Genomic DNA, 71,491 nt, shown 5'->3' on the forward strand with positions numbered 1-71,491 from the left:
CTGATTTCGAATAACTCTTATTTAAATCTTCGTTGAATGGCTAAAATTTATATCTAGTGTGAAAACAAAGCAGAAAAAAATAATTTAAAAATTAGCTTCCATTGTTTCTTTTAAATTTTTTTGTTTTGAGTAATTACGTAAATATATATTAATAAATTTATTGCATGCACTAAAAGAAAATAAATATAACGTAAATATAATTTAAATATGAAACAAAATAAAATAAAACTTTCATCCATATCTCGCGAGATTTTTAATAATTATTATTTTTCCTATTTTTACTAAACAGAAAATCTTGAAAATTATACATTTGATTAAAGTTCTTATAAGCAGATTTTTTGTTTAGTATTTTTATAAATAAATCCTCGATTAAGAAAAATTTCAAAAGATCATTTCTCTGATAAAATTTATAAATGGAATGATAATGAAGAAAAAACTTAGTCTTCAAAGAACTTTTATAATATTTTTTGCCAAAAAACATTAAGAAGTTTTATAAAAATCGAAATCTGCATTAATTCAGATAACCGCAATATAAAAGAATAGAATTTTTATTTATTTATTGTCATTTCTTTTTTTTAATATTTATTTTCAATGTTAACAAATGCCGTTAAAAATGAAATATTATTCGAAGAAGATTATTATTGAAATATCATAACCTTAGAACACTTATATTTATATTGTTATTTAAGAAAAAAAAGTTTCTTAAGAAAAGTTTCTAAACTGTACATTTCAATATAGGCTTCAATGTATGTTGAAACGATAGTATTGGCCTTTTTCTTGAAAGCCAAAAGCAACCCATTCAGAAGAAACTTAGGGATGGATAATAGTTTGAATAATTGATGTAAACTGCCAATGCTTCGCTTTGTTCTTCCTCCCCTTAACTGACCCCCTTCTTTTTCCCCAACTCAAGAATCTCTTTCTCTACCCAAAAAAACTTAGACCATCACTAAACGGCACTTGCCGTAGTTTGCTTGTAAGGAGTTAAGTCCGCCGGCTTTTGAGCGCTTGTTGTGAGAGCTGTACTAAGTTCACCGAGTCCTGAGCATTCGTCATAAAAGATGTATTCAGTTCACGGTTGTGTATGATCTCTCCTGTGTTGCTATTAGCACTCGACTGCAGTGTTGCCAGAACTTAAGACTAAAAAGTAGCGAATGGGAGCTCCAAAAGTTGCGGATTCGAACATTTTGCAGCCCAAAAATAAATCATATATATATATATATATATATATTAACAAAATTAATATCACAGCATAAATAAAGTGTAAAGTTTGCCATGTTTTGAGTGCTCTAATTTATTTGGCTATATTTCTGTAAAACAGCGCCGTTTGCCAGAAAACACTAAAATTATAATAACATTGGATAGCTCGTTTTTTTCAAGCTTTTTTATGTGTAAAAATCAGTCGGAACTGTCTTCGATATTTTAATGTTGGTGCGGTCTTTGAGCTGCATAAGAATACTAAGAGGTTTCGACCTCAGCTCGCTTCGTTCCCCAACCTCAAGAACCTTAATTACTCGCACATAAAAATGTTCTCACTAGCTAATTTTTTTTTAATAAAAATTATCTCGCGTTTCGAGGAAATTAAAAATAAGACCTAACTAGGACCCAATCTCCAACAAGAAATTCAGAAAAGTTCAACTTCATGGGCCTACATCTGTGTGTATTTAAAAATAAAAGGCAAAAAATCTTTTTTTGATAAGCAAAATAATTTATTTAATCATTTCTGCTCTGAAGTTCGAAACAATACAAAGTACAAACATTCAGCTCGCAGATGAGAAATATGACTTTGCTTTTCTTTGTAACAGCATCAATAATTGTTTCAAACTCGATTGAGAATAGTTTTGATAGTAATTTAGTGAACAAATGAATATTTTGATTTGGACCACGTATGAAACAGTATTTTAAAGCGTCTACGAAGCAACAAATATTTTTAACTAATTTTTTTTTCATTTATAGTAGCCGTAACATCTGTTGTAAAGTTTAAAAAAAAACAATGATAAAAAGATAGATTTGCACTAAATGCTCGTAAATATTTTCTTTTCTCGCAGCTCGCCTTAGTTGCTGTGCTTACTTTACTTGCACAGTGAAACCTGTTAAGTTGACCATCTCTATAAGTTAATCACCTATCTAAGATTTTGATGATCAAGTGCAAAACTGGTAAAAACAATTTATTATCATTTTTATAAGATGACTTCTCTTATAAAACCATCAAATTGTAGTTCCACTTCTGATCAGTTTACGATAGTTTCACTGTAGTAGCTTTAATAATTTTCTAAACTCCTTTTATAACACGCAGCATATACATTACCGTGTTTATCATTTAAAGTAATTATCTTTCCTAGTTATTTTGCAATTACTATAAATGTTTCGAAAGGTTTAAAATGTTGACATTTTCGAATTAAAAAAATTGTCGTTATTCAGTTTTCCTGATCCCTAAGTGCATTATGTTTCAATTAACTTAGTCATTTTTATTCATAATTTCATTGTTATAGTTAATTATTATTTGAAATTTCATAGTATATATTTTTGTTTTAAAAACAAAATCCATCTTTTGCGTTTCATCGTCATCATTGGGTGGGCCTTGGCCTTCTATGAAATATTTCTTCATGTCGTTCTCCTTGATGCCAATTCTGATTATCATTTGCGTTTGGTAATACGAATTTTATTTTAATATGATAACTATCCAAAACTTCATTTTTATTTGTTTCATTTATTTATTGCATATTTGGCAAAATGAGGTGAAAAATAATAACTGTAACCATAGCAATACATATTATAGCTTCCTTTAAAAAAAAATAATTTCATCATTTACAACGGGCAAATCTCTGCTCTAGAGAGATATAAAAATTTTCCTATTTTTCGTGCAACTGTGAATAGATCGTGATTTACAAAAGTGAAATGAATTCACTAAAAAGCATTTAACAGTACGATATTTTTTGGAAACTCATTGTCATTCACAACAACTATTTTCATTCATCAGGTAAAATGACTTTGGATTTAATTTTTCTGAGTTTCAAAGCGAGTAACGTGATTTTTTTTCTCCAGAAGATAAACGATTAATAATAGTTGGAGTTAAAAAACATTTTCCCCATCATACTCTCCGTGCATTTTTCCATATATATCTTTGCGATTTCCCGAGTCTACGATTTGAAACATAAACATGGAAAGATTATAGACTCCATCAGTAAAACATATCAAGAATCCAAAACTGAAGCGAGAACGTTTTCAACAACAACAACAAAAATGTCCTTTTTAAAAATGGTAAAGAAGCTGCAAACTTTCAGAATCATTTTATAATGGGAAGGGAAAAAATTAAAAAATATATATATATTTCAGTAAGGAAAAAAAGTAGCGCATATTTAAGATTTGTAGCGTTCGAAAAATAATAAGTAGCCCAAAAAGTAGCAAGTAGCGAAAATTCAATTTTCAGTAGCGGGGACTTTTAAAAGTAGCCCAATCTAGCAACACTGCTCGACGGTGTTTAATATCACGTTGTTTGAAATGACCTACACGCAGACACAAACAGCAAGTCAACTTTTCCATGTCACCAATGTCGGGAGAATAGATTTTTTGATTTCATGGTTGACATGCAACCTTCATCTATTAAAACAGAAAATTTTCTATGAAAATTATTGTGTTGGCATATTTTTAAAATTCAAGTAAATTAATATTTAATAATTGTAGTGGTAGTTACTGTACAATTGAAGTGTGTATTTTTGCAATAAAGTAAATCCGTTTTCAAAGGTTCGACTATTATCAGCTTCTCTGTAAATAAGAAAACGAAAGACGATCTGAATGTATATTAGCTAATAACTTGAGAACTAGAGCACAGATTTGGACCGTGTTTTTTTATTTTCAGTAGTTTGCAAATTTTCAAGCATGGATTAAAAACAATTATCTTTTTTCGGTATTATGTGGTTCCGTAATAGTATCAAAAATACAAAAATTCATTGATGAAAACCATTGGTGTTAGAAAAAAATATTATATTTCGCCGTCAGTTGTAATCATACATGGCAACGTTACTTTTAAAAAGTAACGAGTAAAAGTACAAGTATTTTTAAAAAAAGTAACGCGTAAAAAGTTAAAAGTTCTTATTTTAAAAAGTAACGAGTAAAAAGTACAAGTAAAAGTACAAGTACTAAGCAAAAAAAGTAACGATTTAAAAGTACATTTCTAGGAAATCGAAAATTCAAAGTAACCAAACATTTTATTTAATAATATTCTTATGTTCTTTAATGTTTTTGCAAAATTGTTGTTATTTATTTAATTATTTTTAATTTTGAAAGTTATGGACATTAATTTATTTTTAAATTTGGAAGAATATTATAATGTAATTTTATAATATAAACGCATAATATAATTTTAAAATCAAATATAATTTTAACATCAAACTTTTTATGGATTTGCTCGAAAAGGAAATTTTATCCATTGATTTTAATTTTCAGTTTATTATTTTTATTTATTTAAATAACTATTGATTTAAAATTGTTTTACTCTATCGAAACGCGTTTTAAAAGCACAGACATAAACAAAGCAAACACGGGGTTTATAAAAATTTATATTTGCTACTTCAAAATAAATATTTGTTAATTTATTTAAATAAAAAAAAAGATAAAAGTGGTAGAAATCATATTATTACGGAATAAAATTTAATTCGAATATTACAAAGCTCCTTCAATAGTGAACATTTAAAATACCCAGAATCCAAGCCAGAAATCAAAATTATTAGATTTAGCTTAGATTTATATTAATTAGCTTATATTTATGTTAATTTTAGAACTATAATTTTTTTATTTTATTTTCGGAAGCTTTATTTTATAAATAAATTACCTTGTTCGACAAATTTGATAAACATGATAACTTATGTTAGAAAATGAATTTCAAAAAAATGCATTCATATACTGGAAACCCCTATGAATCCAATAAACTGCAAATTATATTTTGTTTTTAAATATAAATTTTTTTTTATTTTAAAATATTTCATAACGGCAATTTTTGGATTTGTAATAACGATGTGCAATACGAAATCCACTCATAATCAAAAATTATGAACAAAAGTTTCATTTTAAAATTTTATGATATGAATAACTAATACGTTTACGTTGTTTACGTAATAGTATATATGTTACGTTTAATATAATTCAAAAAAATATATTTTGTTGTAAAATAAAAAAAAATTATCATATTTTAGATGTCATCCTTTATCACAGGCAATTTTCAGAAGATGAATAATGACTGTTCTGGACATACAATTCTGGAGAACACTCCACTCACAATGATAGTTGCAGTCAAAAAAAGATCAAAAGAGCCGTCTTTTCCCTTTCAGGAATGACAATTTTAAAAAGTCAAGGTATTTAAACACGAAGTCAGCTGGGAATGCATATATATTGCACATTAATTTTATAAATTAAGAAAACATAAGCATTTTTTCTTAAATTTAATTATTTTTTTTTCTAGAAACCTTACCGAATTTTAGAAAAAAGTAACGACTTCATTCGACATTTCCGTTACAAATACTTGTACTTTTTCCCTAAAAAAGTAACGAAAGTACAAGTAAAAGTACTAAATTTAAAAAGTAACGAAGTTCAAGTAAAAGTACGTACTTTTTACTTGTACCGGCGGTACAAGTAACGAAAGTAAAAGTACTGCCATATATGGTTGTAATGCATATACTTATTCTTAAATATGCTTATTCGTGTAAATTTATTAAATTTATACTTGATTCTAAGGTCACTTACCACACGGGCAAGCCAGTTTGGTGAAACCGAGCAAATTTAAGGCAGAGTGTGCGATTCTTGTTTTTACGTGGTGCCATCTATGGCCAAGAATTCGACTACGCCGCATCATACGTCATATATGTTTATAAGGCGGACTTAGAGCCCCTGAATTAGACAGGCCGACTTATCATTTATTGTTGGAGCAAAGAGCTAACATAAGCACATCGAATAAATATTTTCAAGTGGTAGTTTATTAATTGTAATTCGTGGTTTCTTAAGTTCGATTTAGTAGATTTTAATCCACCACTATTTCTAAACAATGCGTAGGGTTATATAATTCACCACTTTTCAGTACTTATAACTTGCTTTACATTTTTAAAAGCATGCAAATATTGTCAACTATTTGCTTTGTTGTTATTTACCGTTTTTTAAATTATTTTGGCGTGTCCGCAGCAGTTGGCATCTCTGTAATAACATAACGAATACTTAAATAACGTTAAATTGCGAACTTGTTTGCTCCAATATTGCTTGATAGGCCAGCTCTGATAGTATAGGCATGGGTGAAAGCCCTTATATAGCAAGACGGAAAAGAGAAAAACCTGGTACTTAAAACATTTCATTCCAGCATTTTTTTCGAAAAAAATGAAATATCTGTAACTTTTAAGATTTCTTTTATAATTCTGGCATATATATAAAACTGCTTCTTTTCCAAGATAAAGTAGATATTGTTGAAAAATTTGAAAAAAGAATAAGTAAACTCCTCCCCAAAACTAGCTATAACTGAAATGGTTTTACTACCTGCCTTTCCTCTTTTCCGTCTCGCTTTCACCCCTGAGTATAGGAGCCTTATAGGCGGACTCATTCATACATCCATTCATTCATCCACAGATCGTAATTTTGACCTGAATCAGAGAACGATCGATTTCCAATCCAGTACCCCCAGAGGTTTTGATTTGTTATGGGAACATGGAGGACATTTACAACTCGACAGATTCAACGTGCATCAGTCACTTTACTACACGGGGAGTCTTCGGCCGGCGGGGTTCGAACCCACGAACTCTCGGACATGGGCCCAGTGCCCTACCGACCAGGCTATCCCGGCCTTAAATGTATATACTAAAACATTTTATTAGAATCTGTTAATAATAATAATTAATTGTTCACATCTGGTCACATCATGATTTTATAACAATTAATTAGACAATGCGTTAGTTTTTAAAGATTGCATAAACTTTGAAAAGTTTCATTTATGAGAGCATTTTCTATTTGATTAATTTAAATTTTACAAGTTTCTTTCACTAGGGAAATATTTTGAGAATCTTTCTTAAGGGGATGAATGTTTTAACGTCATTCTGAGGCGCATACAAATAGCTTCATTTCTGAAAGCGTATTCGAAACTTTTGATCAAAACCGACATTTTTCTATAGAGATAAAGTGATAAATTTTGCTGTACCCTCATCATTTAAGGAAAAACACTGAAACAATACTTTATTAGCAGTCTACTGCACGACGATTGATTTATTTTTATTGTTTTAGAACGACAGATTAGAAAAAATAGATAAATAAATTCTTGCATCTTTCGCTAATATACGAATTAAAGTCGTAAGAATATCAAAAAGATTCTATAGTGAAATGGAAAGCTGAGCTAATTTTTAACCTTTCAAATTTAATTAGTTTTTTTTTCGTTCGTAAAAATCACAAAATCTGCAGGGTGTTCAAAGAGTCCTGTTGAGGTGTCTGCTTTTGATATTTTGGTTTAGTGGATTAATAAACTCTTAGGGTAGAGTAATCACCTCGTAAAAATGACAACTACTGTTCAGTTTTTAAAGAGAGAACCGGTTTGTGCAATTTTCATGGGAAATGTTGAAAAACAATTATGTCGGCATATGCGTATTGTATATCTTTAAAACAACAAAAAAGTAATACCACATTTTAGTTTAAAACATGCGGGCATTTCTTCATGTTACCTATTACTTTGGCCGGATAGCCCAACGCCTCCACACGGTTTTTCATAGGTAGTCCGATCAGACCACTGGGAAGGATATCCACTTTCCGAACGAGTCACTAAATACAAAATCTAGTTAAACTAAGAAGGTGGTAGTAAATATATGACTAAAAATTTATTTTATTTATGAATATTACTGGTTTGCCTTATTCACTTTTCATCCACTACAGATTCAATTCTCAAATTTATTAGATGAATTTCTCTCAATTACTCTTATAATCCATTACTCTTATAATCCATCCTTACCTCATTGCTCAACCAAAACTGTTAAAAAATTCCAGATGAATGGGATGGGGGAAGCTTCGCGGCCCAGGTGCCCAGTAAAACCTAAACACTAGGACTAGGACTCTTATAAAAGGTTTTGGGTTCATGTGCACAACTGGTTCACTTTTTAAATAGTCTGCTGTCCCAGCAGACTATTTAAAACGTGAACGCAGACTATTATTACTTATAAAAGACCGTGTGGAGGCTTTTTGATGTAGGAGTTGATGGATAGCCTGGTTGGCAGGGAGAAGAACTCTCGTTCGAGAGAGAGAGCGGGACTTCGAATCCACCAGGCCGAACTGACCCGTGTAGTAAATGGTGACTGCTGTACGTTATATCGGTCGGGTCACAAAGTCCTCCGTGTTCCCATTACAAATTTTACGTCTTTGGGTACTGAATTGGATACTGATCATCCTCTGGTTCGCATCGATCTGTAGATGTCTGAACGGATCCGCCTTCTAAATGGGTGTGAGGTATTTGTGTAACAGAAGTTGAACTCTTGCCCATAGATGGCGCCACTGGAAAAAACAGTCACACTTCTTGCCTTAATGGCCTACGACAACAATAACAACAACTAGCTATCTTTTAGCTTTATAAATGTACTGTGTCTTATCATAATGTAGTATATTTATATGGTCATCTGAGACTGTTTATGCCCTTTTCTATTTATTTTGCAAACAGTGACATTGGATTGGTACGTCCTAGTGATTGGAATGGAAATTAGAATTAAAAAAATTAAATTGAATTAAATTACATATTTTGCAACCTGGAAAAATATGCACCGTAACAAAAGTGAGCAGCTGCTGGCCTGATACTGGTGACTCCTTTGATGGCAAACCTATATCAACAAAATTGCAATTATGTGTAACTATATGATGATTTACTTAGTCAATATTGAAAAGTATTGTTTCTAACCCTGATCCTGAATATGTGGCATTCGTGGCTTAATTCATATTAATCATAGACCTTTCACATTTATAGGTATCATAGACTTCTAGCTTTACAGGTGGAAGACATTGTGGTAGTCTGAATGCGAATTAATTTGAAAACAGGCTTTTTGCCTCTATCAGGGATGCCACGTGCAACTAAGAATGTGAAAAGTGGTAGAAACTCAGTTAATTTTATTTATTTATTGCATCTTTAATTATTTAACCGCAACTACCACTTTGACTTACATTTCAAATTATTTATATTCAAAGCAACAATATTCTTCACACTATATTCTTCACAATATTCAATTATTAATTCTATTATTCACCACCATTTACCATACCTGCCAACTTTCACTCTTTCCGAGAATGGGTATTCAGAGTGGTTGTAAAACAATAAACGAAAAACCAGGGCTCGAAAAAACTCAAAAAATTTTAATCGTCCCCGAGGACGGCTTGACCAACAATGTACCCGTCCTCCTTTGAAACTAACCCGTCGCTTCCAAATAAATAAAAATATAATTTTCTCTTATTTATTAAAAACATTTATATAAATTGTACAATGAATTAGTAGTTACTAGGATTATATTATACAGTAATAAAAGAAATACTAGGTTACTAATAGTAAAACATAGTATTTCTATTATGAAATAATTTATTTCTTTGATGAAATAATTTAAATAACAAAGGTCAAGTTTTCTGTCAATTATCATGTCAATTTATCCGATGGTACTGCGTTCTTTAAATGAATCAAATATGACGTTTGCCAGTTCCACAATCAAGCCAATGATTTACAGAGGTTTCTGCACAGAAATCTAAAAGAGGTTTTCCATTTAGGTAGATGTTCATACTTGCGGTTGACGCTTCTTGTTTAAGACCAGTAAGTAATGTGTTTCGTTGTAAGTTCATTGCTGAAAAGCCCCCTTTCAACCGCTGCAGTACTCCCAGACAGAGAAAACATCAATTCCACCATGCGCAGTATTTCGAGATCAGAGGGTCATTTTAGAAGTGAGGCGCTAGACTCTTCTAAGATAACAAAAATTGAAAATGTATCACGAACATTAACGGGAAAATAGCCGTCCGCGCGGACGCTGGATTCGAGAAATTTGTTGTCCGCGGGGAATTTTTGACCGCCGAGGAAGGCGGTCAAAAAACCGCCCTGGGCTCGAAAAACCGCCGAGGGATCGAAAACCCGCCCTGCGAAAAACAATCTGACTCAAAAATATATTTATATTTTGATCTCGTTGAAATTCGCTTGAGCAAGGATTATTATGCTTTCATATATTTATTGTTATTATTTATATGTAGTGGTGGTCAAACTCATTTATAATTATCATTATAATTTAAAAAGTAAGTTGGAATAACCTGTGTATTGCTACCACTTTAAATATGAAAATAAAATCTTCCGGAAAATCCGGAAGAGTTGGCAGGTATGATATACATTTTGTAAAAAGTGGCAGAAACTGAATTAGATTTTATTTATTTACTACCTCTTCAACAGTGTTCCCACTGTCTGGAAATTTTCTAAAAGTGGTAGCAAAAGTGAATACATTTAGATGTTTTAAGCTATCAATAAATATTTAATTTGCAGGAAATATATATGGGTACAGAAAATAATTCGGAAACAGTTTCGTAATTTACAAATAAAAAATGTCCTTTTTCAGTAGTCTCGAAAACTCTTAGCTACTTTCCAAATTATTTATTTTCAAACCAACAGTAATCTTCAAATTTAATTTAAGGGGCCATCTTGGCCGAGCGGTATCGCTCGCCAAAAGATGTGCAACGCGTGAGGTAGCGGGTTAGAATCCCGCTGTTACCCTGGATGTATCTTCGTGGTGTAATTCTCTGTATTGTGCTATCAGTCCATCCATTTGACAAAGGTTTATAAGCCTAATTTGAGCACACAAGAATGCAAATGTATGTAAATTCAGTCCCGCAGTAAACTGATCGTTAAGACACGGTTCCCAACAGATCACCGAAGTCAAGCATCACTGGCTGCGGTCAGTGTGCGGGTGGGTGACCACTTGGATCAGTCTGCATCCGAGGTTGTGCGGTATTGACCCTCGTTAAACTGTTCTACCGTAAAGTGCTCGACTTCGCGTGCAGGTCGTCGGGCTACCGAAGCGGGGGTGCCATCATGTCTGCGGAGGATCAAAATTGTGATGGCATGTCTTCGGATCATCCTCAAGGATGTTTCCCAGACCGTCGCCAATAGCCCATTGTGCAGCTCTAGTGCGACGTAAATGAACAAATCAACAAGTATGTAAATCCAAATCCAATGAACCAATTCTTCACATTTAATCTCTTTTATTAAATTTTGAATTTTATTAGTCACCACTGTTTGCATTTTTAGTCGCATGTGGCATACCTGCACTACATGCATATGTGATATTTTTTTTCTGTATCTTGAAGAGAGATGCATAACTGCAAAAGTAGACTGCTGTGTGACGTTTTGTTCTAACTTATGGCATTAAATGGTGATTTATGGCGATATTTAACTAGAAAATGTCATTTAACTTGGATTCGCTGCACTGATCGGTCTTGTAAAAAAATTCAAAATTACTTTTTTTTTCAATAAATTTTCCGCGATGTATGTATTTGTTACGCATGAACCATATGATATTTGGCATTTTTTCAATTTCTTAAGCAGAGTAGATTGATGTTTTGATTTCAGTTACGAATACAAATATTTTGTTACACAGAGCTGTTTTGTTTCTGCAGAATAAGCTCTAATATATAAACACTCTCTCCTTTTTTTGAAAAAGAAGTTATTTTTTGAAAGCCTCATATAGGCTTCAATATATTGATAGCCTGGACATGCCTTACTTTTTATTGCAATTGCTCTTTTGCCTACCAGTTTATGCAATAATTAATGCTTATATAATAATTGAATTATAATTTTCGACAGAAATATCTCATAATTTTACCTGAAACAAAAGACACCATCACCTGATTGATACATTGTAAATATATATACCAAATAATTTTAAACCAAATTTATTAATTCAAAAGAGAGGAAAAAAATCATAAATTTTGCTATTCTTTTCTTAAAATCTCAAGAAAATTTCTTAAAAGTTGACATTTGTGTTTTAGTAATGTTAATAATCCTCTGCAAGTAAATCCTCTATTGTAGAAATAGAGATTGTAACATATTAATATGTATTGTAACGTAGTAATATGTATTGCAACATTGCAATATATATTGTGTTGTAATGCAGAATATACGTGTATGTATGTGTAGTAGCATGTATATCTATGTGCTGTAGTAATATGTATATGTCGTGAGACGATAAATACATTGTAACTTTCATTGACGATGTTTTATTTTATTTTATAACAGCCGACCGAATTTTCAGTTTACGACTACCAATGTCCAACTCAGTATCCTTGTAACTTTGAACCCAACACAGAAGACAAGGGAACGCTTGGATCATATATTGGGAGAAATTGGCTTTCGTGCAGGAGGTTTTGACAGAACTAACCCGCATTTGCGTCACAAGGAGAGGAAAACCCGCTGTTATTTTGTCGGTAAGTGGACTCTTTCCCATAATCCGTTTACCACTGAATGTATTTTACATGAGTACTGTGGTCGGTGTGTGCCGGGTGCGAATTCGAATCAACCACCTATTGCCGGGATTAGAGCCAGGTTCACCTCCTAGGGAGGCAAGCCAACACCTCCTAGAAGTATGAAGGCCTCAGCACGGATCAATTTAGTAGTCCGATGTGACGAAGTTAACTGCGCAGTTGATGAAAAATAAGAAAGATGTCATTACGTTCGGGGTATTAAGCTGCGCAGTGGTTGAAAATACGATATATGTCATTACGTTTGGACTACTAAAGGATAGTTATGGTAACCCGTGCAGAGGCCTACTCTTTTCTAGGAGGTGTTGGGCAAGCGCTCTATCCCCTGAGCCACCAAGCGGCTCCATTGGCGAGGTTTGAAGACTTCGAACCCCCCCCCCCTGATGTGATTTCCCCATCAATGACTCCACCTTCATACTGCGGCAACTTCAGAATGAATGAAATGTATTCCTCTTTGCGACAAAAGGTTACAATATAATCACAGCTACAATTTAAGTTACAAACAAGTTACAACACAAGTTACAAATTAATTTTAGACCTCGCTTTTTTTATGTTGGGTAATTTTGAAACTATAAAGGCAGTAATGAATTGTAGATCCAACGTGTAGTGTTTAAACCCTGTTTAGGTCTCTCCAAAACCCTTAACCTGGTAGTAAAAAATTAAGTAATACTACGAATAATAATAATAAAAATTGATATAACAGTTTTGCATGAAGGCAAAAAGAAAGCCCCGAAAGTACTATGATCACGCAGAGAAAAAAAGAAGATAATATTAGTAAAGGCAGTGTAAAAAATAATAATTTGAAAAACTAAGTTATATAAAAAATTTATTAGCGGTATTCTTTAAGTTACTAATTATTTTCAATGTACAGATTCCTTTTCCTCCGTCCAAATTATTTACTTCAATAACGTTTCTGGAAGTATCGATTCATCTAAACAAAGAGACCTTAAATAAAAAGAAACAGAAAAGGAAACTGTGGCCAAAAGGAAAAGCAATGTTATGTATGAATCGCAAGTTCAGATCATTAATGAGTAATAACAAATAGTTTTTCCTATACAACATGAAAAAGTAATAGCTCATGCCAATTTCTCAGATCAGAATAGACTTTTTCTTTTCTGGCCAAACCTAAGGGCGGAAGATTAATATTGGATGGGTAAAAAAATAGTACCATCATGAAATAAAGATTTTACTGTAAATTCTCTCTCGCTTTCTATTTTTTTCCCCTTTGAAACTTATTTACTATGGTACAAGATTGTCGCTAATAACTGAATTTATTATCCTACCTGCTTTACCTGTTCAGTAATCAGCCCTCAAAATTCTTTTTGAATTATTGAACAGCAGACAACTTGTTTCGATTTATGAGGGCATTCTTTAAGTGGTACCGAAATCCACGAAATTTAATTATATCAGTGGTAGCGAATTAAGTAAGGTTTTTGGCTTATTTGATTTTGTTCAGAGTAACTTTTCTGAAAATTCTACATGTTAATAATTCAATAAATTATACAGAACATGGGTGCCTCAAAGGATAGAACACTCGCTAATGAATGATATGCCCGGGGCTCAAATCCCAGCAATGACTGGTCGATACGAATTCCGCACCCGGCTTACACCAACCACAGTGCTGACGTAAAATATCCTCAGTTGTGGACGGATCATAGGTAAGAATTCTCTTGCCGCCAGACTAACCACAGGAGCTTTTTGTGTTTTCTCCTCCGCGTTACATAAATGTGATTGAGTTCCATCAAAAAATCCTGCACAAAGGCAAATTTCCCCAATAGTACTTGATTCGGGAGTTCCCTTGTCTTCTGGAGCAGATTCAAAATTTCAAGGCCGCTTACATTACTAGTCGTAAACCCAAACATTGGATCATCTGTTCAACGACGGTTAGAAAAAAATGTCTGTAATTAACTTTAAGAATTTGCTTAAAATAGTTTAACTTGGTAGTTTTATTTTTAAAAAGTTTTAACTTTTTTTTTACATGGTTAACTAATTATTACCGTATGCATACAAATTATTAATATAGTTTGCCTAAAATAAGAACTTCCCATGCGTCTGAACCCGTGGCAATGACTATGGTAACGAGGTATAAATATTTCAAGTAGAGGTGTAGGATGACTGTTTACGACAGGTTCTGGCTCCCGTCGGCGAGAGTAAGAGAAGCTTTTTCTTTCTATACCCTCCCTGAAATGAACTATTCTTGTTTCCATAGCAGCAGACAACCTCAGACTTTGTGGCAGGGGGAGTTCCTACTGTAGACAAACTATACTCATAGTAGTGACGAATTTGTTACTTCTAATAAGGTTAGCCGTTTTGGCTCAGGAGATAAAGCGTTTTCTTTCCATGGAGATGAACCAGATTCGAATCCCAGCAATGGCTGGTCTGCTCACACCGACCACAGTGCTGATATAAAATATTCTCAGTATTGACGGATCATGGGTTAGAGTCCTCTTGCCGTCAAGCTAACCAAGGAAGTTTTTCGTGGTTTTCTTCTCCGTGTAATGCAAATGCGGATTCGTTTCATGAAAAAGTCTTCCACGAAGACAAATTTCTCCTAATACTTGATCCATGTGTTGTTCTCTTGTCTCATTGATTGGGCTTAAAATTACAATTCTACGGAGTAGAGTATTGATAATCGTTAGCTGTAAATTGGATCGCCTGTTAAACAATAGTTATAAAATAAAAATAAGTTTATTGAAAATACCATATGATTCTAATTGCTTAATCATCCTTTTAATGTTCTTGAAAAGTAACGAAATTTATGCAATTTCGCAGTTACCATTCCCTTCGATTTGACTAAAATGAAGCAGATGGCATTTCTCTTTAAGGAGTGATAGTGGTTTATACTCGTTTTTAAGTGAAAATCGAAATTTGGAATCGCTAACTCGATTTCAAGAACATAAGAATAAATAAAATTACATAATTCTTGGATTTTAAATTAGAGAAACGTGTAAATAAATTGTAAACGTGTAAATAAATTTATTCCCACTGTAATACGTTGACTAAGGTAGTAGATAAGTCAAGAAAATGTCTACATAGTTTAGATAGACTTGTCTTGCATTTTTTCTCCATAGATTTCCTTTTTTTAAAAATAAAAAATCTACTCTTTTAGCAGAATCTACATAGCTAAAAATAAACTGGTGTTTTTCTACTGAACTGAAGAAATTTTGTAGTTTTTCTTGAGTTAACTGCGGATTTTCTGTAGTGCAAAATTAACTGTAAAAACACTGCAGTTATTTTGTAGCTAATGTGAAGTAATTTATCAGTAATTTATTTCAAAAAAACTTTTTATTGTCTACAAAATTACTGTAGTTTAAGTGAGGTCACTTTAAAATCATAATTTTTTAAAAAAAAAACTGAAACGTTTAAATCCGCGGTAATTCTGCAGTAAGTTTGAAGTAATTATGCAGTATTTGTTTCAGAAATATATTTTCTGATGAATCTGCAGAAAAGCTACAGTTACTTTGTATTGTTGTATAATTGAAAGAGTTTGATGTCTTCAATCTTGCTTTCCTCGTTGGTAAATCAAATTTTATAATGTTTATGTCTTTTTTTTTCTTTCTTTTTTTGATTATATATTAATTTGTTATATTTAGGTAAACATTCTAAACATATATATTGATAACGTACACTGTTTATATTTATAAAAGAAAACTTCATAAAATACATACTTGATTTAATTGTAATTATTTACAGTTCAGATGCGTCTAAAACTTTTAAGAAAGATTTTGTCACAATTTCTCGTAATTAGTTTAAAATATGCCTAAAAATAGGTTTTTAACTAATTCTGCATTTCAGTAATTTTATTATTAATTTTATTTTTATAAATTTTTTCTTTTTGTTTATTTTTGACTTAATAAAGCTGCTTTTGTACAAAGTTTATGGTAAAAACAATATTAAAGTAAAGGTAAGTAGTTAATGTTAATTGGTTAAAATTTATTTATTCAAATTCATACTAAGCTAGGATTATTGCAGAACAAAAATTCTACTTATTTTGTCTAGTCAAAATAAATTTTTATTTACTACAGAATTACTGCAGTTTACAAACTGTAGTAATTTTGCAGTGTTTCCACTTCAAAAATTCTGTAGCGGTATTGGCCAAATCACCAGTCTTCAAATTGAATTTTTTTTTTGTAAATTTTCTGCAGTTTATTTTTAGCTGATAAGGTATATCCAGGAGATTCCGCAACTAACCCATTTGTCTCTTTTTAGAAAATAATTTCTTTTTCTAGGTGATGAAGTGGATAAATATAATTTGTAGAAGTGTTTAATTGTTAGCATTATCTTGAATATACAAAATAGTAACTTCTACCACAATATGTTTATAAAAATAAAGCTTTCTTAAATTAAATTGGCAGGATAAGGAAGAAAATGTCTAATTATCATTATCAAGCACAGAGATGCCAATTTGATGACTTTATTTTAAAAAAAAAACTATTTTTTAGTGGTAACTTTAAGTTGTTTTTAGTTTATAATTTATTTTTTTTATTAAATGAACAAAGTTTTGGATTGTATATTAATAACAAGACTTGCTTTTAGCAGAATATTTTTACTTCATGTTAGATATTTACTCTATTCAAGCATCTTTTTTTTTTCTAAAAAACACCTTTTTTTCTGTTTTTAGAGTATGTTAACTTTTAATGTAACATTTTAAATTACCGTTTTCAAAATTTGCCTTTAAAAAAAAGCGCAGGGATACTTTTATAAAAAAAAAAAAAAAAAATTCTGCATATTTTTCCTTAATATATTTTTTAATGGCGGTCACTTGGAACTATTGTCCATTGNAACTTTTAATGTAACATTTTAAATTACCGTTTTCAAAATTTGCCTTTAAAAAAAAGCGCAGGGATACTTTTATAAAAAAAAAAAAAAAATTCTGCATATTTTTCCTTAATATTTTTTTTAATGGCGGTCACTTGGAACTATTGTCCATTGGCCACAGAAAGTGCCAGAACTGCTAACTCTCTTTTCGTTTCAAAGTGGGCACCTGTGGCGAAGCCACGGCCGTGGAGCAGCGTCGCCCACGTCGCACTACCACAACCCGTTTATAGGGCGGCGTATCACATTCACACACAAAAGAGAAAGGACATAGAACACAGATAGAGAGCAAGAAACACCCATGCCTTGCCCGGGATTCGAACCCAGGACCTTTCTGATGCAACTACAGTTCCCTGTCCCCTACACAGGCCGGTCGGCTTTTTCCTTAATATTTACCTTTAATTTTCAAACATGGCAACCTGTATTATCACAGTATACCTAAACTTAAGGCCAAATCACAAAATCATAGACGAATTAGTTAAAGTTCCAAAGTAATAACAATATTCTTTTTACAATATCGTCCACTACGTATCAAATATTTTAAGTATCATAAGAAATGCAACTTTATAGCAGTCATCACTTTAAAGGGGTGGAAGTAATTCTACAAGTTTTACAATCTTTTTTACAACCAATATATTAAAACTTTTGAAGAAAGCGGAGCAATTGGCATCCCTGCAAATTTGTGTTATAGTTTCTTTTCACACAGTTATTTTTACACGAAGAATGCTTTTTTGGTTGCCAATCAGTAACCCATTAACAAAATTCTAGTATCATGTTATGCATATGTTATTGTGAATGACCAAAATTGGTGGTTGTTGATTTCCACCAGTGAATGTTGGCAATCACATAGTCGCTTTGGTAAATATCCGAAATGTACACTAGGTTTAGTTAAGTGCAACCGTCCGGTCTTCCCTACATCAATGTTTTTTTAAAGTTCAGAGCCACTCCTCTTACACCAGGGCTCCCCAAACCTTGTTGTACCAAAAAACAAATACCAGAACATCGGTCGAATGGCTGGCACCATTTATTTTTTCAAGATAAATTTATAGTTGGTAGACATAGTCACACTTACTTACTTACTTTATTTACAAAAATTGGGCACCAGGGCCACTTAGTGGCCCCTATCCCATACATCTAGAAATTTACAGAAAATTTATAGTAATAACATTTTGAATTTAGCAGTCGATGTGGTAGCTAATAGAAAAACAAGCACTTTGCTTGAGTAAATATAACATTTGAATGTCTGATTCATCGAATCTAAGTTGATATATATAAATATAAACATAATTTGACATATATATACATAAGTTGACATAAATAAATAATAACATAAATTGATACATATTTCACTAATTAAATTTCTATATTTTAACTAGCACATATTTAATTGTGACATACATTGAAGTTCATTCGAATACATTGTGGTAACCATAAAAAAAATTAAGCCGTTTGCTTGTGAAATAATAAAACAATGAAATTTAATATGACAAATTGACTTAACACTAGAAATATTGATTGTAGACTTAAATTAAAAATAAAGATAAAACATGATTTGATATGTACAGTAATTGATTTTTGAAAAATGAAAGGCATAATTGATGAATATAGATAAATCATACCTTGATACATGATGAAATAACATATTTGGAGAAAATGCAGTGAATATATTTTATCAGAGAAGTATTGCTCATTAAATACAATAGAATTTTCAAAAGAATTTAACATGCAAAGTTGATATATATGTATGCATAAATTGGTTATATTATCAGAAAATAATTCTTAATGTAATTTAATTTAACTTAAGTAAAAGTCTGATGTGAAAAGTTCAGTGAATTTAACTTGAGAGTCTTGAAAATAAAAGTAGAACTCACTGGGATTGAGATGTTTCCCCGATGATCCCCCGCAGAAGACGGAGCACTTCTTCATTTTTGAGCAATTCCTGTAATTCTTTGATTAATGACACTAATCGATGAGCAAGTTTAGGCGTCGAATATGATGTTGTTCGAGGGCTCCTTCTGCTGGGACGGGTCTCGCACCCAGTATAGTTGGCTGTGTGGCTTTTGTAACAATTACAGCATTTTGGAGGTGTAGTTCTGTCTTTGTTGCATTCATGTGACCTGTGGTTTTCAGCACATTTTACACACCTTGCAGGTGCATTGCAGTGGCTTTGTGTATGTCCATAATTTTGGCAGTTGTAACATTGTATAGGTCCTCGACCTCCTCGAAATCGTTCGATTTTGATCGGGATCTGCTGTATGTTGTTGACTTCGAATATTCTTTGGTGATTCGCCGTTGATGTTAGGATTATGAGAAAAAGTGGAAGGAGCCGACAGGCCTCTCCCATTCTTTTCTTAAACTGCACAATTTTAAAGGTTTCAATACTGTTTTTCTGTAATTCTGTATTGATGGCATCTGTATCAAAGTCCACAGGCAGGCCCCGGACCAAAACCTTAATATATCTGGCTTGCAGTGTTATTTCAGGTTTGCTGGGCGGATCCCGTACTTTGTCGGTATCCTCCTTAGGTTTTGTTGTCGGCAAGATAGTGACGTCATCTGTTGAATTATGTTGGCTAGAAGAAGGACAGCTGTTTGCAGATATGAGTGTAGAATTATCTTCAATTGTTTTGATTGCATTTTGCTTTTTCTTCTTCTTTTTTCTTTTCTTTGCAGGTGGTTCTGTGCTATTGTTAATATTGATGTCCGTGTCTGTTTCTGTATTCGGTGTTGTATTCAGGTTTTCATCTTTATTTTCCATGGTTATGTCTTCAGTGCTTGGATTAATTTCAGTCATTATTGATTCGAGTTGAATGGAGTTTTTATTCATCTCCTTGTTTTCTTCCGCTTGAAAGTTTTTCCTCTTCCACCTGACGTGATAAGCTGCATTTGTCAGTTTTAGGAAGTAGGAGTATTCATAGTCTCCAGAGTAACTTGATCTTATTTGAATGAGCAGTTTGCTAAGTAATTTATCTAAACCAATCAGCTCCTCTGTATCAAACTGAGTGTAAAACTCTACGAGATCGTCAATATGTTTGTGTTCAACTGGTGGAAAGTATTTTTTTGATATCCCACAGGTAGCAATGATTTCTTCTAATGACGTGGATTCTTTGCAATGCGACGGTGAATTACGAATGGAGAGTGAGACCTTTCCACCACGAGCTGTTTTATGATACGGCATGACTTGAATAAACAAAATGGCGGGCTCAAAATCCAGACATCAAAATGGCCAGTTGTCAGTATTGTCTCTCCCGACTCAGGAACCTGACGAGATCAAAATCTGCATCACTCACCTCGTAACGTTCAGGATAATCAGCATCAATTCAGCATAACCGGCATCGTAAGGGAGAAGAGAACGTCAGTAGAGCATGATCAGCATCAGTTATCGGCAGCGTTTTCGCATGGCATCATTTCGAAAAACTCTTCCTTAAAGTGACATCACCGCATCTAATCCGTGACACATGACGAGCGACTGTCCTTTTATCACTTGTGATTAACCGGAAATTCGACATAGTCACACTCATACCTGCCAACTTATAATCCCTTCTATTATTATTTTTCCCAGTGGTATTAAAATGGAATTAAAACTTCAATTTTAAGCAAACAAATACGTTGTATTTGAGAAAACTTAAGTTGACAACCATGACAGTAACGCATATTAATATATGTGCTTAATTTTTGTAAGAATAGTGGTGATCAATATCATTTAAAAATTAAGATTACGAAAGAAAAAATAGTTTATAATTACTACCACTTTAAATATGAAAATAAAATCTTCCGGAAAATCCGGAAGAGTTGGCAGGTATGCTCACCAAAGCCAAAAGTCTTAGTCGCCCAAGGGCACACATTATGCGATGAAAAAGTCAGTTGCCCGCTTCGCGGGCAGGCACTTCGAACAACTATATAACTAGTCTAGGCAGGTATGCACACTACTTGTAATGCACAAAAAATTTAATTTTAAAAATTAATTTAGTTTATGAATAATTAATATTAGTATTCTTGCGTAAAATAAATCATTACTAAATTACTTGCAAAACATATGAAGTATAAAAATTATATAAAATACTGGGGATTGGGGACCCCTGCCCTACACTGATGTTTTTTTTAAAGTTAAGTACCACTGCCGGCATGCATTTAACAGCTACTCCGAACACTGATGTTTCCTCTCGAAAATTAAAAAAATCGAATATAACAATATCAACAAAAAAATTAATATAAAATCAGGTATAACAAATATTTCAGACATTCAGCGAGGAAAGTCGACATTCTCTTAATTTCGGTCATTCACGGCAACATTGATGAAACTAAGAATTAAAGTATGAGAATTTCAAAGTTTTAGCAGACAACTTTTAGAAAGTATATGATTAAAAATTAAAGCTTTAGAAAGTAAGAAATTAATATATAATTTTATTTTCGAAAAAAAAGTGGTAGATTGTTATTTTTAAATTTGTTATTTATTTTTGTTACACAGGCCTAAAAAAGTTACCTGGCAGTTTTGAGAGGAAAAAAGTAATTAAATATTTTTTATTGCTCAATATCTGAAAAAAAGAGAATGTTTCGGGTTAGGGTTATACAATGTTACCTATACAATGTTACAACTGCCAAAATTATGGACATACGCAAAGCCACTGCAATGCACCTGCGAGGTGTGTAAAATGCGCTGAAAACCACAGATCTCATGAATGCAACAAAGACAGAACAACACCTCCAAAATGCTGTAATTGTTACAAAAACCACACAGCCAATTATACTGGGTTTGAGTCCCGCCCCAGCAGAAGGAGCCCACGAGCAACATCAAATTTGACGCCTAAACTTGCTCACCGATTAGTGTCATTAATCAAAGAATTACAGGAATTGCTCAAAACTGAAGAAGTGCTCCGCCTTATGCGGGGGATCATCGGGGAAACATCTCAATCCCATTGAGTTCAATTTTTATTTTCAAGATTCTCAAGTTAAATTCACTGAACTTTTCACAGCAGACTTTTACTTAAGTTACATTAAAATTTACTTTCTAATAATATGACCAATTTATGCATTTATATCATAATCAACTTATGCAGGTTAAATTCTTTTGCAGATTCTATTGTATTTAATGAGCAATATTTCTCTGATAAAATATATTTACTGCATTTTTTCCAAGTATGTTATTTTATCATGTATCAAGGTATGATTTATCTATATTCATCAATTACGTCTTTCATTTTTCAAAAATCAATTTTCGTACATATCAAATCATGTTTTATCTTTACTTTTAATTTGAGTCTACAATTAATATTTCTAATGTTATGTAAAAACGTCAATTTGTCATATTGAATTTTTTCATTGTTTTATTATTTCTTATGTTACGACCGACCGTTTTTTTTTGGAGGGGGGTGAATTATGATAAAACAGTGATTGGTGCAACAATTACAACTTGAATTGTATATTTAAAAAATAGTCATTTATAAAGCTATTTAAGCAATATTTTTCTTTATTTGCCAATATTTTCGTGTCCGTTTTTATTTTTAAAATATGAATATTTTATAATGTTCAGAGTTAGTTTTTTAAAATTTAAATATCAAATGTTGGTAATTGTTTCGAGTCTGGATTTTGGAAGGAAAAGCTTGTAGTTTTTTTTTTTTTTAATGAGAGTGAGTGTAGTTGATATTTTTCCGTATTTTCTCTTTTTTCTTAATATTTAAAAAAAAAATTAACCATCGAAATTGAGATTATATCTTTTTTAGAATTGACATAAAATTTGCGCGAAATGACCAAAAATTGGTGTTCAATTATCAACAACTTTGGAACGTCTCACATTCAGTAAACCATAGCTACCGTTCTTTGATCGGTTGCTAATTTTTTTTAAAAATATCTTAAAATTGGAAAAAAATTGCTTAAATTACCATCAAAATAAATAATACATATTTAATAATGTTTAATTTCCATACTGGTAGCTAAAATTAAAGCTCTTATAACACATGTTATAAGAACTTTAGATATAGAGATTAGAATTCTAGATATTAGAATTGGTAAGAAATTTTGGTATGCTTATTTGAAACGTCATATTTTTAAGTTTTCGGATTCGTAAGACAAGTGTTTTTTAATCATATGAATATCACCATATTAGTAAAAAGATTGCAGTTCTGGCAGGCAGGTTCGATTTCCCTCCGAAATCTCCGCAATGTGAATGCACCTGCGTGCTATTTTCCCATGAATTGTGCTGTCTGTCTCTCTATATGACAGATACTTATAAGCTTGAATTGAGCACACAAATCTGCAAATGTACCAATGCAAGTTGTACCAATAAATCAAGCTCTTCTTTAACCCTTTGGGGACGGGTGATTCAGAAAAGCATTCGTACAAAATCAGAATCAAGTTGTAATTAAATAAAAAACGGTAACTCAAATGTAGTCGTTGCTAATTTGACAGACTTACTTTGCTTTTACTTTAATTATTGTTAGTTCAATCATATATATAATCAGTGTTAATTCAAAGTAAAACTAAATAGTTTTATTTTGAACAAATTAATGGTGAATTAAATAAATGAAACAATTATAACTCCGCCCACAAATAAACTGCTAAAGAAATACTTTGATTACCAGTTTTATCTTTTTACCCTTATTGATACGATTTCATGCTGACACGTATTTGTGACAGTCGGCGCGAAAGGGTTAAAGTTAAGATTGTGGGAAAAAGAAAAGAATGAAAAACACATCAGAGAAAAAAAAACAAGCACAATCAAAAAGTCAATCTTTGAAAATTAAACAAAACGTAGCAGTGGGTTTAGAAGAAAAATCAAATGCTACTATCTATCCATCACGAAGTAAAGAATTAACCCATTGACGGCTTAGCTAATGGTAAAAATTGAGAGAATGTTTCTTCCCAATGCACTATTTCCCTATCTATTAACATGGGAAAACCGGTTATGGTATTCAGAGAAAGGTTGTATGCACATTTACAGTGTTGAGCAAGTTAGTTAGGGTAGTTGGAAGTATTTAGAGATAATACTTCATCATTTAAAAAAAAGGCAGTGACAGGACTAAATTTCGTATGTTCTTCAATTAAATCAAAATTGACGATTTGATTCAAATTACACTTTCTACGTTTTGTAGCTTCTTTGAAGAAGGATGTATTTAATCTTTGCAGATAATAGTCTAAATTTTCAATCTTCAGGTCATTATGCAAGGTTTTGTTGCAATCAAACCTTACAGTAGCTGATCGTTAATAAGATTTATGTTTGATACTCTTAAAAAATCAGTGCGAAAACGGCCGAATTGTTCTGGAAAAATCAAATTTTAAATTCGATTTTTCAGGAATTATTAAGTACGTTTTTGCGTATTGATTTCACAACTTAAAATATCGCTTGATAAAATTAATTAGCATAGTCCCCCCTTCAAACCATTAAGATTGAGTCCTAGAGCGTAAAGATCTGATCATTAGATGAATAGTTATTCAGGGAGGTACGCTTTTTTTCGCACTGTACTTTATTTCGTGGAGGATATAAAAAAGGCATGGACAACTTAAATCACCAATATTTGATAATTTCTTTGTATTTCTTAAATGACTGTCGAGAAATGCATAGAGTTTGAAGGTTTAAAAGAACAAATTCGTAAAAATTGCTTTAGTATTAAAAGAAAACTATTCCATTTTAAAATAAATTATAACTTTGCAATGCCTCCTCATATTTTAAAAAGCCAGTTTTTTAATCAGAATCATTTTGAATACTGGTGTAAATTAAGTTCTCCGGTTAAGTTAGTCTTCTAAAAGAAGAGAAGTAGTGACTATTTTTCGAAAGTGTTTCTAGTCTCTACTTTAAAAAAAGTAGTTGCAGTTAATAAGAATTTAAATAAAGAAGTTGTAATAGTAGTTAACTGCAAAGGAAATGTAGTTTTTCTGCTCGAAAGACAATGGGAAGCCGGAATTAGTAATTAAAATGTCCAAGCTGTTTCTTGAGAATGAGTGAAAAGTAGCCTCACTAGGAGCGTGTACATTCAAGTCATATTTAATGATGATGTCCTTTAAGTATAGTACTTACATGAAGTTAATATTTATAATCATTTGTTAGTAGTACAAGTATGGTAATGTTATTTGGAGCTGTGAAATATATCGAGGAAAATCTCAAATTAGCTACACGCTGTGATTGTTTTTCTAAAATGATAAATTTTAAGATGTAACTTTGCTCTTACCGTAAGCCAGGTTTATAAACCCATGAAGCAGGTAACCACTTTTTGGGGTGGTGGTGGATTATAATTAAACAGTGATAGATCCAACATCTAAACTTTATATTTAAAAATTATTCGTTTATAAAGCTATTTAATTAATAGTTTTATTATTTTTTTTATTTGCCAATATTTTCAAAGCATTTTTTATTTTTACTATGAATTTTGTATCATGTTCACAGGTATTTCTTTTTATTTAAATGTAAAACTTTGGCAATTGTTTCGGGTCTGAATTTCTGGAAGAAAATCTCGTAGGCGTTTGTTTTTCCTCAGAGTTACTGTAGTTGATATTTTTCAACATTTTCTCCTGCTAATATTTAAAAGAAAAAGATTAATACCTGACGACAGTTCCGATTTTTAAGAACGATGTTTTGTGGTGGTAGCTAATTTTCTGCTTTAATATATTTTTATAGGTTTGAAAAACTGATTTAAATAACCACCAATGCTTATATTGATCATTTAAAACGTTTGTATGTAAAAATTACCTAGAACTTTAAGTCTTTACAGCCCCTGTCTGTATTTAAAGATACTATTTTCAACAGCAGGAACATCAGATAATTATTTGCTACAATTATGCGCTTTTAGCCATTACTTCCAAATCAGAAAGCCTTCACACGGATTTTTATAAGTAGTCTGCTCAGACTATTTAAAAAGTGAACCGGTAATGCGCATGAATCCAAATTCTTTTTTAAAGGCATTTGAGAGAAATGTGTCCCATATATTTGAGAATTAAATCTGTAGTGGTTGACAAGTAAATAAGACAAGCCAATCATAATTTTAAATTAAACAAAATTTCGGACATATATCTTGTACCACTGTCTTATTTTTACTAGATTCTACATTAACACTTTTTCTTAAAATTTTACTTCTCTCCACAGTAATCTAATTAGACAACCTACATAAAACCGTGTATAGGCTTTCAATTATAGGAAGCGTTGTTTTAGCATAGTTTTAAGGCAAATTTTTGAGTTAGCGTGAAAACAAGAATTATGTAGATGGAAATGAGTTTCATTATTGAGATTTATATTGTAGCAGAGATGCCAATTGCTCTGGACACTCCAAAATAACTTAAAAAACGGTAAATAACTACAAAGCAAATTTTGTAAATATTTGACTATTTTTTCTTGCTTTTTGAAAGGTATAACATGACATAAAGTATATAAAGCGGTGAATTATTTTAAAAAGCCAGTTTTTTATTCAAAATCATTTTGAATACTGGTGAAAATTAAGTTCTCCTGTTAAGTTAGTCTTCTAAAAGAAGCGAAGTAGTGACTATTTTTCGAAAGTGTTTATAGTTTCCACTTTACAGAAAAAAGTAGTTGCAGTTAATTTGAATTCAAATAAAGAAGTTGTGGTTGTAGTTAACTGCAGAGAAAAAGTAGTTTTTCTGCTCGAAAGACAATGTAATTCTTGAATTTGTATCTAAAATGTCCAAGATATCGCTTGAGAATGAGTGAAAAGTAGCTTCACTAGGAGCGCATAAGTTCAAGTCATGTTTAATGATGACGTCCTTTAGGTATAGTACTTACATGAAAATAATATTTATAATCATTTGTTAGAAGTACAAGTATGGTAATGTTATTTGGAGATGTGAAATATATCGAAGAAAATCTCAAATTAGCTACTCGCTAAGATTGTTTTTCTAAAATGATAAACTTTAAGATGTCACTTACCGCTTACCGTAAGCCAGGTTCATAAACCCATGAAGCAGGTAACCACTTTTTTGGCGTGGTGGAGGATTATAATTAATCAGTGATAGATACGACAATTAAACTTTATATTTAAAAGTTATTCGTTTATAAAGCTTTTAATTAATAGTTTTATAAATTTTTTTACTTGCCAATATTTTCAAAGTATTTTTTTATTTTTAATATGAAGTTTGTATCATATTCAGAGGTACTTTTTTAATTTAAATATAAAACTCTTGGTAATTGTTTCGGGTCTGGATCTCTGGAAGAAAATCTTGTAGGTTTTTTGTTTTTCCTCAGAGTTACTGTAGCTGATATTTTTCAGCATTTTCTGCTGTTCTTTTCATGTTTAAAAGAAAAAGATTAATACTTCACGACATTTCCAATTTTTAAGAATCATATGAATGATTTTTAAGAATGGTATATTAAGATGTTTTGTGGTGGTAGCTAATTTTATGCTTTAATATATTTTTCTAGGTTTGAAAAACTGATTTAAAATTACTTTAACCACCACTGCGTATATTGATCATTTAATACGCTTGTATTTAAAAATTACCTAGAACTTTAAGTCTTTACGGTATTTAAAGATACTATTTTCAACAACAGGAACATCAGATAATTATTTGCTACAATTATGAGTTTTCAGCCATTGCTTCCAAATCAGAAAGCCTCCACACGGATTTTTATAAGTAGTCTACTCAGACTATTCAAAGAGTGAACCACTAATGCGCATGAATCCAAATTCTTTTCTAAAAATATTTGAGAGAAATTTATCCCATATATTTGAGAATGAAATCTCTAGCGGTTGACAAGTAAATAAGACAAGCCAATCATATTTTTAAATTAAACAAAAATTTCGACATATATCTCATACCACTATCTTATTTTTACTAGATTTTAAATTTAATACTTTTTCCATCAACTTAGTACTCTTTTAAGAAGTCCAAGTAGACACCCTACATAAAACCGTTTAGAGCAGTGTTTCCCAACATGGGGCACTGCTCTAAACGATTGTAAAGGGGGTAATTCATAATTGGACTCGACATGAGTTTAAACCTTTTGCTCTGGGCCATTTAAATGCAATGCGAGATTTTGGTGACAAAATCGAAAGAAAAAACCTAATTCTTAAATAATCGCGGTCAATAAATATTATACTGACTTAGAGATTTTTTAAGCGAAAACCTGAAATGAAATATCTGTTTACATTCGATGATAAAGCATTTGTGAGTTATTTAGCCAATATCTTTGAAAAACTGAATATATTAAATAAAACACTTCAAGGAACAAATAAAACTCTTGTTGATGCAAAAGCGAAGATATTTGGCTTCATTACCCGTATCATGTCAGAAATATATTAGCAACAAAAATTTTGAACAGGTACATTGCCTCCAAAAATGTGAAGTAAATGATACCGCTTTACTTGTTATTGTCTATCATCTGAAAATTCTATCGGCTGATTTAAAAGAAAGATATTCTGATTTAAAACAAATTTATTTTTCAACATGGATGATACAATCCATGTTAGTGGATTTGTCTGATATATCAAATATGCAGTATCAAGATGAACTCGCAGAAATGCAAAATGATGAGTCAGTTAAAACTTTATTTAATATGAGAGGAGTGATGGCATGGCTTCGTGAGGAAATAAAAAACAAATACTCAAATTCAATCAAATGGGCAAGACAACTATTGTTACCGATTCCATCTTCATATTGAGCTGAATGTGGATTTAGTACTGTAAATGATTTTAATGGTAAAAAAAGAGAAATCGTCTGGATATTACACAACGGGGTGACTTGAGACTGGAGCTAACCAAGTTGGAACCCAAGATAAAATCTATGTGCAGCAAGCATCAAGGGCAAGAATCTCACTAAATTAAAATATTAAATTATTATAGAAAAATCTTTATTAAAATTTTTTTCAATTTGAATTTTAGTTTTTCATTATATGTTTTGAAAATTTACTTACTTTGTTTCGTTAACAATTTCCTAAGTTTTTTAAGTGAAGAATTCAATTTTTTAATATTAAAAATTATGTGTATGTTACATAGGGGGGCATACGAATTTTAGAAAGGCTTAGGAGGGGCATGGTACGAAAAATTTTGGGAAACACTGGTTTAGAGGGTTTCATTTATAGGAGCCGCTGTTTTAGCATAGTTTTAACGCAAATTTTTCGGTTAGCGTGATAACAATGACTCTTCGCCCTTCCCCCCAAAAAAAAATATCAAGTAGATGAAAATGAGTTTCATTATTGAGATTTATATTGTAGAAAGAAGATGGCACTGCTTATCGTAATATATTAATAATATAAATACTTTCAGTTAAATACGTAGTTTAAGATTATCTCTTTTTCGGAATAAACGAAAAATTAGCGTAAAATGAACAATATTTCGTGTTTAACAGTCTACAACTGTAATGCGTCTAATATTCCGTAAAATCATAGCTACCATTATTTGATTGGCTGCTAATTGGCTTTAAGTACGGAGAACTTCCCATACCCTTTCGCAAGAGAAATAAAAAATTATTAATTATATTTAATATTGTTTAATATTCATACTGGTAGTCTGATTAAATTTAAACTTTTTCATATCAAGTTTAAGATAATAGAAGTGATAAGAAGTTCTGGTATCTTTATTTAAAACGTCATATTTTTTCGTTTTCAGATTCGAAAGAAAAGAGTTTTTTAATCATATGAATTACGCCATATTAGTAAAAAGATAGCAGTTCTGGCCTCAGATTTATCTCTCTCACCATGTAAAAAATACTTAAAAGCTTTCATTGAGCACACAAGTCTGCAAATGTACCACTGTAAGCTGTACCAAAAACTCAAGTCTCATTTTTAAAGTTAAGGTTGTGGGAAAAAGAAAAAGAGTGAAAAACACATTAGTTAAAAATCTAAAACCAAGCTCAATTAAAAAGTCAATCTTCGAAAATTAAGCATATTATAGCAGGGGGAATAGAAGAAAAATCAAATGCCACCATCTCCATTGCAGAGGAAATAATTTACCCCGTTGCATACCTGTCAGCACTTCCGGATTTTCCCGAAGATTTTATTTTCATATTTAAAGTGGTAGCAATACTCAGGTTATTCCATTTAACTTTTTGAATTATAATGATAATTATAAATGAGTTTGACCACCACTATATAAAAATAATTACAATAAATATATAAAAGCATAATAAATCTTAGGCAAGCGAATTTCAACGGGATCAAATTATATATATATATTTGAGCCAGATTGTTTTACAACCACTCTGAAAATCCATTCTCAGACAGAATGAAAGTTGGCAGGTATGCCGTTGGAGGCTTAGCAAATGGTTAAAATTAAGAGAATATTTCTTCCCAATACACAATTTCCCTATCTATTAACATAGAAAAACTGGTTTTGTTAAGCGGAGAAGGCTTGTATGCAAATTCGCAGTGTTGAGTAAGTTAATGGGGGGGGGGGATTGAGGTATTTAGATAATACTCCTTCATTTAGAAAAAAAAACAGTAACAGGACTAAATTTCGTATTTTCTTCAATTGAATCAAAATTGAATATTTGATTCAAATTACACTTTGTGCGTTTTGTAGCTTCTTTGAAGAAAGATGTATTTAATCTTTGCAGATGATAGTCTAAATTTTTAATCTTCAGATCATTATGCAAAGTTTTGTTGCTATCAAACCATACAGAGCCTTACAGTAGCTGATCGGTAATAAGATCTATGTTTGATGCTATTAAAAAATCAGTGCGAAAACGGGCGAATTGTTCTTGAGAAATCGAACTTTAAATTCGACTTTTCAGGAACTATTAAGTACGTCTTTCAGTATGGTTTCGCAACTTAAAATATCGTTTGAACTAATTGATTAGCGTAGTCCCCCTTTCAAACCATTAAGATTGAGTCTTGGAACGTGAAGATCTAATCATTAGATGAATAGTTATTCAGGAAGGTCCGTTTTTTTTCGCACTGTCCTTTATTTCTTGTGGGATATAAAAAAGGCAGGGACAACTTAAATCACCAATGTTTGATAATTTCTTAAATCAATGTCGAGAAATGCATAGAGTTTGAAGGTTAAAAGAACAAGTTCGTAAAAATTGATTTAGCATTAAGTAAACTATTCCATTTTAATATGAATTATAACTTCGTAATGCCTCCTCATATTTAACTAAGCCAATTTTTTATTCAAAATCATTTTGAATATTGGTGAAAATTAAGTTCTTCAATAAGATTTTCTTCCAAAAGAAGCGAAGCAGTGATTACATTTCGGAAGTGTTTGTAGTCTCTACTTTGAAATAAAGTAGTTGCAGTTAATTTGAATTCAAATAAAGAAGTTGTAGTTAACTGCAGAGAAAAAGTACTTTTTCTGCTCGAAAGACAATGGAATGCTTGAATTTGTATCTAAAATGTCCAAGATATCGCTTGAGAATGAGTGAAAAGCAGCTTCACTAGGAGCGCATAAATTCAAGTCTTGTTTAATGATGACGTCCTTTAGGTATAGTAATTGCATGGAGTTAATATTTATCATCATTTGTTAAAAGTACAAGTATGGTAATGTTATTTGAAGATGTGAAATATATCGAAGAAAATCTCAAATTAGCTACACGCTAAGATTGTTTTTCTAAAATGATAAACTTTAAGAAGTCACTTACCGCTTACCGTAAGCCAGGTTCATAAGCCCATGAAGCAGGTAACCACTTTTTTGGCGTGGTGGAGGATTATAATTAAACAGTGATAGATCCGACAATTAAACTTTATATTTAAAAGTTATTCGTTTATAAAGCTATTTAATTAATAGTTTTATAAATTTTTTTATTTGCCAATATTTTCAAAGTATTTTTTTTATTTTTAATATGAAATTTGCATCATATTCAGAGGTACTTTTTTAATTTAAATATAAAACTCTTGGTAATTTTTTCGGGTCTGGATCTCTGGAAGAAAATCTTGTAGGTTTTTGTTTTTCCTCAGAGTTACTGTAGTTGATATTTTTCAGCATTTTCTGCTGTTCTTTTCATGTTTAAAAGAAAAAGATTAATACTTCACGACATTTCCGATTTTAAAGAATCATATGAATGATTTTTAAGAATGGTATATTATAATGTTTTGTGGTGGTAGCTAATTTTCTGCTTTAATATATTTTTCTAGGTTTGAAAAACTGATTTAAAATTACTTTAACCACCACTGCGTATATTGATCATTTAATACGCTTGTATTTAAAAATTACCTAGAACTTTAAGTCTTTACGGTATTTAAAGATACTATTTTCAACAACAGGAACATCAGATAATTATTTGCTACAATTATGAGTTTTCAGCCATTGCTTAAAAATCAGAAAGCCTCCACACGGATTTTTATAAGTAGTCTACTCAGACTATTCAAAGAGTGAACCACTAATGCGCATGAATCCAAATTATTTTCTAAAAATATTTGAGAGAAATTTATCCCATATATTTGAGAATGAAATCTCTAGCGGCTGACAAGTAAATAAGACAAGCCAATCATGAGTTTAAATTAAACAAAATTTTGGACATATATCTTGTACCACTATCTTATTTTTACTAGATTTTCCATTTAATACTTTTTCCATAAACCTTTAATTCTTCTCAGAAGTCTAAGTAAACAGCCTTCATTAAACCGCGTAGAGGCTTTCATTTAGAGGAGCCGTTGTTTTAGCATAGTTGTAATGCAAATTTTTCGGTTAGCGTGATAATAATGCCTCATGCACCCCCCCCCCAAACAAGAATTAAGTAGATGGAAATTATTGAGATTTATATTGTAGGAACAAGATGGCTCTGCATATCTTAATATAAATATTTTCAGTTAGATACGTAGTTTTAGATAATCTCTTTCTCAAAATTAACGAAAAGTTTTACGAGAAAGAACAAGATTTCTTGCTTAATAGTCTACAACTTCGGAGCGTCTAATATTCGTAAAACCATAGCTACCGATATTTGATTGGTTGCTATTTGGTATTAAGAAACAGGAATTTCTTTTACCCTTATTATAATTTTCAAAAATTATTGAATCATATTTAATATTGTTTAATATTTATACTGGTAGTTTAAATTAAAATTAAACTTGTTCATATCACATTTAAGATAATAGAATTGATAAGTTCTGGCATCTTTATTTAAAACGTCATATTTTTCCGTTTTCAGATTCGAAAGAAAACAATTTTTTCCAAGCAAAGAGCAGTTCTGGCCTCAGATTTATCTCTCTCACCATGTGATAAATACTTAAAAGCATTCATTGAGCACACAAGTCTGCAAATGTACCACTGTAAGCTGTACCAAAAACTCAAGTCTCATTTTTAAAGTTAAGGTTGTGGGAAAAAGAAAAGAGTGAAAAACGCATTAGTAAAATTCAAAAACCAAGCTCAATTAAAAAGTCAATCTTCGAAAATTAAGCATATTATAGCAGTGGGATTAGAAGAAAAATCAAATGCCACTCTCTCCATTACAGAGGAAAGAATTAACCTGTTACTGGCTTATCTAATGGCTAAAATTGAGAGAATGTTTCTTCCCAATACACTATTTCCCTATCTATTACCATAGAAAAACCGGTTTTGTTATGCGGAGAAGGGTGGTATGCAAATTCACAGTGTTGAGTAAGTTAATAGGGGGGAAGGGAGGTTGAGGTATTTAGATAATACATCTTCATTTAGAAGGGGGGAAAAAGGCATTGACAGGACTGAGTTTCGTATTTCTTACAACTAAATCAAAATTGAAGATTTGATTCAAATTACACTTTGTGCGTTTTGTAGCTACTTTGAAGAAGGACGCGTTTAATCTTTGTAGATAAGCTTAAATTTTCGATCCTTAGGTCATTATGCAAGGGTTTTGTTGTTAACAAACCTTACAGAGCCTTGCAGTAGTTGATCGTTAATAAGATCTATGTCTGATGCTCATAAAAAATCAATGTGAAAACGGTGCCTTGAGAAATCAATTTTAAATTCGATTTTTCAAGAACTATTAAGTACGCTTTCGTGTTTGATTTCACAACTTAAAATATCGTTTAAATTAATTGATTAGCATATTCCCCCCCTTCAAACCATAAAGATTGAGTCCTAGAACGTGAAGATCCGATCATTAGATCAATAGTTATTGAGTGAGGTCCGTTTTTTTTCGCACTGTACTTTATTTCATGGAAGATAAAAAAAGGCATTGACCACTTTAATCACCAATATTTGATAATTTCTTAGCATATATATATATATANTATATATATATATATATATATAAACTATTTCCTTTTAACATGAATTATAAATTCGTAATGCTTCCTCATATTTAACTACCAATTTTTTTTCACAATCATTTTGAATATTGGTGAAAATTAAGTTCTCCCGTTAAATTTGTCTTCTAATAGAAGCGATGTAGTGACTACATTTCGAAAGTGTTTGTAGTCTCTACTTTTAAGAAAAAGGTCGTGGTAGTTAATTAGAAATCTAATAAAGAAGTTGTTGTTAACTGCAAAGAAAATGTTGTTTTTCTGACCACTGCTTGAAAGAGAATGGGATGCTGGAATTTGTAATTAAAATGTCCAGCTGTTGCTTGAGAATTAGTGAAAAGTAGCCTCACTAGGAACGTATAAATTCAGGCCATGTTTAAGGATGATGTCCTTTAGGTATAGTACTTACATGAAGTTATTATTTATAATCATTTGTTGGAAGTACAAGTATTGTAATGTTATTTGCAGCTGTGAAATCTATCAAAGAAAATCTCAAACTAGCTACACGCTGAGATTGTTTTTCTAAAATGATAATCTTTAAGATGTAACTTTCCGCTTACCGTAAGCCAGGTTTATAAACTTATGAAGCAGGTAAATATTTTTTGGATGGGGGGGNAAGTATTTTTTGGATGGGGGGGGGGGGGAATTACTGTTAAACAGTGATAGATGCAACAATTACAACTTTATATTTAAAAATTATTCGTTTTTAAAGCTATTTAAGTAATAGTTTTACTATTTTTTTAGTTTGTCAATATTTTCAAAGCAGTTTTTATTTTTTAATATGAATTTTTTACCAAGTTCAGAGGTATTTTATGTATTTAAATATAAACTGTTGGTAATTGTCTTGGATCTGTATTTCTGGAAGAAAATCTTGTAGGTTTTTACTTTTTCTGAGAGTGAGTGTAGTTGATATTTTTCCGCATTTTCTCCCTTTCTGTTAATATTTAAAAAAAAATAACAAGCCCATATATGAAAGCATTTCTGATTTTTAAGAACAATGTTTTGTAGTGGTAGCTAATTTTATGCTTCAATATACTTTTCTAGGTTTGAAAAACTGATTTAAAATTAATTTAACCACCACTGCGTTTATTAATAATTTAATATGCTTGTATTTAAATTTACCTGGAACACTTTTAAAGTTTTTACACTCTCTGTCGGTATTTAAAAATACTATTTTCAACAACAGATAATTAACATGAGATAAGAGGAGCATCAGTGAAATTTCTTGCTACAAATGCGCGCGTTTTGCCTTAACCTGCAACGCCAGAAAGCCTCCACACGGTTTTTTATAAGCAGTCTGTGCATACTATTTTAAAAGTGTGCGCATGAATCCGAATTCTTTTGCAGAAATATTTGAGAGAAATTTATCTTATATATTCGAGAATTGAATCTGTAGTGGTTGACCAGTAAATAAGACAAACCAATAATTTTCAAAAATTAAAAAAAAAATTTAGACATAAATTTGTTACCACTATCTTAATTTTACAATATTTTCCATTTTCATACTTCTCTCATGATCTTGTGACCCTTCAAAGTGGTCTGATCAAACAACCTACGTAATACCGAGTTGAAGCTTTCATTTACAGGAGGCGCTGCTTTTTATTCGAGTGTAAAAACAATGCCCCATGCCTCCTCCCCCCCAAAAGGAAAGAATTAAGTAGATGAGAAAAAGTTTCATTAATGAGATTTATAATGTCGGAACAGATGGCTCTGCTTATCTTAATTAATAATATAAATATTTTCAGTTAGATGGTTTCAGATTTTATCTCTTTCAGAATTAACAAAAAATTTGTTCGAAAAGAGCAATATTTCATGCTTAATTATCTGCAACTTCGGAGAATCTAACATTCAGCAATCCATAGCTACCGCTTTTTGATCGATTGCTATTTTGTTTTAAAAATAAAATAGTAAATCATTATAGAGATGGTATAAATTGTCAAATATTAATAAAATATAAGTAATAATGTTTCATATTCATACTGGTAGTTTAAATTAAAATTAAACTTTTTTTTATGTCACATTCAAGATATTGGAATTGATAAGACGTTTTGGCATCTTTATTTAACCCTTTCGAAGGCCGTGGGAAGTACACTTACCACCACATTTAATTAAGGTTTCCATTTGTTAATAACTTCAGCTTTCTTGAAGTGCGTTTGAATAAAATTTTTAACCTTTTGTTAGTTTAAAAAAACATATAAAAGTTATAAAATACATAATTCCTTTTGAATTTTGTAGCATTTATAAAATTTATTTCATAAATAAAGAAGAATAAAAGTCAATAAGTTCCTAATAGGTCGTGTTAAATATATTTACCACCAAAAAATGGCATTTTTAACTAACTATCTAAGCAAACTAAATGAGTTTTTTTCTTATATCAATTACTATTCTTAAAACAATTTCAATTCCAAAAATATTTTAATTTACCTTTACTAGAAATAAATGACCCATTAAAGGGTTAAAACGTGATATTTGTACGTTTTCAGATTCGTAGAGATGCCAACTTCCACCTGATAGCGAATAAATATTTTCGAGTGGTAGTTTATTAATTGCAATTTTTGGTTTAATAAATTCAATTTATTAGGTTCTTATCCACCACTATTTATAAATAATTCAGATGCTTATACAATTCGCCACTTTGTTATAGTTAAGAAATGCTAAACTTTTAAAAAATAAGCAAAATTAGTTTAATATTTGCAAAATTTAGTGTGTTGTTAATTACCGTTTTTAAAATTTTTTTGGAGTGTCCGGGCAATTGGCATCCCTGGATTCGTAGGAAAAGAGTTTTTTAATCAAATGAATAACACCTTATTAGTAAAAAGATTGCAGTTCTGGCAGCAGGTTCGATTCCCACAGCTAGTGTGAATGCATGTCCGTGCTGTTTTCTTGTGAATTGCGCTGTCTGTCTCTCCAAGTGACAAATACTTACAAGTTTTAATTGAGTACACAAGTCTGCATTTGTACCAATGTAAGTTATACCAAAAAATCACGCTCCTTTTTAAAGTTAAGGTGGTGAGAAAAAGAAAGAATGAAAAGCACATTAGTAAAAATCAAAAACCAAGCACAATTAAAAAGTCAATCTTCGAAAATTTAACGTAACGTAGCAGCGGTGTTTGAAAAAAAAATCAAATGCCACTATCTGCATCACAGTGGAAAGAATTAACCCATTGGCGACTTCGCATATGGTTAAAATAGGGAGAATGTTTCTTCTCAATGCACTATTTCCTTATCTTAACATGGAAAAACCGGTAACATGGAAACATTTATTAACATGGAAAAACCGGTTTTGCTGTGTGAAGAAGACTGTAGGATTAAATACGACTTTTTACGGCATATTAAGTTATGATTGAAATGGTTCATTTTAATTTTCCAATTAGAACACCATTTTTCTACTCAGTCTAATTGAGTTAAACAAATTTCATTGCTCAATTTGAACAAATTGATTTTAATAGAATTGCGGTTTCGCCATTTAAGAGGCAGTTCGCATATTATTATTGTTTCTTTTAAAGGAAAAATCTGTACTATAAATGAGAAAAAAGTACTGGTCCAAGGACTGAATCTTGAGGCCAGTGGCAAAATTGTTCCTTAGAAGTCGAATTTTAAATAAACTGAATTTTATAAAATTTGATTTCATATAAACTAAGAAGTATGTTTTTTTTTTGTCTGATGCCGTAGAACTCAAGCGTATGAATATTACTCTAAATTATTTATAAATAGTAGTAGACCAAATTATTTAATTTCTAATTCATTATACAACTGGAGAAATAATATTTTCTGAAACTACGGAGACTTCGTAGTAGTTGGAGGGTAAGTAAATGAGTAAACAGTCATAAAATTAAGAAACGCTTTTTAAAATAACTGAAAACTATCCCGTCTAACCGTCCGTTTAAAACGGGCGGTTCAGTCTGTAAAAAAAGAATTACTCAAAAACGTTAGTTTCTTCTTCGGAAGCTGGCCATTTCAGTTTATTTTCTAAGAAAAGTAACTGATGATAACAGTTACCGGAATCAGTTAATTAGTACGGAATTTAATACCCATTAATTTTAAAAGTTACAATCTGTACTTTGTTTTCAACGTATTGTCGATATACCAGATGAAAATTAGCCTTAAAAATCTCCGATAAGCCTGTGCCAATACCATACCTGCCAACTTTGAATCCTTTGGATATTTCCCAGTGGAAATACAATGGATTTAAATTACAATCTTAAACAAAAGCGTTCGTGTTAACATGAATTAAGCTCATACAAACACAGGGATGCCAACTGCTCCGCTCTGTGGAAAAGTTTAAATAAAGTGGTAGCGAATTAAATAGTACAACTTGCAAAATAAGCATAGTTACGCCTACTTTGAAAAACAGTAACCAAATAATTAATGCTTTTAGGTTGCATGCTATATGATTTTTATAATTTTTGGTATTTAGTGGCGGGAAATTTTTTTGAAATTAAAAATACTAACCTAAAAATAACTTAAATTTCGTTACCGCTAGAAAATACTATTTCACAAAGCGGAGCAAGTTGGCATCTCTGCAAACCTAGTCCTAGTGTTTAGATTTTACTGGGCACCTGGGCCGCGAAGCGGCCCCTATCCCATTCATCTGGGATTTTTGAACAGTTTTGGTTGAGCAATGAGGTAAGCAGGCAATGGAGTTGCTTTTATGAATGTTTCAAGCTCTTTGCTTGAATAACTAAAAAGGAATCAAAAATAAATTGAGCAGCTTGCTCTAAACTGTGTTTGTTTGATTTTGGAGTTGTTCAGAATTGTATCAGCATGAGTAAACGTTATTTTCAGAAAGGTTAATGAAATTATTTGTTTTGATAGTTATGATATGAGGCGTCGGAGGTGAAATGTGCAGCTATTGGTCTGTAGTTTTTATCTTTGATATAATTTTCAAATTTAAAGATTTCATTAAAATTTGCTGTTTTACATTCAATGGCTTTATCGAAAAAATATGCGTTTAGCTTGTATATATGCTGTGATAGAGTTGGTATTTTGAGGTCTGCATGTATATTGGTATTCCGGATGAACCATCTTGCACAGGTTATTTTTCTAAGGATCTTGTTTTGGCATTGGTTTAATTTCTTCAGTAGATGTTGAGGTATCGTTGTCCAGGAAGGTGAGGCTTCTCTGCAAACAACCATTTGGATTTTTTATAAATGTTTGATTTTTAAAAAATAGTGGTAGTTAAAATCATAGCAAATTAAGTTTGTAAATGCGAGGGAAATATAGAAAGCATGCGTTTTACTACCACTTTACATATAAAAATAAAATTTTACGCAAAATGCGTAAAAGTTGGTAGTTATTAAATACCTAATTTTATCGTTATTTAATTTTAATCATGTTACTTTCTCCCCCCCCTCTTCCGAAATCACTCATCAGCTGTAGACTGAATATGTTTGGAATCCACTTAAAATAATTCTTAAGTCGTTGCTTTGATGGTACATTTTTTCTATTTATTTATATTTATATTTGTAACCGTCGTTGTACAACGGACCCAATTTTGAGTTTACGACTACTAACGTTCAACTCCGTAGCCTTATAATTTTGAACACAATGCAGAAGACAAAACTCCTGGATCAAGTATTGAGAGAAATTCGTCTTCGTGGAGAACTTTTTGGTGAGACTAACTCGCGTTTGCTTTACATGGAGAGGGAAACTACGAAAGCCTCCCGTTGCTACCTGAATGACAACGGGACTCTAACCCATGATCCGTCTTCCACTGAGGATACTGTTTCGTCAGCACTGTGGTCGGTGAGAGTCGTTTGTGGAATTCGCATCGAACAGACATCGCCGGGATACGAACACGGCTTACCTTATAAGAAAGGCAAACGCTCTGTCCCCCGAGCCACCATGAGTCATATAAATTGTCAATGTAAAGAACTCCCCTTTCCATTCGTCTGGAGTGGTGGCAGTTACTGTGGTTACGAGGTTTAATTATTTGGACATAGTTTAAGACAGGTTTTTACTCGGATTGGCGAGAGAATGGGAATCAAGGAAGAACGAAGCTCCTCTCTTTGAAATCCGCTATTTGTTGTTCCTACAGCAGCGGACGGCCTTCGTCTTCGTAACAAGGGGAGTTCTTTCTATAGACAAACTATACAAAGAGTGTTGCATCATAAAATGCGTGGGGAGACGAATTAAGTTTGACCTCGGAGCGCACTGGACTTCAATGTTATTAAGTAACTCTTTTTTTTCATTAACATGTTGACAGTGTAGAATACATCAAATGTTATTGTAATATTCAAGTCAAAGAGAACTCTTAGAAAAGAAACAAGGACACTTAAATAATTCTTGGTCACCTATTTTGTCCTTGTTTGTTAAATGCAATGTAAAGCTAAATATTTTACACATTTTTTTTAACTTTAAATTTTGTTCTGTTTCTTTTTCATTCACATTTGTACTTTGCCCACTTACATCTCCTTGGCTCGTGTTATACTTCTTGGAGCATAAGGAGTTATGCAATAAATTATAACTATTCAAATACATATGTAACATATGGAAGAATAGGCGATTAATAATTTCTGCTCATGAAAAAAATTTAGATGGCTGAAAAAAGCAGATCACAAGGATGTTGAAAAAGCATTACTGAAGTGGTTCACCAATCGAAGTATCTGGACAAATGTCGATGAATTTGGTACGCGATTTTATGAGACTACTTTTATATGCTCGAATGGCAGGTCAGACAGGTTTAAAAAGCGGAATAATAGAAATTCAGGAAAAATTATCTGATAGTCAAGAAGTGTTTCCATATCTGATTACTCATCAGCTAAAAATTACAAATTTTTTGTTGCACGCAAGACGAAGAGTAATGAAAAATAACACATTTTTTGCTATAATATAATATTTTTTCAGTCATTTATTTGAATAATGTTCAATAAAGGGGAGGATTTTGGGAGCCATTAGTTAAATTGCTTGAGTAACGGATATAGTGAACTCCCGGTTATAGTGAACCAAAATTTCGGTCCTTTGAAGGTTCACTATTGACTGTATTTCCAAAAAACAGCAGAAAAGGCTTTAAATAAATTTTGTCTTCAAATATGCATTTTATTAACTTTATTTACAAATATTACAAAACTACTTCTATTCGCTTTGCATAATACAATTGTTTTTCTTCCTTTGTTAAAATAAAACAAAATTTAGAATAAGGCTCTAAAGATTCAACATACAGTATAAAAGAAGGATACAGTATAAAAGAAATTCTCTGTGTATTTAAATTATAATAAAATCATTTAATCCTATCAGATATTTTTATTTTTATGGAATTATGACTAAGATCAGACTTTTATAGGCAAATGGTTTTTAGTTGTGTCTAATGTTTAATGAATAAATGTCTATAATAAGAGCACATGGGCTTATTGGCAGCGGTCTGAGAAACATCCCTCAGGATGATCCGAAGACACGCCATCTCAATTTATTTCCTCTGCAGAGGGAATGGCTCTCCTGCTTTGGTAGCCCAATGACCTGAGCGCGAAGTCGAGCACTTTGCACTAGATTGGTTTGAGCTGCAATAGCCCAGGGGATAGAGCGTTCTCCTTCCAAAGAGGTGAACCGGGCTCGAATCCCAGCAATGACTGGTCGATACGAATTCCGCATTCGGCTTGCACCAACCACAGCGCTGACGTAAAATATTCTCAGTAATGGGTTAGTAATCAGTAACGGATAATGGATTAGAGTTCCCTTGCGGTCAGGGTAACCGTGGGAGTTTCTAGAGGTCTTCCTCTCCATGTAGCGAAAATGCAGGTTAGTTCCATTCAAAAGTCCCCCACGAAGGCAAATTTCTCCCAATAATCAAACCAGGAGTTCCCTTGTCTTCTGTATAGGGTTCAAAATTACAAAGCTACGTAGTTGAACATCTGTAATCGAAAAATTATGTCCGCTGTTTAACGACGGCAATAAAATAAAATATAAAGTAGCTCAGTTTGACGAGGATCGATACCGCGCACCTTCGATCCCTACGTAGGCTAATCAAAAGTGGTCACTTACTGACCGCAGCAAGTGATGCTTGACTTCTGTGTTCTACTGGGAACCGTGTCCTTATGATCTGTCTACTGCAGGACCTCTGTACTTGGATGTCGATAGCTAAATTAGGAGTCGATCTGATGTAAGTGATGAATTCTATTCAATCGAAAGCAACGCAGTAAGTACAAATTTATTTGTAATTAAACACGTTCACGCCGGGAAAAGTTAAAATACTGGTAGATGAACTATTTCAATATTAGATAATATTCGGGAGGAGTCATTCTATTCTCAACAATAACAATTCACTGTAAGGAAATTTATCACAGCGAAGAAGCAATTCAATATAAAAATTGCATCCGTTAAAAACATTTGGTAGTTATGGATTTTTATTATTCCCGGAAAAAAACTAAAAAATGAATTTTATTTGTTACCAGTTTTTACTCCGGTGCGCCGGCAAGACGAGAAAATCTAGCGTGACCCACCGGTGGGACATCCCGGCGTGAACGTGTTAAAATTACAAAGTGGTAAGTTAATTAAAAAAAAAGCTTATACCCGAATTCTTTTTAAATATTTTTAGCCCTCTTAACCGGTGAACGCCCAGCGTCATATATATAGGACAGTTCCTTTTTTTCAAAGACATTCATTGTGGTGGGAAACTTTTTTCAGCATTTTCATTTATCTGGGTGAATTAAAAGATTCTCAGATACCACAATGATTTAGTTATTTCTGGTTAGATCTAGAATTATAAGGAACAAGTACTTTTTGATAAGTCAACAACATACAGCAGATCCCGATCAAAATCGAACGATTTCGAGGAGGTCGAAGACCTACACAATGTTACAACTGTCAAAATTATGGACATACGCAAAGCCACTGCAATGTACCTGCAAGGTGTGTAAAATGCGCTGAAAACCACAGGTCTCATGAATGCAACAAAGACAGAACAACACCTCCAAAATGTTGTAATTGCTACAAAAACCACACAGCCAACTATACTGGGTGCGAGACCCGCCCCAGCAGAAGGAGCCCTCGAGCAACATCAAATTCAACGCCTAAACTTGCTCACCGATTAGTGTCATTAATCGAAGAATTACAGGAATTGCTAAAAAATGAAGTGCTCCGTCTTCTAAGGGAGATCATCGGGGAATCATCTCAAACCCAGTGAGTTTTATTCTTATTTTCAAGATTCTCAAGTTAAATTCAGTGAACTTTTCACAGTAGACTTTTACTTATGTTATATTAAATTACATCAAATTTTATTTTCTGATAATATAGCGAATTTATGCATATATATTTATCAACTTATGCACGTTAAATTCTTTTGCAAATTCTATTGTATTTAATGAACAATATTTCGCTTATATTTATATACGTCAACAGATGTCAATTTAGATTCGATATTCAAATGTTATATTTACTATATTAATTTATGTCAACCTATGTATATATATTTCAAATTATGTTTATATTTATATATGTCAATATGTGTCAATTTAGATTCTATAGTCAAATGTTATATCTACTATGTTTATCTATGTCAACCTATGTATATATATTTCAAATTATGTTTATATTTATATGCTTATATTTATATGTGTAAATTTAGTTTCGATATTCAAATGTTTATTTACCCAAGCAAAGTGCTTGTAATTTTGTATTAGCAACCACATCGACTGCTAAATTCAAAATGTTATCACTTTAAACTTATGTAAATTTCTAGATGTATGGGATAGGGGCCGCTGCGCGGCCCAGGTGCCCAATTTTTTATAAATAAAGTAAGTAAAGTAAGTACTTTTTGATCTATCAAATACTTTTTGAATGTCATAACAGTGGAAAAACCAATTAATTTCGATAATATATTAAACCACTTTTTCCACAAAACCACTTTTTGTATCATTTCCACATATAAATTCGGGACAATATGGGTTAAACGTTTCACAAACGAAATGTTAAAAACATTGACTTATTCTGAGACTGACAAATGAAATCTTTGAAAAAGATAGCCCACGCAAAAGCCTTTAAGACATTCAGTAAATCCCTACGAGACTTATCGAAATTAAATTACTCATTTAAGAAACAAATAAGTTTCCTTCTTTTTCTTACCATTTTTATTGAGGGGGTTGATAAGAGAATTATAAATTTTTGGAGGATCGATGCTCAAAAAAGTTCTGTTTAGGGTAAAATTTGTCCTATTAACGAAAATTTTTTTTTCTAAAATTACTGAGTTTAGAGTAATAAGCATGCATATGTTACGCAGCTGCTCCGGTTTTTTATGATACTTTTAACCCTTTGCACTTCGATGTCCCCACGGAGGATCCATCAGCAGTCACCACTTTAAAATTATGAAATTTTACAGCTTAATAATTAGTAGCCACATTACTTAATAATTAGTGCTGATTATAGATTAAGCAGCTTTTAGAAGTACTCGGAGTGCTAAGGTTTCATACGGTAGTAGTAAGAAATTAATATGAGGCTTGACTGTAACTTACACGTTAATGAAAGATTAATCATGTAACTTGTGTTATTCAATACACGCCAACGAATGTCAGCCTTTGAAATAAGTTATGACTTTTTTGATTTTACACTTTAAAAGACTGCAATTCATTAAAGTTTTATAAAAATAAATTTTAAAAATAAACTGGTAATTACTTTTTTGCAATTTTGAAACTTTAGAATTCTGAAATAAAAAAAAAGATTTTTCACTATACTTCAATATTAGGAAGATACAAATTTAGTTTTAACATGTTTATATCAGTCAAATAATAATTTTTTCATTTCGAAATGAATGTGGAATTCAAATTCAATTGTAGGAAAAAAGTTACAAATGCAAGAAAAACCATTTGATACTTCTTTTTTTAAAATAAAATTCAAGAATAATATTTCATTTAAAATAATTCCCTAACATTTGTCACTAGAACTACGGGATATTTTCCTTTAATAAAATATTTTTCTTAGTGGTAGCAATGGTAATACATTTAAATCTTAATGAAATGTAAATTAAAGTACTTTTCCACCATATACCAAACCATGTAAATGAGTAACCACATTTTAAAAAGTTGAGATAGACCTAAGGATATATTTTCAATTCTAACGAAAGTTTTATAAAAATACAGTTGATTTACAAATGTCTACTTAAATTCATAACTACTGTAAAAATCACACTGAAACCTCCAGGAAAGACTATCTCTCTATAGCGACCACTTTTGGGAAACTCGGAATTTTTTTCCATAGACTCTGTGTTGAAGTAAACCTTTAAGAGAGACCATCAAAACCTCTCCCAGCGACCGGAAAGACTTCGGCACCAAATGCGGAAAAGGTCTAATTAGGATACCCGAAAAAATACCAATATAAAAAATATTAGCAAAGCAAATAAATAAATAAAACAAATGTAAAAAAAAGAAAAAAAAAAACATTTTTGAATGGCTGTTATTAGAAAGCTCTTTTTGACGATCGCTAAAGAAATTGACATCCTCATGTTACAGTCAGAGAGCACTAAAGCCTCCATATGGTTTTTTATAAGTAGTCTGCTCCGATTATTTTTAAAGAGAACCGTTTGTGAACATGAACTTAAATTCTAAAACAGTCAGAGAGCACTAAAGCCTCCACATGGTTTTTTATAAGTAGTCTGCTCAGATTATTTTTAAAGAGAACCGTTTGTGAACATGAATCTAAATTCTAAAACAGTCAGAGAGCACTAAAGCCTCTATTCCAGCGTTTCTTAACCTTTTTGATACAATGAACCCCTTTTAAAAATTTTTAAGAAGTCACGGACCACCCCCCTGAGAAAAAAAAATTGCAAAAACATCAATTTTTAGTATTTTATTTATTTTAGCATTTAATTTTATTATTTCAATAGTATACAAAATATTTAAAATTAAAATTTTTAGTCTGAAGGTTGTTGCTGCTTTTCCTTAATTAATAAATTGAATAGAGGGATGGTTTTCGACAAAGCAACGAGCATAACATGTTCAACATTCAATCGATAACGATGTTTTGTTTTTATTGTCACAACTGTGGAAAGTCCGGCTTCGTTAAGATACACTGTAGCTAACGGAATTATAGCTGAAATAGCTCGCTTTACAAGCAATGGGTAGGCTTCTTTCACAGAAGACCAGAACTCTCCGAGTGTTTTTGAATCGAAATCCATTTTTAGCAAGGACTTTGTTCTAAGATCAATAAGCTCATCTTTGGCAAGGTTCATATCATCGATACAGTCAATATCACAAAGAAAAGGATGACGAATCCACAACTCATCTTTTATCTTTATCTCATCTAAATTAAAATATTTTTTCAATGAAACTTGAAGTACTTCCAGGTGTTCACAGATTTCATTTTTTAAGTTATTCAGTAACAAATTATCTTGCCAAGATCCATTTTCAGAAAGCACTTCGTCCAACATTTAAAAGTTTGCATATATCTCATTTTGAATTCTATTTTTTTCAAAGTGGCATCTTCAATTAGAATGCTTGTAATTTCTCAGTTGCATCCATAATGGTGATATCGGGTCCTTGAATTAAAAGACTTATATTGTTCATGTGGTTAAAATTATCTGCCAGGTAAGCCAATTTATAGGTAAAATCTTTTTTGTTTAAATATTCGAAGAATGAGTTATCTTTTTCTTCTAGAACAAGTGATAATTCGATCTTCAACATGAAAAATTGTTTCAAAACCTGCCCTCGTGACAGCCAGCGCAATTCCGTGTGGTACAGAAGTACCTCATGTTCTGCGTCCATTTCTTGACACAGCGTTTTAAAGAGACGATGATTAAGAGCTCTACGTCTAATAAAATTTACAGTTTTAATAACTTTTGATAATGCTTCTTTTAAGCTGGTTGGAAGAGTTTTTGTAGCCAGCGCATGTTTATGTAAAAAACAATGAGTAACAAGAACATTAGGAGACTTTTTTTTTACCAACAGGGCAAAACCAGATTTATTGCCAAGCATCACAGGTGCTCCATCTGTACGAAGTGAATGAAGTTTTTCTTTCCAGCCGAAGTCTTGTTTGGTAAAGAAAACATTTAACATTGCTAAAACATCAACTGCCTTTGTAGTTTGCAAAAGAGACTCACAAAATAAAAATTCTTCTTTGATAGTATCAAGAGACACGTAACGAACAAAAACAAGAAGTTGACTATAATTCGAGATATCTGTAGTTTCATCCAGTTGCATACTAAAGGGAAATGGCGATACTTTCAATTCATCGATGATCTTTTTCAAGATATTGCAAGAAATTTCAACTATTCTTGAATGTGTCACATCATTTGAAAATGGAATTGCCTCAAGTTTTTTTTCTCTGTTCCAATCTACAAACTAATTCAACCATCTCCAGCGCACATGGCTTAATTAACGTCTCTCCAATAGTATGCGGTTTCTTGCTTTTAGCAATATGATATGCAACTTTGAGAGATGCCTCAACCAGAGGTTTTTGTGGAATACCAAATCCAAGTTTGTCTAATGTTCCAGATTTCAAAAACTGGGCTTTCTTCTTAGTAAAAAATTCTAGATCTAGTAACCTGAACAAGGTGTCAAATGTACGTAGCTTGATAGGGGATAATAAAAATAGTACAGCGGACGTCATCAGGGGGTTGCCCCTGATGGTGCAAACTGAAAGTGGAGGATGTTAAAAATATGACAGGGATATTTGAGGGCTGTGTGCAGTCCGTACTGAATTTGGGGTATCTCGATCACCTAGTTTCAAATATGTATGTATTTTCACCTTTTAGAAAGAAAAAAAGATCAATGCTATTTAAATATTATTGATCCAAACGTTTTAAAAATTAGGAGTAGTCGGTGGACCCCCAAAATATGACCCATGGACCCCTAAGGGGTCCATGAACCACAGGTTAAGAAACACTGCTCTACACGGTTTTTTATAAGTAGTCTGCTCAGATTATTTTTAAAGAGAACCGTTTGTGAGCATGAACCTAAATTCTGTTATAAAAGCTCGTTTGTTGTTGTGGAATTGGGCGTCTGAAGCCATTACGGCCCTTTTCCCATTCACTCTGAAATTAGACTAAGAAACATACATGACAAAAAAAAAGTTTGGGGCACAAAATGAAGTTGGTGAGAGGAAAAAAAATGGCACTTTACCATTATTAGGTAATAACAAAATTACAAGCAATAAAAAGTACAAGAAAAAAAGTAAAATTAAAGTACAATGGGAAAAAAACACTAATGAATATTTACAGTTTGGTTATACATACAAAGAGAGGGCGAGTTAAAAGAATGTGAGGTTCTGTAAGTTAAAGTAGAGACCCGGCCGTCCTGGTGATATAGTCCAAGTATATGGATTTTATTGGACACGTGGACCTCGAAGCGAGCCCTATCCCATTCATCTAGAGTTTTAACACTGTTTTGGTAGAGTATTGAGGTAAACAGGTAGTAGAGTTGCTTTTTTGAATGTTTCAAGCACTTTGCTTTAATAACTAAAAAGGAATCAAGAAATAGAACGAGCAGCTTGCTCTAAACTGTGTTTGTTTGATTTTGGAGTTGTTCAGAATTGTATCAGCATGAGGAAACGTTATTTTCGGAAAGGTTGATGAAATTATTTGTTTTGATAGTTATGATATGTGTATTATAAAAGTGACTGAGAGGAATTTATTACATATATTTGAGAATTGAATCTGTAGTGGTAGACAAGTAAATAAGTCATACCAATTATATTCTTATATTAAACAAATTTTTAGACATATATTTGCTACCACTTTCTTATTTTTACTAGATTTTCTATTTAAGGGCTATTTCGTAAAGTGCATAACATTCGTAGTGGTCTGATCGGACTGCCTGTAAAAAACCGTGTGGAAGCTTTCAGTTGTAGGAGGCGTTGACTAAAGACGATTCCATCAATGATTTAGTTTCGGAGTTAAAAGTTTTTTTTAGAGAAAGCTAAGCATCTCGAACAAACCTCTCATTTTTAAAAGTATATTAATTTTTTTGATATAAAACTAAATATAAACTTATATAAAAAAACATAATTGTTTATTCATTTAAAGAATTTCTATCATTCATATATATATATATATATATATCAGTAGGGATCATTTTTATTGACGCTATATTTTATTCATCAATCCGGTTTTCATGACGCCAACATATTTCTGCACCAAGAAAATGACGCTGAGGAAAATTAAAATTGTTTGAAAAGAATCATGTATCTTCGATTACATTTTGAAGTCAATGGAGGTAACCCCTAAGAACGACCAATCTCATTAACGACCATTTTACTGTGGAACAAAGAGTGGTCGCTCCCGAGAGGTTACACTGCATTTCGTAAAATCCTCTTATGTAATTCATTTAAATTTCCTTCTGTTAATGACCTAAAACTCTGCTGGATCAGAATTAGCATATTAGTTATGGCACATTTAAATTAAAAATGCCACATAACTATTAAACTTCCTTCTTAAATACTTAGTTAAGAAGAGTAAAATAAATAGCTTATTCCATTAAGGAAATTCCTCACATCCGTAATAAATTGCCTTTCTTAAATTCTAACCAAAATTAAATATTAGAATTTTGAGGAAAAACTTTCTTTTATTTTTTGTTGAAACTTCTTTGAAGTCCCAAAGTTATAAAAGTTTAAATTATTTAGTTCATCGATAAAAACTAACTTAAAAATATAAAACGTTTTTTTCTCTTTCTTTTGTGTTCATAACAAAACTTGAGAACTAATAATTAACTGTGCGTCATGTCCTTCGTGGCTGGTACAAATAATGAACTATGCATAATAAAGCAGCTGCTTTACAAATAACTGTAAATGGCTTATTAAAATTTTAAACATGTTTTTTTCCTCTAGTGCATTTTAGTTTTATTTCAATATTTTCTTAGAATAAAGAATGGTTGATTATGATTTTTTTTTATTTTGTTAAAAATTTCAAATAACGCTTTGTTCAAGAAATGTATTTGAACTTATTCTGCTAGAATGTAAACATTAATGCTATTTGAATATAAAATTTATATAAAAATAACATGAGTTTTGTGCTAAAATAGTAACATTAAGGCTATTTTAATAAACACTTTTCATGAATTTTATAAAGAATCATCACATGAACTTATGTGGTAGAATGGTAACATTAATATTATTTTAATATAAACTTTTTATGGATTTTGCATATATCATATGAGCTTTTGTGCTAGAATGGTAACCTTAAGGTTATATGAATAAAAAATGTTCATAGATTTTACATAGATCATACGAGCTTTTATGCCAGAATGGTAACATTAAGGCTATTTCAATGTAAAATGTTTATGGATTTTACATAGAACAGATGAACTTTTGTGTTAGAATGGTAACATTAATGCTATTTTAATATAAACTTTTCATGAATTATACATAGAGGAGATGAACTTTAGTGACAGAATGGTAAAATTAAGGCTACTTTAATATAAAATGTTCATGGATTTTACATAGATCACATGAACTTTCGTGATATAATTTTAACATTCATGCTATTTTAATACAAAGCTTACATAAATCATATGAACTTTTGTGCTAGAATTTTAACATTAATGCTATTTTAATATAAATTTTCAAAAATAGGCTCATTTCAACGAATATTAAAAATTACTAGGAACAAGAAAAAAATGTCATCAATTTCAAATGTCTGAAAATGTTGCTTCGCATTCTGTACAGGAACAGAATTATCTATTTCAATAATTCTTTAAGCAAAGCTGTTAACTTTTGGAATTGCATATTTGGTACTTTTATTATTTATTGTTAGATAAATGAAAGAACAACTATGTTCATCAGTTGCATGGTTCCCAAAGGTGCACCAAAAAGGTTCAGTTGGTTGTAAAATTAGAATTTGAAAGAAGTAGACATTTCTCTGTTTATGCAAACTTTTCAAATTAAAAATTTTTCACTTCTCATTTTTGTTGTTGTTGTTGTCGTTGGTCATTAAGGCAAGGGATGCGATAGTTCTTGTTTTACAGTGGCGCCATCTATGGACAAGAATTCGACTTCTGCCACGCCCGTTTTTACGGTGGACCCATTCATACATTGATTCATTCAGTCACAAATCGTAATTTTGACCTGAACAACAGAACGATCAATCTCCAATTCAGTACCCTCAGAGATGTAATATGATGTGGGTATATAGAGGACTTCGTGATCCGACATACATAACGTGTACCAGTCACCATTTCCAACACGAGAATCCTTATTCGGCTAGATTCAAACTCCCGTTTTTGCGAACGACCACTTTTCATTTGCAGGTTTCTTTAGACACATTTGTTACACCAAATTATCATAGTGAGCAAAACACTTTAATACTTATTTTTAGGAACTAGAAACAAGTTTCTATAAGTTAATTTTGCTATATCTTTAATTATGTTTAAGGAAGCTCTTTGGAGCTTTGCATTTATATGCAGATTTTTCTTATATTTTATCATTAAAAGACAATGTCCAGTAATGACCTTCAATTCTATGCTGAAAAGGTGTAATCAATAATGTTCAGCTACAGGTAGGTTTTCTATAGCACAAAACACATGTACGAAATAATGATTCGTACGTATGGAAGACGAATTTTTCTTCTGTAAATTATAAAAAGGACAGTGTTTCGATCAAATGTTATAAGATCTTGGTTTTCCCCCAAAAAAATACAAATAACTTGTGCTACATTTGTCTTCGTTTTTTAAAAAAAAAATAATAAAACCCTTCTTTTAAAAGGATGCTTGACCCAAAGGGCCTCTCACCCTGGCCGAGCGGTATCACAAGCCAAATGCTGTGCCAAGCTTGGGGGTGGCGGGCTCGAATCTCGCGGTAACCTTGGATGAATTCTTCGAGATGTCTTCTGAATTGTTCAATCTGTCATTCTACGTGCCAAAGGCTTATAAGTCTAAATTAAGTACGCAATCCTGCAAATGTATGTAATTTCAATAAAGCAATGCTGGACACAAATGAGTTAAATTGAGTGGACTTTCCCTTATTTTATCTACCACTTTAGCTTTGCAAAAGGCTTTATGCTTTGTCTGGAGATACAAATATAATTAATTTTAATATTAACTTACAGACTTATATAAAGACATCATAGACTTATCTATCACCTTTCTGAAAAATAAATTCAAAATAAGAGACATTTTTGCTACAACATTTTAAAATTTTGATTTAGAGCATCTTTTTGAAACTCGCACACATCCTAAAATACGAACAATATATAGTTTATCAAACCAACAACTAAAGAATTAACTGAAACTATTTAAAAATTCCACTTATATTTTATGTTTTAATTAAGTCATTCTTGTTCTCTAAACTGGATGCCGTGAGAATTGCATAAGATAATTTCATTAAAATTACAGTCCCAGATCAGCGCTGCTGTAATACTCCCTTCAGTTAAAATTGAGCGCTTCGATTCCATTTACCTTATCGAGAAGGGGATAAGAACTGATTCAGCACTTAATCCAAGTTGCCTTAATGAAGGGCTTTAGGCTTTCCAGATGCTGGGTTGCCAGAAAGTTTGGCTAGCTCTCCATTTGTTAATTGGCGATTTTATCCCTCATTAAAGTATCAACTATTGTGTAGTCCACCAAAATATTATGTAACGTTTTAGCTTTCAAGGTGTTATATGTTATTTTTGAGTGGATATTTTCTGATAAATGAATTATTGAAAAACTTCGTGTTTAATATTTTTGTTCCGAATTTAATTTTTATAATTAATTAAAGAAACAAATTTGTCTATTAATTTATCGTATATATTAATTAAAAAAACGATTAATTAATTTATTAAAAGCAGTAAATTTTTTTGTTGATTAATCATTTACTTTAAATAAAATAATTATTTAAAAAAAACGTTTACGTAAAAATTACCAACAGTACCCATCGTTCAAAAGTCGTAAAAGTGGTAATTTTTTTGCCCAACTGACCATTTATGCATTTTATTTCATTTATTGTTGTTGTTGTGGCCTATCTTCCGAATGTCTGACGAAGTCAGACAAGGTCCATCAGACCGTTGATCCTAAGAAAATCGAGGACCAGAAGAGGGGCTGAGTATATGTCCTCTCTGAAAAGTTCCAAACAGTCCAGGATGTGTTCGGGAGAAGCCTGCTCAGTTTAACATTTGGAGCAGAACTCAAAGATTCTCCTGCCTTCGAAAAACGAGAGATTTTTTGTGTGATCGCTTGCTAATCTGGAAATCGGTTTTAGAATCTCTGTCACAATTGAAGGCGAATGAAGAGCCTGGCTCTTTGCCCACATACCAGTGATGGCATTATTTAGTTATTGTAACCATAAAAATTATATGGCTTATGTGCTCAACACAAAAATAGCTTCTAAGCTCTTATCAAATTACAGAAAAATAGCATAATTAAGAAAATGGTGCACAGAGATATGTCCCAAGAAAAGGTAGGATTCGAATCCGCAACTTTCATGCAACAGTGCGCCTGGCTGAACGGTTATGGTGCTCGGTCTGGAAGGCCCTGGCACTTATTTCTGATTCTTCTTTGAAGTAAAAACTGGTATTTTCTTGTTGTATTGATGTAATCAATACTTAACTTGAGTTCTTTGTACACTATATATCAACTACTGCAGTCATATTTACAGTCGACAACACATGAATAAAGCAACTTCATATTCTATAGTATTTTATAACCGACGTAGAGCAGCCAACAGAAATCTAGGTTTACTACTATCAATGTTCAACTTCGTAGCCTTGAAATTTTGATCCCAACTCAGAACACTCACCACTTCTTGACTTTAAACTTTTTATATACCGCGGAAAATGAATTAAACTTCTTAACAGTTAATCTCAAATATATTTACTACTGCAGCATTTGAAAACTCCAAAGAGTGCATTTTATGTTGATGATGTTATAAGGTTGGTAATATCTCCACGGGAGAAAAATTTTGATTTTCAAACAAACAGTTTTTACTTTACAAAATCTTGCAAAACAACAGAACAAGTTCAGTTTCAGAACGGAAATACTGGAGAAAAAGAAAAGATTTATTCCTGAAAAGTATATCTTGGAAAAGTTCAAATTCAATCTTCTTTTTTCGAGATTTGGAAGAAAAGAAATAAAAACAAAGCATACAGAATTTTAAGAGGAAAACAAAACAATACTCATGATAGAGAAAAAACTAAATTAAATATACGTGGTGTTACGGGATTCATTTTTTTAAACAAAGAGTGACTGCGTTGCCACAGACTGGATACAATTTCATTTGTTAGTGTGCGATATTTCAGAGAGATAAAGAACGAGAAAGATATGTCAAAAATCAGGATACCATCTATCTATATACCATCTCCCTAATAGGTTTACGTGTTTTTCTGCTCCAGTCATTTAACATTGTGCTTCATCTAACGATTTTGATTTCGGGGAACCATTCCATATTTTGAAAATGTCTGTTAATTCAGTTAATAATATTTCTAATGTTCTCTTCCTTTAAAAAATTTTGAAACATTTCTAATTAAATTTTACAACTCGCAACCTGATATTCTCGTTCAACCCACTCACATTTGTTTTTTCACTTTTGTTATGAGCTTTCTCTTCCTCTGCTTCTGCCTGAACCACTTTTTTTTCTTATTGTAGCGTGTTTGTCTCGTTACTTTCTTACTGCTATTTTGTGTTTAGATTCTAAGAAAGGATATTATTTAATGAATCGAAATTGCATTTTTACCAGTTTTGTACCTTTATTTGTGCATTAGTTTCGGTGTTTTGCTTTATTCAAATACCTAATATTTAAAAAAAATGTAATATGAAATTGAAACAAAAAAACATGTTGAAAAATGCATGAAGAAAAAGAAACATGGCCAAAAGGCTTGATCAAAAAGGCTGACGGATGATAATTACTGCATAAAAGGTGCAAAAAAATTATTGTAAAATGGTTGTCCCGTACTCCTTTAAAACCCACAAGCTTTTCGCTTTGAAATTGACTTAAAATTATATTTTACGTTTTTTTCTCATCATGCGTTGGTTCATCAGTCCTGACATTTGTTTATGACTTAGGGAATATTATAATGAAATTAAGTAATGAAACATACATTAGATTTTAAACTAATACTGTATCGTCTCATATAGTCGGAATTTCATCTTAAGAGTTCGTAAATATCTTAATCCTCTCATTGAAACTTTGCATAAAAATTTGCATTTTGTAACGTAGAACGTCAAAAACGCATTTTATGTTCATTTTTAACAAAAATTTATCACCGAAAGCTTTTTAAATAATCAATTTAAAGAACGTTACCCCTGAGAACTATTTGGAGGGTTTTAAAACTTCAACTGTATCTTAGTTTTAATTTATTCTGCAACTTTTCGAAGCTTTTCCTGCGAAAAGAAATTCTTTTAAATTATAAAAAGTCATTTTTTCTATTAGGATGTTTGCAGAAAGAATGTTTGAAGTTTCTTTAGGGATTTTATCGGTTGAATCTTACATTCAGTGCAATAGCCCTAAAAGGAGTTGTTATGCTAGCATTAATAAATTATGCAATAAAGAACACCTTGAAAGAGAAATAAAATTTGAAATAGACATTTGGGTTTTTAAATTTTCTATATATTCAGGCTTAAAATTTAAAACTTACATATATATACAAAAAATTCATAATAAAAAATACTAAAAAACACGAAGAAAATTAAGAAAAACAATGTTTTATTTATTGCGCATAAGCTGCTAGTAAATAGAACTCATAAAATAAATTCAAAATGTAGAGAAAACAAGGGAAAAATTAAAGAACAATGAAAAAAGGGAACAAAAAAGAAAAATAATAATAAAAATAAATATAACAAGAAACCGGGAAAAAAAATTCCGAAAAAATAACAAAAAATTTAAAAAAAAATCCGGAACATAAAAGATATAATCTTTTCATCAGCTGACACGATTATATCCGCAAAACAGAGTGCTTTCTAATAATGTATCAATATAGCCAAAGCAAAATATATCAATGCAATAGTGTGAGTTATATATATCACACAAAATATGTCACACTATTGTATTGTAGGTGTAAATAATTTTTCATGAAAAGCTATGTTATGTAAATATAGATTTACTCTTTTATACGCATCCAATTTTGTGAAGAAAACAGGGATGATAAAAGGGGGAGAATTAAATTTTGACATTATAAACCACTAAGTAATGCTAAAATCTGTAACGTTTAGCTCATCTTTGATTATTTTGAGTTGTGCATAACTTATTTAACTCTCAAACTTTTAAATAAATATATATAGTTCTAGTAGCATTCTATAAAATCGTTTGCTATGTTGTGCCAAACAGTACATTTCTTAATATTTATATATGACATTTAAATATATATATACATTATTTTAATGCAATCAAATACAATCATTGATTATTAAAATTGGCTGTCGTTGAGGCGACAAATATTAACTTATTATTCTAAATTTCCCTAATTATATTGCTATTTATTCACTTTTTCGGCAAGATAATTGATAAAGTGGTCGAAATTATAAATAACAAATTGCAAAAAAAATATGCTAATTTCACCATAACTTATTAAGTCTTATCATTATGTAACGGTTTACATAAACCTTTGATGCAGAATTTTCCCTAAACATATTTTTCCTACATTTTCCATTATTTTGTATTAATTTCGGTCAAAATAAGTGAAAAGTATTATATTTAGCATTTTAATAACTTACAGTTATGAAATACATCATTGGGGCACCGATGTCTTTTTTGTTGTTGCCTAAATGTAAAAATTTTCCAAACGTGGTTCACTTCCAAAGAGTAATTTTTCAAATTTGTACTTTATTTGCAGTTATGTATATCTAAGAGAAACAGTTATACATCAATGATTTTTCTCGACTTACAAAATCAATTATTGGTCAAAATTTGTGACTTGGTAGAAAATTGGTCAAAATGAATAAAAAAAGTAACCTTATTTAATTTTATATTATAGAACAAATATAATTCCGATAATCTAACGAAATTTTTTTATTATATTGTTTTCATAATTAAAAATTATATTATTACATGTAATTAGAGCTTTAGAAAAAATAACATATAAAATTACTCCGGTGTCCCATCGGTGTTAGAGGGTTAACTGGAACAATGAAGTTTTATAAAGCTGTGATATATCCCGTGAAAGTAACTCTTGAAATATTTACATATAGTGTGATGTAAAATAAGTTGAAACAAATTTTAATGGACTGAGAATAATACCCAATTTTCCAGTGGAATATTTCCCAGTGGAAACATAACTATTGTTACCACTAGGAAATAATTGCCGCCAAAAAGTAAGTTGCCTTCCCAGGTAGAGAACCAGTTTTCAACTGGTTATAAACCAGTTGGGAAGCAATATTTTTCATATTGATGTCTGATACAAAAGTCAAGTATTGTGCTATTTAATTGTCATGATTTAATTATTGGTTTTAATTACCTAAATTTTTTTATGCGAATTAAAAATTTTATTTAACGTAAAAAAAGTTATTAAAGGTAATTGGTAAAAAAATATTAAAAGTTTCGTTAATAATATTCTATAAAATTTATTTATGAATTGGAACATATTCTATGAATTGAAACATATTTTATGAAATGGAATATTTTCTATGAATTGGAATATATTTTATGAATTGGAATATATTTTATGAATTGGAATATTTTATGAATTGGAATATATTTTATGAATTGGAATACATTAAATAAAGTGGAATATATTTAATGAATTGAAAACATTCAACATAACTAAGTAATAAAATAATTTCAAAACAACTAAAATTAAAATATGAAAGCAATAGAGATTGATTCCAATTTTAATATGCTTTTTTGTAAGATTTGTAATTCTACAAAGAGCAATACAGGTATAATATTGAATAAATAGTGAATATACATAAAAACTAAAAGCATGTATACATATTAAAGTTGAAAGCGGTACTTTTTGCTTTAAAAAGAAAATTCTGTAATGGATTTGCATTTATACTTAAATTTCCAATACACGTTTCTATTTAAAATTCCTTTTGTGTGAAATGTTCGAAAAGCCTTAAAATCACACCCATTAAACTCCTTTCTTACTTTCAAGATGTATTTTTTTTAGAGAAGAAGTTTATCCATTAGCTTAAATTCTTTTCCAATTACTTTTAAACTAGTGTTCTGGTTTTTAAACTAAAGTTCTGGTTTATAATTTACTTAATGCTTTTTGAATGTGATGTTCTATGCTTAAGACATTTTTAATAGTCGATCATAGAGCCTATAATTTAATTATAAAACTAATTATGCTAAAGTAAAACCAGGCACAATCATCTTTTTTAATTTAATTAATCATTTTTCAATATAATAAAATCTATCAAGCATTTCATTATTAAATCTTATTACGAATTTGTTTTATTTATTTAGAATTTTTTTTTATTTATTTGTCTTAAGGAAACGTCATTATCAAAAACTCATTATCTATTGTACACACTTCTGAAGAAATTTTGTGATTAATTACTTTATAACTTCAAGAGAATAAAAGCCGTTTTAAACCTCAAAATCCACCCTTGACATTTTTTTAATTAAAAATAGGAAAATAACATTTCTTTGCTGAAATGTGTAAATATGGTTTGCGTAATAAGGCAAAATTCAAAATTTTGCTATGAAATTTTAAACAGGGAAAGTAGTTAAAAATTTGATTGACGATAAATGGTTCTTTACGTATTATTTCGTCAACCAATTTTCGTCAAAACGGCAAAAAGTCATTTTGGTTTTTTCAAAATTTATTTATAGACATTAATTTATACGTATAATAAAATAAAGAAGCATTTTCAAAATTTATTTTTAGATATTAATTTACACGTATAACAAAATGAAGAAGTATTTTCAGAATTTATTTTTAGATATTAATTTATACGTATAACAAAATGAAGAAGTATTTTCAAAATTTATTTTTAGATATTAATTTATACGTATAATAAAATAAAGAAGTATTTTCAAAATTTATTTTTAGATATTAATTTATACATATAATAAAAGAAAAGTATTTTCAAAGTTCATTTTTCGATATTAATTTATACATATAATAAAATAAAGAATTTGTGTGTGTTATGTGTGTGTTTCTGTATACCGGATTGAGATTTAAAAAAAAAAATACAATAGACGATTCTATTTTTTTAAATATTTTAAAAATAACACCAATGATGTTTGTTACCTTACAGCTTTAAAAAAATGATAAGTTTATTGCGTGTTATGTCTCTAGCAACAATTCTGCATTGGCCCTAGTTAGCCTACCTGCCAACTTTCACTCTTTCCGAAAATGGATTTTCAGAGTGGTTGCAAAACAATAAACGAGAAACAATCTGACTCAAAAATATATTTATATTTTGATCCCGTTGAAATTCGCTTGCGCAAGGATTATTATGCTTTGATATATTTATTGTAATTATTTATATGTAGTGGTGGTCAAACTCATTTATAATTATCATTATAATTCAAAAAGTTAATTGGAATAACCTGAGTATTGCCACCACTTTAAATATGAAAATAAAATCTTCCGGAAAATCCGGAAGAGTTGGCAGGTATGAGTTAGGCTCAAAATTGGCTAACATGGGTCCTATAAGGGGACCTTTATTGGGATGTCTATATTTTTTAATATTGGTTCTAGAATGGCCTTCAGTATTGGGACAAGATTCATTTTCATCTAGGACCATTATTACAAAATATAGACGCCTTAATATTTACCAAACATTTTAAGTCTATAAGGGTCCCACATAGAAACTGATATTAGTCCAAGAGCCATTCTAGGACCAATATTACAAAATATAGACACTCCAATATTGACTTGTAGATTGAGCCTCGATTGTTCAGATAAAGACCCCGTTGCTCCAGACTGAGTAGCTACAGCACGAGAATGTCAATGTCGCCATCGCGAATTACAAGTCAAATTTTCACTGTATTCCTCTCGTCGAGATACTCGTGCTCGTTGAAACTGGCACGCCCGAGAGCAGTCTTTGTGGGGTTAAGTTACCAACAAAGTCAACTTTTATTTAATATGAGGTAACCTAAGAACAAATGATGTTAACATATCTTATATATTATACAACTGGAATTTAAAAGTTGTAGTAGCAGTTACGCTGCAGGCTCTACATCGTCAGTCTACAAGAGTCCTATGTAGAAATTAATATTGGTCCTACTTTCAAAACCATTCGAAGACCAATATTAATCCTGTGCTGTAAGCTGATCTAGATAGAAATCCAAAAAGATTATGTAATAAGCTGCAAGTTAGACCCCGTGCGAATTTCCCTAAGACACGGGAGCGCGTTTTGGAACTAACCAAAAAGGAGACGCTTATGGATTCCAGAGAGGAGTAGCAATAATAATTTTTCTTTTAACTTCACGAAGACGAACTCATTTATTTTGGTGTTATTTATGTGCTTGTTTATCGTCCATCTTTATGTAAATTTAGCGTTTAATATATGCTTTGTTAAAGTAAATTTTCTCTTATTTTCAAAGACGACCACTCATGCCGTCATTTTAAAATAAGTTTTGTGATCGATTTTTCATAGTTGTTCAGGTACTAATAGATAATTGTTTATTTTTTCACTTCGTACGTAGAACGGATATTTCGCTAGTTAATCAAAATAAAAATACATAATAAACAAATAGTCAGTCACCATTTCTTGTGAAAACAGGTTTAAGTATTGTTGGAATTTGAGCCCCATCTAGCTATTCACAAAGAGAATGGTATTTCAATCCACAATAAATTCTATTTCTTTATAAAATGTTTCTTAAAGTAGTTAAGAGACAATTTACAATGTAAACGTAGTGGTACAATTGATATTTCAGTCTTCTTGTAATTCGGAAAGTTGACGCTATGTTTGGTGATCGATTGGCACTATATTTGGCGATAAAAGAACAATAAACAAAAAGACTACAAGCTTTTCACGTTTTTAGATAAAATTTCTTCTATTGGTATCTAAACTTATGAATCAACGTATGATACTTTATTTAGTAAAGTTGATTTAAAGATATTTTCCCAGCCACTATATGTAAATAATTTTAAAGTAGATATGAAACTTTAGGCCAGCACTCTCCTGGTTAGGCTTCTAAAATGAGTCTTTTAAAATTACCAAAAATTGGAAATATTGAAAAATTGGAATACTGAAGGCTTTAGGTTTTAATTAGATACCTGCAAGCGACGTCAGTTTAGGTAAATCGTGACTTTGTCGATTCAAAACCCAATCAGGTTCGAAACACACTTGTTACGTCACGTGTAGGTATCCAATTAAATCTCATTTAAATAGCATGGTTAAGCATAATTACTTTACTTCTTATTGCAAGTATCCAATTGTCTACAACACTATTAAGTATTTTGCAAAAATCGTACTAATTAACAGCCCGGTAAATAGAGCTTCTAGCTACCAAGAAACGAATAACTCTCATATTGCCTTTTGACGAAAAACTACTCTTTAAATTTCAATATTCGAAATATTTGAAGACTGGAATCGAATTTTCTACCAAAATTTAATTAATACTAATACGCTTACAAATACGAAAGCTTGCTAGTAAAAATCTAGTATTCTACACTTTTAAAAACTAGCAAAGACTTGACGGAATTTATTAAATAAGTAAGATCTTAAACATACCTATTTATATAAAAAAGTATTTTATAACTTCCGCTCGTGAGAACGGGAGTTCGAATCTAGCCGGCCGAAGACTCTCCGTGTAGTAAATGGTGACTGGTGCACGTTAAATCTGTCTGATCACAAAGCCCTCTATGCTCTCATAACAAATTATACCTCTGGGGGTACTGAATTGGAGATTAATCGTTCTCTGATTCAGGTCCAAATTACGATCTGGGGATGAATGAATGGATGTATGAATGCGTCCGCCCTATAAACGGGTGTCACGTATGGGTGTAGCAGAAGTTGAATTCTTGGCCATAAAAGGTGCCACTGGAAAGCAAGAATAATCGCATTACTTGCCTTAATGGGCCACGCCAACAGCAACAACAACATTTTATTAAAATAAAGACATACACCACTAAAAAAGATATACACCACTAAAGACATACACCACAAATTTTATTAATTTTGTATTGAAAGACTTGTAAAGAAACTTTACAATTGAACCCTCAGAATTTGATCCGTTATAAACTAAGAGCCAGGTAGAAAATAATAGCACAATTATACACAAAAATATCCATTTAGAAAATTTACCTCTTACTCTGAAAAATCTTAAAACTTGCCAGATATCAATACTCAAGCTGTAATAATTGTGATATAAAAATGGGATTACATAGCTCGGAATATCCGACACAAGTTAAAAATTCATAGATAAAGTAAATAACTGGGACTTGTTCACATCATAAAGATTTCAAATCAATGTTGTTTGAAACAATTTTATTCAGGATATTCTAAGAAATGCAAATTATAATCTAAGTGCAATTTCTTTTCTTACTTTAGTTAAAAAAAAAGATAGTCATAGACTGGATTAGTTTTTTTCTTCTTTTTGTTTTACGTTCCCAATACAACTTTCTTTTTTTAAAAATATTTGTTTGGATAAGATCTTATGTAAGCTTTCGATGTACATTCATTTATTTCCATTCTTTCCAATTTTAAATTACGTAAATAAAACAGAGCCTCTTTCCTATCGTCTTGAATCTCATTATAGTTTGTTTTAAGGCGATACTTTAGTTGTAAGCATCTATGTACTAAAGTTAACTTGCATTCATTATGTTTGTCCATGTGAACTTTCGATTGAAAGAAAAACCTGTAATTGGAGTTGTTTTTATATTTTGTTAATGCTACAGCAGAAGCGTGTTTTCTAAAAGTTTTTTTTCTTTTTTTTGCAAATCTGCTTAACTATCTTCGTAAAAAACTGTTTAAAATAAGATCATGTAAAATACTTAAATATAAGTAAGTTTTTTGTAATCGAATGAAAATTTGTTCAAAAACGGAATTCTAATAACAAATCCAGTTTTTATTTTACTTTTCGATCTTTTTTTGCATAGCTACCAATTTTCACGTTTTAATAAAAAAGAAAATGAAAATTTTTAAAATAATTTGGAGCATTTTTAAATTTAAAAATTACTTTTCTCGCTCATGGCATCAAATTCAAGGCTTTAAAGTCCTTATGTTTGTCAATGTGAAGTTTCGATTAAAAAAAGCATGAAATAACTGTGTGTATAACCCTTTTAAATCAAATATTAAAGCACACTACTAAATGTACTTTTAATAAATGTTTCACAAAATTCGCTAAAGTTAACAGATATGAATTATTTGTATTATTTTCTTCCTTCTTCTTATATTTAATCAGGAACAAAAAAAAAACACGCTATGAAAACCAGGGAAATCGTTACAATATACAAAAAATGAGATTCAAAATCTTTTGAATTGCAAGATTAAATTACAGATATTTATTAGAAACACGTTCACATTTCATCCGGAAAATCAAACTGGTTTTGATATTTTAACACCATCTTTCTCAATAAGTACTCGTCAAATATTACTACTAAATCAAACTGGTTTTGATATTTTAACACCATCTTTCTCAATAAGTACTCGTCAAATATTACTACTTTTTTTTCTCCACCGAAACATTAATTTCCTACCCCTATTTATATTTCACTTCATTTTTGACAAGCATTTCAAATTATATATTAAGCGCAATGAATTAAGAACTCCCTGTTTAAACATAGCACTAATAAAAATTGTATAAAAACAGTTAATCATCAAAAGTTAATTTCTTCAAGTTTCATATATTTAAAATATTTTAATATCCTCCTTAATACATTTAAATTACCACGCATTCAAAAAGTAGACCTCTAAGAGATTGCTTCGCATTTACTTAATTGAGAAAGTGCCTACTTTTCAAATTAACAAGTGATAAATGTTTATACCAGCTCATAATTTATGACTGGATTTATTAGTTCAGCTTATTCATATATGAAAGACAATTTATCTCCTAAAATTAATGATGTGTAAGAACAGCACATTCAATGGATTATCTGAACAAAGGAATCTAACACCTTTTCAGAAATTTCCTCACCTACAAGCTCTGTCAGCTACATTTGCTTCTTTCATTATACTAGAATTATATTTTAATAATAACAAAAAATTAATAATAGCAATAAACGATATTATTTTTCTAAGCTATCACAAGGAAAGGGATTTGTTTAGTTAAATAAAAAGGATTTTTTTAAAATTTCTGAATAATATAGTTTTATGTGTAATAATTCATGTTTATGTCTTAAAGCAGCAATTATGCAGGTAACTAAAGGGTGACATGCTCACAAACCTGAGGTTATGTACAAATATATCTATCTATCTATCTAANGTAATAATTTAATGTTGTCATCGGAGAGTAGTGCACATTTACTTAACCTTTTCTGATAAATCGAAACATATACTACTCTATATATTTTTGGACATTTAGAGTGGTCGTAAATTTTATTTTTTATTATTTAATTATTGATTGAATAAATTAAATTCAAAATGTTTTTTCCATCACTTTATACAGACAACTTAAAACCTTTCAACTCTGATGTGAAATTTTAAGTGCGATCAAAATTCATATTAAGTGCAACTTTAAGGGTTAGGTGTTTACCGCATTAAATATTAAGGAAAGCTGTCACTTCCATGTTGGCAGCTATGTAATGAGGCGCAATGTTTGTTACCACTTTGAAAAATCTTTCGTGAGAATCGTAAAAGTTGTCAGGTGTATTTATGGGATGCTGTGACTCCTAAAATTCTATCTACTATTGTTTCGATGATATAAAAGAAACTCAGGCTTAGGTTGCAAAACGCATGCAAGCCTACAGTTTTGTACATTAAATTATTCGAGCAGGTATCGAGGGGGACAATAGTGTATGAGATAGTGGGTAGTTTATACGTAGGTAGCAAAAAATTTCTCGATAAAGTTTAATGCGTACATAATTTACTAAAAAGAAATTCAAGCTTTATTAAAAGATTAGATTTATGTAAATAATTAATGAAAACGGTAAGAGAAATTTAAAATAGTTCTTTATTTTTTATTTTTATATAATAAATTATAATATTTTTTGTTTTGTTTAATTGTTAGAATAGTTCATTATTTATATTTTCGAGGATATACTTTATCTCAATAAACACTTAATCTCTGCAGTTTCAACATAGAAAACAATTTTTTTTCTTCTTCTTAACGATGCTTACCACTGATAAATGCTTGTTCCTTTAAAACGAGCTCTAGAAAACAAAGCAAAAAATAACACTAAAATATGAAATGATTCTTTTTTCTAAAAAAGAAATTTTTTTAGGAAAAATATTTTAAAATGATTTGTAAAATGATTCATAAATTTAATGAATAACTTTTAAAAAATATTATAAAAAAAACTTTTTTAATAATAAATAAGAAAAAATGCTTTTTCGCTGAATATGAAAAATATTTAGAAGAAAAAATATTTTTAAATGTTTATAAAAGTGGTTTATAAATTAAATAAATTACTTATAAAATTACTTTAAAATGACATATAAAGGAATAAGTGATAACTTATAAAATATTTTAAAAAAGTACTATAAAATGCCTTTTTTTCTAAATAAGAAAAATACTTTAAAAGAGCTTTTAAACTGATTCAAAAACTTAATAAATGATTTTTAAAAATGTTCTGAAATAATTTTACAAAAAATATTATAAAAATAATATAAGATAACCTTTTTTAATTAGATAAAAAATCTTGTTTAATAACAAAATTATTTAAAAAGAATACTTTAAACTGACTTTTAAAGGAATAAAGGATAACTTGTAAAAATATTTTAAAATAAGTTTATAAAAAATATTATAAATTGATTTCGTTTTGCTAAATAAGATAAACATTTTCATTTATTTATTTTTATTTGTGATATAACTGTGAAGAATTAGCATCACAATTATTTATAAATAAAAACTTTTTAAAAATATTTTATATTTGAATTTTTCTACCCTTGTTTATAAATTTACTTGAAAAAGTACAAATACAATAGAAAACAATGAAATTTTATCTGATTTGAAGAAACAACTATAATATTTTATTTTATTTACTCAATCATTTATTTCAATATTTATTTTATTAAACATACTTTTTTCCTAATGCTGAGGAATTACATTTAATCTTAACTTATAAAAATCCATCTATCGTTTCAAATAATTTATTACCTTACTATTGACTCGTGTTGTTGCCGAACTAAAAATTTCTATCAAATTAATATCAAAAAAGTGCACATCGCAAACAACTATTTATACATCAATAAACATTTAAATATTTCTCAACGTCAAGGCTATAAAAGCAGAATTTTATCATGATGAATTTAGGAGATCAGCACAGAAATGGAGTTCTGGTCCCTAAAGATCGCCTTAATATAATGCTCTAATACCGCATATTCCTCTGTGATTAATGGTCTGATAGAAATATTTGCAGTGAAGCAGATAATGTTTTTATGACCATTGTAGTCATTAAGATAAATATCACAAATGTTTTTTCAGAAAATATCCTATTCTAGAGCTGATTTCATACACGCATTTATTGGATATAAGTTATTGCTCTCATTCATCTATGTTGATCATGATGGAATGTATTAAGTACGATTATGATTTGAAATAAATGTTAGAAATATTTTTAAAAAAAAAACCTATTTTGCATGAAAACTCTTTTTCTGAATGTAAATTTTGTATGTAGGTTTGAAAGTGAAAAATAATGAGTAATTGTTAATATATAGTACAGATTAGAAACAATTGTTTGCTTAAGAAATGAAACAACCCAATTTTCATAGTATTATTTTTCATTGCTTTGATATTATGTGTTCTAATGACAAAAAGAGTTTTCTGGTTGATTGCTTTACTAAAATAATGTCATTTCGCGATGTTAATAATATAAGGCTGTTACATTTTAAATAGTTTTTATCAATGAACGGAAAGTGACGGATTAAATATTACTATAATTATTTAAGGAGTGTTTTTTTATATTCTCATTTTTGCTGGACGTAAGTAATTTTCATTCATATTTGTTCTTAGTCCTAATAAGTTTTGGTATCTGGTCTCCTGGGCCCAGCTTATGATGGAAAGTACAAAATATTATTATATAATGAGCGTTCGCCCTTTGCAGTCAGGCTAACCATGGGAGGTTTTCGTGATTTTTCTCTCCATGTAACGCAAATGAGGGTCAGTTCAATCAGAAAGTCCTCCAGGAAGGCAAATTTTTCCCAATACTTGATCCAGGAGTGCCTTTGTCTTCTGTATTGGGTTCAAAATCACAAGACTGCGGAGTTGCACATTAGCAGTCATAAACGCAAAAATTGGGTCGGCTGTTCAACGACGGTTATAAAATTAAAATAAAATATTATTAAGTATTGAACTAAGTGTTAGCCATCATTTTTAAAATCCTATATACATAGTTGAACATTTCGCAGATTTTCAGAAAGATTTTATATTAATACATTTTACTTATAATAAGTTTGTATTTTCCTTCGTTTATTTCTAAACATAATTAATAATGATTTTAAATACTCGTACAAATGAGTGAAAGTATGTATATAAATGAATTGTAATCATTTTGTGTGATTGAGCTCTAACCAAAGCATAAAAATATATTGGTCTATAGTCTATAATTATTTTTTTCAATTTACATTTTACTTAAACTTCGGAAAATCCTTTTTAGAAAAAGCTGAAATTGACAGGCATGTATTTTGCATGAAAAATTATTTTTCTTTGCGTAATAACTCCTTTAATGGGTGTAAAATAAAATGTATGGGTCTAAAATAGTTTTTGATGCATTAATGTTCAGAAAAAAATGATGCATCGATATACGGATAAAAGCAATTTTCTGTTTAAGAAAAAAATGCGAAATTTTTCTTGTATTATTGTTTAATACTTATGTATTACGTGCTCTGAAAATAAAGAGCGTTTTGATGTTGCATACGAAACTTAAATTTATTTACTATAATGTTGGTATTTGAGTGTGTTTCAAGGCTGTTGATTGTAGAGTTGTTTGGTAATCTGGTAAAAATCTGGTAATTTAACCATTTCGTATCTAGTTAGTTTTTGGGAGAAATGACGAGCTCATTTTTTCTTTTTTTAAATAACGGCAGGCACTGAACTTTCGTTCTTCGCCTTAGAAGATGTCGGAAGTGTTGCTCATTTATCGTTACCCAGTGGGCACCTGTGAACCAAAGTCACGGAGGCGAGCAACATTACCCACGCCACACTGCCACAAATATCCGTTCATTGGATTTGGCCACATTCATATATTCACACATCAGAAGACAACACTGAGAGAAACATCCATGTCCAGACCGGGATTCGAACCCGCAGCCATTGGTTTCGCAGTCAGGCACGCTAACCACTCGGCCGCCTGGCCGGCTATGACGAGTTTATGCCTTCAAGGATTAATAAAGTTACAACGATAACGTAAGTGCATTATTGTTTCATGTTCACGTAAGTCTTGGAACTGTGCAAATAACGTCAATCGCTGAGAACTACGAAGCTACAAAAACTAAGCTACCACAATTAAAAATAACACTTTTCGGAATTTTTATTTTATTTTAAAAGCTTTACATCGATTGATTATAGCTAGATTGGTTTGTTGGTACATCAAATTTTTGCAGGCTTGTGTGCTCAATTAAGGATTATAAACCCTTGTCAAGTAGAAAGACAGATAGCACAATACAAAGAAGGACAGCGTGAAGATACATCCAGGGTAACAGCAGGATTCGAAATCGCTACCTCTACACTTCAAGCAACGTTTAGCGGGATATACCACTCGAACAGGGAGGGCCCTAAGAGAGTTAGAAGAAAGCGGCTTTTGATATGAACTTTTGAATCATTTACATATTGTAGTAAATAAAATTTATAAAACAATGAATAAAACATTAAAACGTAAACCCATACCTGCCAAATCGTACGGTCACTGAAAAAGATTTTACAAAAGGTTGGTAAAACAACAATTAAATTTGGAAATAATCTCTGTATATATTTCTCTTACACGGCGACAAGAAAAAGCCACATTGCAACTCCCCGAATGGCAAAGCTAGAAAATCGACCAATGATTGCCGCTAAAAATGTCACATGCCAAATCTAGATGAAGTGGCTCAACATATCGCTCTTTTAAAAACGGAAACCGAAATAACCTTAAGCTAGGCAGAAGTGAGTAGTCTTTGGCGATAGATCTCTATTTTAGTATTTTGTCGAAAGCGCTTTTTTTTTCACGAATTTAGGCTCCCCTGTTACGCTTTAAGATTTTATACTATAGCACATTTCTAATAGGTTAAACAAATTACATGTCATTTATTTGAATTCAAATTTATTTTAATGACTTAGTATTTACTAAAAAGATGTAATTTTTTTTTAAAAAAAAGTTGTTATATGGATTTGAATTCTCAGAATTTTGTGTATTTGCAATGTACCTAAGTTAGTAGCGGGCGAAGCCAGCTTGGTTTGCGAAGCCAACCGTATAAGATTGCGTAGCAATTTTCGGGGGGTGGCGAGCGCTAGCGAGCTGGGGCGCAGCCCACTAGTATCAAAAAAAATTTAACTATTTAAACATTTAATAGCTAAATAAGCCAACAAACAGATCGTTTTTGCATGTATTTTGATTATGATTTGTTGTGCTAGGTTTAAATTTTTTTTAAATCTTTAACTTGAAGATTTAATGCGTCAAAACTCTATAATATTATTACCACTAAGAATTTTTTTTTCTCGTTTAAAGTTGACAGCTCTGCTGACATTTTATTTCTTGCAAAAACACACTAGAAACGAAATGATTCTACTGCCAGCTCTTTTTTTTTCTTTTCCGAGGTATAAATAGCCCAATCACTCGCCAAACGCTGTGCGAATAGTGAAGGTGGCGGGTTCGAATCCCGCTTCTTAATTCGTAACCCGGTATGTATTCTGCGTGATGTCCTTCTCTAAAAAGTGTTCTGTCTTTTTTGACAAAGGTTTATAAGTCTAAATTGAGCACACAAGTCTGCAAACATATGTCATTTGCTAATAATGAAAATAATCGTTTTTATCAATGGAGCTTGCTCTAGAGCAAGTTCTAATAGATTTATTGCAACTAATTTTTAAAGAAATTAACGTAATATTTTATTTATTTTCTTCTTATTTAATACAGTGATGCCACACGCGATTATAAATGTGGAAAGAGGTAGAAATTCAATTCATTTTTATATTATCCCTTTTATTATTCAATCGTAGCTACACTATGACTTGCATTTTAAATTATTCATATTTAAAACAGAAACATTCTCTGCATTCACTTTCATTTGTAAACTGAAAATATTTGCCATCAAAAAAACATTACTAAATTTAATTTCTTCTAATGAAATTTTGAATTTTATTAGTCATATCTTTTGCATTTTTAGTCGCCCGTGGCAACCCCTCAAAATTTAATAATTTAATTTATATATTAATACAATTAATTTTTTTACCACCATGACAAATAAAAGAAAGAAACTTATAAACATGAAACTGTGTTAATTTTTTATTTTACAATGGACTTGTGTTTAAGTTCTAGGCAAAATATATATAATAAATAAAAATATTTTGGCCAACAATTGTAATTGAATTGTTATTTCCCTACCACAAGACTCATCAAAAGTATTTGGTAAACAATGCTGCAATTGTATATTTAACAACAGGGCTAAAGAGAATAGAAGGGCTGGTTCACTCCTTTGAAGTAGCTCTTGCCGCGCCAATCTTCCTATTTTCTCTAGTGACGTCACTTTGGCGCAAAGCTCGCTCTTTTACTTCAAGAACAGAGCGTTCGGCCTTACTATCTCTTACTAATATTGGAGCATTTCTTTTTGCGAGATATTCTAAGACATTTGTTATTTTCTATAATGACTTTCCTCAGTTTTTGCAGTGAATTTACAAGAATTTAAAACTATTATAGAAATGCCAGTTTGCGCCATTGCAACTTGAAAAAATTTTGATAGAAAAGCAAAGGGAAAAAATATAATTTTCCGCGTGTTCTCTAAAGTAAATGAACAACAATGTAAAGAATGGATTTCGAAATGACACAGTTGATATAAAACAGTAATACGTTTATTCTGTCCTTAAGAACTTTTATAAAAATTCATTATCTAAATAGAAACCGCCTCATTACTTCAAAAAGAAAGGCAAGTGAAAAGAATTAAAAAATGGATAAAGTCAAAGAAAATTAATATGTAAATAAAAAGTATAAATAAAATATATAGTATATAGTTGAAATTCTCCTAATTTCATAACATATTTTTTAATGTAGTTATTCTAAATATTTATGATTTTTTTTAAAAATTA

The 71,491-nt window shown here is 30.9% G+C and overlaps 2 protein-coding genes across 2 annotated transcripts; both read right to left on the reverse strand.

Moving 5' to 3' along the window:
• Positions 1 to 46,235: 46,235 nt before the first annotated feature.
• On the reverse strand, positions 46,236 to 46,751 carry LOC139426561 (protein FAM200C-like). Its single transcript, XM_071185843.1, has one exon. It carries the CDS (start codon positions 46,749 to 46,751, stop codon positions 46,236 to 46,238), a length of 516 nt encoding a protein of 171 aa, XP_071041944.1.
• A 58-nt stretch (positions 46,752 to 46,809) lies between these two features.
• Positions 46,810 to 59,916, reverse strand: LOC122271319 (protein FAM200C-like). The gene is made up of 3 exons (XM_043052209.2): positions 59,720 to 59,916; positions 47,663 to 47,864; positions 46,810 to 47,559 (listed from the first exon to the last, which is right to left on the reverse strand). Exons 1-3 carry the CDS (start codon positions 59,914 to 59,916, stop codon positions 46,810 to 46,812), a joined length of 1,149 nt encoding a protein of 382 aa, XP_042908143.2.
• Between the last annotated feature and the right edge of the window lie 11,575 nt (positions 59,917 to 71,491).

The sequence above is a fragment of the Parasteatoda tepidariorum genome, chromosome 9 (assembly GCF_043381705.1).
Source record: "Parasteatoda tepidariorum isolate YZ-2023 chromosome 9, CAS_Ptep_4.0, whole genome shotgun sequence".
NCBI lineage: Eukaryota > Metazoa > Arthropoda > Arachnida > Araneae > Theridiidae > Parasteatoda > Parasteatoda tepidariorum.

What these genes read in the sequence shown, in the direction of transcription:
- LOC139426561 (XM_071185843.1), bottom strand. Translation starts at nt 46,751, where the DNA reads ATGTTGGACGAAGTGCTTTCTGAAAATGGATCTTGGCAAGATAATTTG.
- LOC122271319 (XM_043052209.2), bottom strand. Translation starts at nt 59,916, where the DNA reads ATGGTCCTAGATGAAAATGAATCTTGTCCCAATACTGAAGGCCATTCT. An exon ending in AAAGTGGTGGCAATACTCAG is followed by an intron (nt 47,865 to 59,719) that starts GTTATTCCAATT and finishes CACCTTGTTCAG; the next exon opens with GTTACTAGATCTAGAATTTT. An exon ending in CGCTGGAGATGGTTGAATTA is followed by an intron (nt 47,560 to 47,662) that starts GTTTGTAGATTG and finishes ATCTTGAAAAAG; the next exon opens with ATCATCGATGAATTGAAAGT.